Source organism: Bufo bufo, chromosome 3 (assembly GCF_905171765.1).
Source record: "Bufo bufo chromosome 3, aBufBuf1.1, whole genome shotgun sequence".
Taxonomy (NCBI): Eukaryota; Metazoa; Chordata; class Amphibia; order Anura; family Bufonidae; genus Bufo; species Bufo bufo.
The window spans coordinates 257,934,304-258,006,392 of NC_053391.1; the positions used below are offsets into that span (position 1 = coordinate 257,934,304).

At 45.5% G+C, this 72,089-nt stretch overlaps 1 protein-coding gene across 1 annotated transcript; it reads left to right on the top strand.

Annotated features, from left to right (window-relative positions):
* Positions 1-24,163: 24,163 nt before the first annotated feature.
* TAF8 (TATA-box binding protein associated factor 8) lies at positions 24,164-54,872 on the top strand. The gene is made up of 8 exons (XM_040424115.1): positions 24,164-24,227; positions 34,847-35,000; positions 45,937-46,035; positions 46,121-46,183; positions 47,151-47,275; positions 47,923-48,070; positions 52,707-52,849; positions 54,131-54,872. The coding sequence occupies exons 1-8, from the start codon at positions 24,180-24,182 to the stop codon at positions 54,260-54,262; spliced, it is 912 nt and encodes a 303-aa protein (XP_040280049.1). The 5' UTR covers positions 24,164-24,179; the 3' UTR covers positions 54,263-54,872.
* Positions 54,873-72,089: the final 17,217 nt, after the last annotated feature.

Genomic DNA, 72,089 nt, shown 5'->3' on the forward strand with positions numbered 1-72,089 from the left:
GCGTATCGCAATTTTGGGGGCTTAGCCTGGTTTTATTATGATGAAACTTTTCGCCAGAAGTTGGCGGTTCACCCTGCACTTAAATGGGGTGTTAAGGACATTGGTCTGTGGGTGAATTTAACGCTACCACAGAAATCTGCCCCAGTCAGAACTGCGAATACGGCTCAGCTTGCTATAAGAAAGGGTCTTTGCTTTGCATTTAATGAAAGCTTATGCAAATGGTAAAATAATTGTCGTTACAGGCACAAGTGCTCCTTTTGTGGGGGCGCACACCCCATGGTGCGTTGCTTCAAAAGAAACTCTCAGTCAAGTCAGCAGCAGCCCGGTACCAAAGAACAGTTACTTAAAAGCATTGAGTCCAGTGAAATTGTCCGCAATGCTCCCATGGTTAGAACGCTACTCAGAGCGACAGAAAGCTAAGTTGATTTTTAATGGTTTCAATGAAGGGTTTGAGATTCCTGAGTTCCTTGGCACTGGCTGTTGTTGGGTTAATAATTTAAAATCGGTTTATGTCCATAGGGATGTTGTTAGGTTGAAATTACAGAAAGAATTGGAGTTGGGTAGGATTGCAGGCTCGTTTAGAGATCCGCCTTTTGTGAATTTTAGATTATCGCCGTTAGGAATTGTACCAAAAAAAGAGCCGGGGGAATTTAGGCTGATACATCACCTGTCATTCCCAGAGAAGAGTTCCTTGAATGATATGGTAGATAAATCGGTTGCTTCAGTTTGATGATACTTTAGTTTTGCTCAGGTGCTATGGAAAAGGGTCATTTTTAGCCAAAGCCGACATTAAATCAGCCTTCCGTCTTCTTCCAGTAGAGCCGTGTGGTTTCAGTTCGCTAGGTTTCCAATTTGACGGGTTTTATTATTTTTGATAAATGTCTCCCGATGGGTTTTGCGTTATCTTTTATTTTGAAGCGTTTTCTTGTTTTATTCATTGAGTTTTGCATTCCCAGAGCTGTTTTGGTGGGATTTTACATTATCTAGAAGATTTTTTGTTTGTTGGTCCCCCCTGTTCTAGTGTTTGTTCAGAATTATTTTTAATTTTTTTTTTATGTGTGTAGTTCATTTGGTATTCCAGTGGCGGAGGAGAAAACCGTTTTACCGTGTCATTGTCTTGAGTTTTTAGGTATCACGATTGATTCCGCTAGGATGGAATTTCGGTTGTCAGAAATTAAGTTAGATAAACTGCGGTATTTGGTGGTTTCTTTGTTGAGAAAAAAGAAATGTACTTTGAGGGAGATGCAATCAGTTTTGGGTTCGCTTAATTTTGCAAGGAGAGTTATCCCCATTGGTAGAGTCTTCTCAAAGCGCTTGCATTTTTCTACTAAAGGTTTAAAGTCTCCTAGTTCTCATATCCGCTTAATTAAGGGTTTTAAGGATGATTTGGCAATCTGGTTTGAATTTCTGCAGGATTTCAATGGTTCTAGTTTGTGGCAGGATGATTTAATTGATTCTGAAGCGCTGGGCATGTTTGCAGATGCCGCCGGGAGTTGTGGATATGGTGTTTTTTGGAACGGTAAGTGGTCCGCTGAGGAATGGCCAGAGGCATGGGTCAGGTGTGGTGTCACCAAGAATATTGTGTTTTTGGAGTTTTTACCTGGCTGTTGTCATCTGGGGTTCAGAATTCAGGAATAGGAGAATTTTATTTCACACTGATAATAAGGGAGTTCTTGTTGCAGTTAATACTTCATGCCGCCGCTGCTTTACAGTAATACAATACGAGTGTATTACTGTAGTGCAGCAGCGGCAGGAAGCGCACGGCGTCCTAGCAACCAATGACACCATGCGCTCCTGCTCTGAACAGGAATCCAGCCCTGCATACCACGGACCGCTCTCGGCCGCGGAACACGGCCGTGTGCATTCGGCCTTAAAGAAATGTTTGAGTGTTCTGGGGCTTAGTTCTTTTAAGATTTCGTCTCATTCGTTTAGAATTGCCGCGGCTACCGAAGCAGCAAGGTGTGGTCTTGACGAATCGGTGATTCGCAGGATCGGGCGTTAGGATTCGCATAGAGTCAGGCTTTATGTGAGACCAGATTTATTATTATCCAGCTAATGTGTATTTATTCTTTGCAGGCAACCACGTTATAGTCTGGATTCTGGGCCATTCTTTTATATACTGGGCTCAGAAGCAAGCTGAGAAGAGGTGTTACTCAACGAATCTATCTTTTGACAGTTCATCGTTGCAGTTATTTTGGATGGGTGTTCGGGGTCTAGCGTGGAAAAGGGTAATGTTAGAAATTAGGAAGCTTATTGCTAAGTGGCCTTTGTCTAATCTGATTATCATTCATGTCGGTGGTACTGATATTGGCAAGATCAATACATGTGATCTGTTGTGGGAGGTGAAGAAAGACCTCTCGCTGTTGCAGTGTACAGTATGTTGCCAAATACTAAGTTAGTCTTTTCGGAGATAATTCCGAGACTCTGTTGGGCGCAAGCGGACTGTGCCTTTTTTGAGAGGATTAGGAAGCGGGTGAATAGGGCGATGGAGAAATTTCTTCCGATGTTGGCCGGTTTTAGCTACAGATATGTTGATCTGAAGGGTTTTGAGTTTTCAGGTCTGTATAGGGCAGATAACGTGCATTTGTCTGAAGTGGATCTTGACATATTTAACGTGGGTTTGCAAAATGTGGTTGAGAAATGGCTGCAGTGATTGTGGGGGGCCTCGCCTTGTTGAGGCTTGGGTTGTCGGGCTTTGTCACTCAGCTATTGCTGAGTGGATTTCGGTGATTATTACGATTTCAAATGGGTTTATTTAATGAACTGTTGGTTGCAATTGTGGATTCAGTTATTTATTAAAGTATGTATTTTAAGGTAACCCTTACCTCTTTATTTATTAGTTGTTAAGAATTTGTTATTTAATGAATGGTGTCCTTTGCATCCATGTGCGGGCCCCCCAGAGCGTTTCACTTGGGGGACACATGGGGGCAATGGCACCTTATATGTACCGTATTTTTCGTTTTATAAGACGCACTTTTTTTCCCTCCAAAGTGGAGGGAAAAAGTCACTGCGTCTTATAAAACGAATGCGATGCAAATTAGGTGGCCATTAAACTGTTGGGTGGGCTGGCGGCTTCACTGAAGGTTTCTGCCTCCAGCCCGCGCTTCCTTAACAAGACCGCACCAGGGATGGGCAGGCTGGCGGCTTCACTTATTATGCTCCGCTGCCGCCAGCGCCCGGGACGGGAGCCCGCAGCTCCAGTAAGTAAAAGTGTTTTCCCCCTGTCCCCTCCTCCACCAACCAGCCCGCACGTCCGGTGCGCACCCGGGACCGGAGCCTGCAGCTCCAGTAAGTATTATCTTCTCCCCCCTGTCCCCTCCAGCTGCTGCCGGGGGCACTGACCTGAGCTCCAGGGTCCCGGACTTCTCGTCTATGTGCTGGATGCCTGTCACACTGTGCGCTCCAGCGCCTCTGTTATTGTGCCTGCCAGCCCTGCTTCTCTCTGCTCGTACATCCCCCATGTACTGCAGTGTATGAGTGGATTGCTATGGATGAGGGAGGTTATAGTATTTATTATAAACACTGTCCAGGGACTGTTCTGTAATTGGCATGTGTTTATATTAAATATGACTATAACCCCCCTCATCCATAGGAATCCACCCATGTACTGCAGTATATGAGTGGATTCCTATGAGTGAGGGGGAGTTATAGTCATATTTAATATAAACACATGCCAATTACAGAACAGTCCCTGGATAGTGTTTATATTTAATCTGACTATAACTCCCCTCATCCTTGAGAATACACCAATGTACAGTACATCAGTGTATTCTTTAGGATGATGGGTGTTATAATCACATAAGTGTCATCCACAGATCCCTCATAACAGTGTGTCATCCACAGATCCCCCAAAACAGTGTCATCAACAGATCCCCTATAACAGTGTCATCCACAAATCCCGTATAATAGTGTCATCCACAGACCACCAATAGTTCAAAACCCACCAAAAGCACACCTTTTGGTTGAAAATATATTTTTTCTTATTTTCCTCCTCAAAAACCTAGGTGCGTCTTATCATCAGGTGCGTCTTATAAAGCGAAAAATACGGTATGTATGGTACACTGTTAGGATGGCTTCCCTTCCCCCCCCCCCCCTCCCCTTTCTTTCTCCTCTCTCCTTAAGGACTTTGCTTGATCGTTGCCTGCCCTGACTCCGGACTTCCCAACTACGCCTTTCTCCTCAGTGCTTGCACTGGTATCTCTGAGCCCCTGGTCAGCTGTCATCGACCCTGGGACTGCTCTGGAGTGGTACCTGGTAATTACCCTAACAGCCCAAGACAATCCTCACCATCAGAGGCTCTAGTGAAGACCAGGTAGTTACTTAGCCACGCCCCTCTAGGGTAAAGTCGCTCTGTGGCGCAGTAGGTCCACACCTGCTTGCATAACATGCATGTACAAAAAATGACTCTTTATAAAATGTGTCAGTACAAATAATGCCCCCTTATGATGTGTGTCAGTAGAAAAATATTTCCTTATAATGTGTGCCAGAACAGGAACTACTCTTATGCGTGCCAGCACTAAAAAATACCCCCTTATAATGTGTACCAGTACAAAAAAATACCCCCTTACTGTACATATGTCAGTGCAAAAAGATGCCCCCTTATAAAGTATTGAAGTAGAAACAAATACACTTTTATACTGTGTGCCAGTACAAAAATACCCCCTTATAATGTTTACCAGTAAAAAATATACCCCCTTATAATACGTGCCAGTACAAAAAATACTCTTATAATGTGCGTGCAGTACAAAAAATGCACTTTATCTGTGCCAATACACAATAAATGCGTGCTAATGTGCGCAGAACAAAAAATGTCCCCTTTATTGTGTGCCAGTACAAAATATATTAAAAAAAAATGTGTGTCAGTACATAAAATGTCCCTTACAATCTGTGACTGTACAAAAAAAAAACCCTTATAATGTGTCCCAATACAAAATATGTCCCTTAGGCTCCATTCACACGTCCGTGGTGTTTTGCGGACCCGCAACACACCCACCCAGCACCTCTATAGAAATGCCTATTCTTGTCCGCAGCTGCGGACAAGAATAGGACATGTTCTATCTTTTGCGGAGCTGCGGACCCGAAGATCGGGGCCGCACTCCGCAAATGCGGACAGCACACTGTGTGCTGTCTGCATCCATTCCGTCCCCATAGAGAATGAATGGGTCCGCACCCGTTCCGCAAATTTGCGGCACAGATGCGGACCCATTTGCGGACGTGTGAATGGAGCCTTATAACTTGTGCCAGTACAAAAAAATCCTCCTCTTATGTGTTCCAGTACAAAAAATACCCCCTTATAATGTGTCAGTACAAAAAATGTCCCTTGCAATCTGTGACTGTAAAAAAACAACAACCTTATAATGTGTGCCAGAACAAAAACTTCCCCTTTATAATGTGTGCCAGTACGACAAAATACCCACTTATAATAAGTTCCAGTACACTAGTACAAAAATACCCACTTATAATGTGTTCCAGTATAAAAACAACCCCGTTTAACCTCTTGGGGACACATGACGTACCGGTACGTCATGATGTCCCGGTACTTAAGAACACATGACGTACCGGGCGGGCTGTGATCGGAACTGGGTGCCTGCTCAAATCATTGAGCAGGCACCCTGGGACAATGCGCGCAGGGGGGGGGGGGTCCTTTGACCCCCCCGTATCGGCAATCGCGGCAAACCGCAGGTCAATTCAGAGGGACCCGATAACCCGGAACAGGATGGTGATCGGTGGTGTGATAATACACGAGCAATCACCATCCTGCGATCCTGAGAGGTGATGGTGACATCACCTCTCAGGATAGCTTCTGATTGGCTGCAGGGAGGGCAGGCGGTTTATATTATTGCAGCGCTCCTCTCCTCCTCCTTTCTGTGTCCGGGAGCGAGGAGAGAGGAGCGCTGCATCGATCTCCAGAGCCAGCACCCCCATATCTGCCCAGCACCCCCTTTGTGACCCTCCACAGTGCCATCTGGCACTAAAAGGTATTTAGGGAAAGGTTAAGGAAAGGTTAGGTTAGGTAGGAATATTCAGGGAAAGTTTAGTGGAAAAAAATAAATAAAGTTTTTTGTTGCATCACCCTAATCGGGTGTCTGGGGTCCACAGCACAGCTGTGTGACCCTAGACACCCCCAGGGGTGCTGCAGCTTGCCCCCCCCACACACATTTTTTGGCGGCGCAAGCATTTTTTTTTCTCCTGCGTACGCTGACAGTGGCCGGCACTCTTAGCGTTGGGCCACTGTTAGCGCATCGCACACCCCACCGCTGATCAGCTTCGGACGGCTGATCAGCGAGTTTGAATTTAATTATTTTTTTCACCTTTTTTGAATTTAGTTTTTATTTATTTTTTCTGTTAGTTTTAGGGCAAAGTCCGTGAACACCCGTGCCCCCACACACACCAAATAAAGATTTCCACGAACGCACACACACACTCCCCTATGGCCCGCCGGATGTTCTCGGCTGAGGAGGCATACGCCCAGTGAGGACGAGGATTACCCCACTTTCCTTTTGTCATCCGCGTCCTCTAGCGATGATGATGAGCCGCCAGGCGGAGCAAGGGGACCGCCATGCTAGGGACCCTGTGGCCCACACTAGTACGAGCAGCTCTGGGGCTCGTACTAGTTTTAGTTAGTTAAGTCCACCAGGGCCCCCTACCGGTGAACTTGTCTGGTGTACCCCAGAGCGATTTGAGCCCGTGATTCCTGATTTTGTAGGCCAACCAGGAATCCAGCTTTCCACAGTGGGCTTCACTGAATATGACTTTTTTAGTCATTTTTTCAGTAACCAACTGGTAAATCTAATGGTGGAGCAGACGAACCTGTACGCCCAACAGTTCGTTGCTCAACACCCTGGCTCCTTTTTGGCTAGGCCCGGTGGCTGGACCCCAGTCAGTGCAGCCGAGATAAGGACATTTTTGGGCCTTGTGCTACATATGGGCCTAGTCAAGAAACCTAGTGCCAGGCATTACTGGAGTGGGGACGTCCTCTACCAGACCCCACTTTACAGTACGGCCATGACACGCTCCTGGTTTGAGGCCATCCGGAAATTCCTCCATTATTCAGATAATGCAGCATGTCCCCCCCCCCCCCCCCTCCTGGTGATCCTGCCTATGACCGCCTGTACAAAATCAGGCCGGTCATCGATCACTTTGGGGCCAAATTTTTGGAGGCCTATGTACCTGGAAGGGAGGTCGCGGTTGATGAGTCTCTCATTGCTTTCAAGGGGAGACTCATTTTCTGCCAGTATGTTCCCTCAAAGCGGGCGAGGTATGGCGTGAAGCTGTACAAACTTTGTGAGAGTACCTCAGGGTACACTTACAAGTTTTGTGTGTACGAGGGGCGAGATTCCCGTATTCAACCCCCAGAATGTCCCCCCACTCTGGGTGTTAGCGGGAAACTTGTGTGGGACCTTATGCACCCACTGCTAGATAAGGGTTACCACCTGTACGTGGATAACTTTTATACTAGTATCCCCGTTGTTCCAGTCCCTCGCCACCAGATCCACGTCCGCTTGTGGGACCGTGCAGAAAAATCAACGCGGCCTCCCTACCCACCCCCTCCAGGTACCTATCCCCAGGGGTGAGACCCGTGTCCTTACCAGTGGAAACCTGTTGCTGGTCAGATATAAGGACAAGAGGGATGTCCTTGTACTGTCCACAATTCACGGTAACGGCATCACCCCTGTCCCTGTGCGAGGTACCGCGGCAATGGTCCATCGTCGACTACAATCGGAGAAGTTGATCTCTCTGATCAAGTCCTCAAGCCATATAATGCCATGCGCAAAACCCGGGCATGGTACAAAAAAGTTGCGGTCTACTTGGTACAGGTTGCCTTGTACAACTCTTTTGTGCTGTCCCGGAGTGCTGGCAACACAGGGAAATTCCTCCAGTTCTATGAGGCAGTCCTCAAGGCCCTGATCTTTTCTGACTGGGAAACAGCAGGCTGGAGTACCTTGGGAACTGGAGGCGCCCGGATCGTCCCTAGCCAACACTTTCCAGGTGTGGTCCCCCATACTGGGAAGAAGGGACGGACCAAAAAAAGGTGCAGAGTGTGTCACAGGAGGGGGATACGGAAGGACACCACCACTCAGTGTGACACGTGTCCCTCTGCATTATTGGTTGCTTCAGGGAGTACTACACTTCCATAGAGTACTAAATTTATAATCCCCTTCCCCAATTTTTATTCCATTTAGCCACTGACAATCAGAAAAAAAAAACTATGGTTCTCAGACTTGAGACACTAAAAACATATTAGGTATCGCCACGTCTGTAAGAATCTGCTCTATAAAAATACCCCATGACCTAACCCCTCAGATGAACACGGTAAAAAAATAAAAATAAAAACGGTGCCAAAACAGCTATACTTCACAAATAGTGAAATAGCAAGCGAACAAAAAGTCATATGCCCTCCAAAATAGTGCCAATAAAACCGTCCTCTCATCCCGCAAAAAAATAGCCCGTATCTAAGATAATCGGCTAAAAACTTTTTAAAAAAAGACTCTTAGACTATGAAGATACTAAAATGTTTTTTTTTTTTATAAAAGGATAATATAGTTTAAAACCTAAATACATTTTAAAAAAGTAGACATATTAGGTATCGCCGCGTCCATAAGAATCTGCTCTATAAAAATACCCCATGACCTAACCCCTCAGAGGAAGACGGTCAAAAAAATAAAATAAAAACTGTGCCAAAACAGCTATTTTTGGGCAAATTTTTCATTTTAAACCGTTTTTTTCCAGTAACAAAGCAAGGGTTAACAACCAAACAAAACATTATATTTATTACCCTGATTCTGCAGTTTACAGAAACACCCCATATGTGGTCGTAAACTGCTGTATGACCAAACGGCAGGGGGCGCAGAAGGAAAGGAACGCCGTATGGTTTCTGGTAGGTAGATTTTGAAGGCATTCTTTTTTGGCACCATGTCCCATTTGAAGAACCCCTGATGCACCCCTAGAGTAGAAACTCCATAAAAGTGACCCTATCTAAGAAACTACACCCCTCAAAGTATTCAAAACTGATTTTACAAACTTTATTAACCCTTTAGGTGTTCCTCAACAGTTTATGGCAAATGGAGATGAAATTTCAGAATTTCTATTTTTAGTAATCTTGCCTCACAAAAATGTAATATAGAGCAACCAAAAATCATATGTACCCTAAAAATAGTCCCAACAAAACTGCCACCTTATCCCATAGTTTTCAAAATGGGGTCACTTTTATGGAGTTTCTACTCTTGGGGTGTACCAGGGGGGCTTCAAATGGGACATTGTGTAAATAAACCAGTCCAGTAAAATCTGCCTTCCAAAAACCACACGGCGCACCTTTCCCTCTGCGCCCTACCGTGTGCCCGTACAGTAGTTTACAACCACATATGGAGTGTTTCTGCAAACTACAGAATCGGGGCAATAAATATTGAGTTTTGTTTGGCTGTTAACCCTTGCTTTGTTACTGGAAAAAATGGATTAAAATGGAAAATTAGCCCAAAAATTTAAATTCTTAAATTTCATCTCCATTTGCCAATAACTCTTGTGGAACACCTAAAGGGTTAACAATGTTTGTAAAATCAGTTTTGAACACCTTAAGGGGTGTAGTTTCTTAGATGGGGTCACTTTTATGGAGTTTCTACTCTAGGGGTGCATCAGGGGGGCTTCAAATGGGACATGGTGTAAATAAACCAGTCCAGCTAAATCTGCCTTCCAAAAACCACACGGCGCACCTTTCCCTCTACGCCCTACCGTGTGCCCGTACAGTAGTTTACGGCCGCATATGGGGTGTTTCTGCAAACTACAGAATCGGGGCAATAAATATTGAGTTTTGTTTGGCTGTTAACCCTTGCTTTGTTACTGGAAAAAATGGATTAAAATAGAAAATTTGCCAAAATATCGAAATTCTGAAATTTTATCTCTATTTGTCATTAACTCCTGTGGAACACCTAAAGGGTAAACAACATTTGTAAAATCAGTTTTGAACACCTTGAGGGGTGTAGTTTCTAGAATGGGGTAATTTTTGGGTGGTTTCTATTATGTAAAACTCACAAGGAGACTTCAGACCTGAACTGGTCCTTAAAAAGTGGGTTTTTGAAAATTTCAGAAAAATTTCAAGATTTGCTTCTAAATTTCTAAGCCTTGTAACGTCCCCAAAAAATAAAATGTTATTCCCAAAATGATCCAAACAAGAAGTAGACATATGTGGAATGTAAAATAATAACTATTTTTGGAGGTATTACTATCTATTATAAAAGTAGAGAAATTGAAATTTGCAAATTTTTAAATTTTTTTGCTAAATGTGGTATTTTTTTATAAATAAAAATGATTTTTTTTTACTCTATTTTACCAGTGTCATGAAGTACAATATGTGCAGAGAAAACAATCTCAGAATGGCCTGGATAAGTAAAAGCGTTTTAAAGTTATTCACATATAAAGTGACACTGGTCAGATTTGCAAGAAATGGCCTGGTTCTTAAAGGGTTTCTGTCACCCCACAAAACAATTTTTTTTTTTTTTTGGATAGTTATATTCCTTATAGCGCGATATAGGAGAATATAATAGTCTTACTTACTTTCATGCGGCCGATTCTTTAGAAAACGAAGTTTTATAATATGCAAATCAGGGCTCTACCAGCAAGTAGGGCGTCTACTTGCTGGTAGCCGCAGCAGAAATCCGCCCCCTCCTCTTGTTGATTGACAGGGCCAGCCGTGATCTCCTCCTCCGGCCGGCCCTGTCAGTATTTCAAAAATCGCGCGCCTCTGGTCATTCGGCGCAGGCGCTGTGAGATGAGGAGGCTCGTCTCCTCAGCACTCCCTCAGTGCGCCTGCGCCGATGACATCACCGAAAGAGAAGACGTCATCGGCGCAGGCGATATAACTATCCAAAAAAAAAAAAAAAGAGTTTTGTGGGGTGACAGAAACCCTTTAAGGTGAAAATGAGCCCAGTCCATAAGGGGTTAATGTCTGCCAGTACAAAATACCCCCTTATAATATGTGCCAGTACAAAAAAAGGCCCTTATAATGTGTTAAAGTACAAAAAAGTCCCCTTATGTAGTGCCAGTAGAAAAATACCCTTTTAACATGTGTGCTAGTAGAAAAAAATGCCTCTTTAATGTGTGCCAATACAAAATATGCCTCCTTATCTGTGGCAGTACAAAATATACCCCCTTATAACATTTATCGGTACAAAAAATACCCCCTTATAATGTATGCTAGTACAAAAATACTCCTTTATGTGTGCTAGTACAAACATATCCCCCTTATAATGTGTGCCAGTACAAAAAATGCCCCCTTATGTGTACCAGCATAAAAATGCCCCCTTATTTTTGGCAGTACAAAAAAATGTCTATTATAACAGTGGTCCACCACCTTATTTGTACAAGGGACTGGTTTCATGCAGGACAATGTTTTGCTCTGACTGGAGTCATTCCCTTTCACTGAGTCCTGCACTGATCACTCTAATGATGTCTTTTGACTACAACTTGTTTCAGCATAATGGAACACACCATTTAGTCTCCTTGTATGCCCCTACTTAGTAATCATCCCCATTTAGACCTCAGTAGATTTAATGCCCCCTTTAGTAGTGCCCTATATATGTATAATGCCCCCCAGTAGTACCCTCTTTATGTATATTGCCCATCAGTAGCTTCCTCTTTACATATAATTCCCTCTGGTAGCGGCCTTTTCATGTATAATGCCCCCCATTAGTGCCCTCTTTACATATAATGCCCCCCCAGTAGTGCCCTTTTTACATATAATTCCCCTAGTAGTGGCCTCTTTACATAAAGTACCTCCCAGTGGTGGCCACTTTAAATTTTGTGCCCCTTAAATATAGTGCCCCCCAGGAGTGGCCTCTTTACATAAAGTGTTCCTAGTTGTGGCATCTTTACATACACTGTTGAACAAAAGGGTAACAATGTTTTGAACTTTTAACTTTCCGGCTCCATATCTCACCATCCACTACAGATTCGATTGTGAGACTACCATCATTTTATAGACAATCATCTTGACTATCGCATACATATATTATACCTGCAACTATTTAGCATATAATTAGTTATACAGATTCTTGTAATGTAACTGCATTGTTACTCTTTTGCTCCTGGTGGTGGAACAATCTTTTTCTTCTTGTATACTACGAATTGCAACCTGTTCTCACATTCCCTAATAGCTCAGTGTGTTATTAGGTTGATTCCCAAGCGAAAGGTCACTGGTTTGAATCCAGAAGCAGCCATGAAGAAGATTTCCCAAAAGAAACAGCATCATCCACCTCATCGATAGCGGTATCTCGGCCAAGAAAATTGCCAAACTGCATCATGTGAGTGCATTGACAGTTAGAAGAATACGAAATAAAGTCTGTCCATGTATTCCAAAGCCAAGAGGTGGACATCCAGGTAAAATATCGAAGTCAAAAAGTCGGCTCATCACAAGGTCTATCAGTTCTGGTGCGACAAACACGGCAGAGTAGTATGCTTCATAACAGTGAGATCACAGACGTCTATGCAAGCACCCTGCGACGTGCATTACACAAGTCTAGAATGGTGGCCAAAAAAAGGTGAAGAAGCCTCGACAATACCGTCATAAGAAGGGTAGGCTCGCGGTTGCAAAAAAGTACGAACAGTAGAGGATTGGAAACGGTTGAGTTGGAGCGATGAGATAAAAGTCAATAGACTGGGTTCTGATGGGTGCAAATGGGCCTGGAAGAAACAAGGGAAACAGGCTAAAGGATTGAAAAATTAAAGGAACTTTTGTTGGAGGAAATATGACAATATGGGGTTGATTCACAGCTAAATTCGTTGGATACTTGACTTGGTCTCAAAGCTGAGCTATATGTGAGCATCCTACAAGACAAATTACTTCGTACACGAGTACTATGCGTATAAAAAAGACGACATAGTGTTCCAGCAGGACAATAATCCGAAGCATATGTCGAGATTGGCAAAGAAATGGTTTAATGACAATGAAATGAAAGGTGCTGGATTGGCCCCCACAGTCCCCAGACCTCAACCCAATTGAACACTTGTGGGTAGAGTTGAAGAAAAAGCTGTATTCGTACCCAAGTGAGTCGACCAGTATGCACCAACATTGGGAACGTGTAGAAGAGACCTGGGAACAGATTTCGGTCGAGATATACTTGAATCTGATTGAGAGCATTCCCAGAAGGATTCAGGCAGTGTTGAAAGTCAAAGGTGGATTTACAAAATAATAAAAATAAAAATTTAGAATTTTAGGAGCCAAACAGTAACAATGCAGTTACATGACAATAATCTACATAACTAATCATATGCTAAGTAGTTGCAAGTCCAATTTATGTATGAGATGGCCAAGATGATAATATATAAAATATAAAATAATGGTAGTGGATGGTGAGAGATGGAGTCTGAAAGTCAAAAGTTTGTTACCCTTTTGCACGTCAGTGTATAGTACCCCCCAGTAAATAATGCACCAACCCCTTTCCCGTAGTGCTCACATATAAAAAAAAGCTATCAAAATACTGACCTCCCTCCGGCTGTCTGGCATGCAGGCCTCTTACAGCTTGCTGGCCAGGCTGCCTGCGTTGTGAACATTATTGCACCCTCCTGCGCCAGGTCTCTGGTGGCATGATGACGTTGTGAGGATCCTGCACTAAGGTGCAGGCCTGGTGACCTTAAGCCTATGAGACTAAATGGCGTGGCACAGGAGCCAATCGCTCCTGTCCCTGCCGGTCAACTCCGGTGCTCCCTATGGACCAGTACCAGATGATCCATGGCGTAGTACTGGTCTGCATTCCGGTGTTTCGGGGCCTCTACATGATAATGTGTGCCAGTACAAAAATTGCCCTCTGTGCTATTAGAAACATGCTCCTTTTTAGTCCCCCCAGTAGAACCAATTTTCCCATAGTGTTCCCCCCAGTTATAATAATGACCCCCCATAAAGACCCAACAGCATGCTGCCGAAAAAACAAAAAAAATTAAATACTTATCTCCATGTGGCTGTCACAATGAAGTGCAGGACACAGGCCTCTTGCGGCCTGTGTCCTGAGCTGTATGCAGCCCGGCTTAGGCGGCATGATTATGATGATATCATCACGCCACCTGTGCTGGCAGGTTACAGGCACATCAGAGACAACGGTGGAGCAGGGAGACATTGTTCCAATGTCGCCCCACTGTCCTGAGGATGACAATACAGCTGAATAAGGAGAAATGTAAGCGCTCATTGCCCATGACCCTGCCACCGCCCCCCACTTTTCATTAGGTAATCACCTCTCTTCGTTGGCGGTGCATCCCTGTGTATATATTTCTATATAAAGACTTTTTTTTGCATGCATATGTTTGATGACAGTAATTCAGTTGGCACCTAGAATTAGTAATGGCATAATTTAGATATACTGAGCCTTGAAACCTTTGGCATGTAGTCTTGCCAAGCTTCCAAATACAGACAGGCCCCTTAAGTTCTGCCTTCTGATTGGACAATACTCTGAAGTGTGAACATGACCAAGAAAGATAAGTTATCTGCTGAGCATACAGTGATGAGATAACACTGTGTGAAAAAAGGCAGATTATAGAACTGGTGCATATTTATATTCATTGTGAGTGTTATGTCACTGACAGCTCTATAAAAATCTATTTCTCTTTTCTCTATTCTATTTCTCCTGTTATTGCGGCAATAGAAGCCATCTTCCATTCAATGATTTTGTTGGTAATGTGCACTCCCGACAGTTTGCCAGCCATCTAGACATTCCTGGACAGTTTGTAAGAATAGATAGTGGTCTATAATTGACTATAATTATCATTATATTTGATGCAATAGAGCAGAATAAGCGCTATGGCAGTAGAGTTAGGCCTGAAAAGATCACCTGGACACATTAAAGACACAAATAATGTACTCAGGTATATGCATAATTTTATCTGGTCTAAAGAATACACATGGCTGACTTTGGATGTTGCAGCGCTGTATCCTTCCATTCCCCATTCATATGCTCTCCTGGCCTTGGAGTATAGCCTGCAAAAATATAGTGGTTACTCTGACATCTTCATTGATTATGTGCTGGAGGTTACTATGTACCTGCTAACACATAATTATTTTGTATTTGATGAGGTCTTTTATGTCCAGATCTCAGGTGTTTCTATGGGAGCCAAATTCTCCCCATCTCTGGCTAACATAGCTATGGCATTCCGGGAGGAGAAGTATGTCTTCTCGGTTGACAACCCTTATTCTGGGTGCATCGTCTGGTATGGCAGATACATCGACGATTTGCTCCTCATATGGGGGGGCGATGTGTCTGCCATACCAGACTTTGCCTGTTATCTTGACCAGAACACATATAACCTGAGATTCACACAAGTATATCATCCTACAACCATTCATTTTCTGGATTTGACACTGATTGGGGTGGCAGATGAGGTGGTGTTGACGGAGACCTACCGCAAGGAGGTGTCCGGCAACACCATCCTCAAAGCCAACTCTCATCACCCACTTCACACTATCAAAAGTATTCCTGTTGGTGAATTCACAAGAGCCAGGAGAAATTGTAGTACAGAGGAAGCTTTTGACAGGGAATGTACTGAAGTGTGGAGACGCCTACAAATGCGAGGTTACCCCCAATGGATGTTACACAGGGGTCTTAAAATTGCGAAAAATAAACCCAGAGCCAAACTCCTTAATCTTAATATCAAAAGAGAACTGACAAATCTTACCATTAATGGAGAGAGTGATGGATATAATAACAAAAATAGTGTTAAGTCTGAAGTTACCTGTGAAAAAAATGAAAGTAATATTATACCAACAATAGTACTCACATACAGCAGACAGTTTGCTGAAATTAAGAATATCATTCACAGATGCCTACCTATTTTGTACGAGGACGACATCTTGAGGGATACTCTAAAACAGGGTTGCCGGGTAGTTTATAAAAGACCTGACACTTTGGGAAAAACACTTTCCCCCTCTATGTACACCTCGATATGCCCCAAAAATCCATCTACATGGTTAAAATATATTGGTTTTTCGAAATGTGGACATACCAGATGCAAAACATGCAAAGTTGCTAAAAATACCAAACAATTCTATAATTCCACGCATACTGAAGCTTTCCCTGTCAAGACCTTCATAAATTGTAACACGATGGGAGTAATCTACATCATTGTTTGCACCACCTGCGATTTAATATATGTGGGCTGTACCATCAGAAAATTTAAAGATCGATTGCGCGAACATCTCAACTATATACATAACCCAACAGCTACAGGAGTATCTAGTGCGGCATACCATTTCATACATATACATAACCGTAGTACAGATACACTAAATACTTTTGCCTTTGAACGTGTCACTTTACCCCAGAGAGGGGGTGATATCAAACAAAAAATTCTTCTTAGAGAAGCATTTTGGATCTGGAGACTCAAAACCAGAGTCCCATACGGTCTTAATCTCAAAAGAGAATTAATGTATTTGTATTAATATCTATATGCAGTATAAACATGGTTTTGCCTTGTTTTTATATTTATCCATACATATTTTATTTAGTCAATTTTAATTAATTAATTGTATGCACTCTCTCCGATACCTATGACCCAACTGCTTTATGACTACTATGTGATTCGGACATGTATATTATCATGAGAATGTCTCTTATGGCCCATTCAAGAGACCGACGTTGTGATGTCATAATTGTGATGCCGGGTATTATAATCAACTGATGTGTTCCAGCACATATGGGAACTTACTATATCAAATGGTGAATGCAAAGACGGATATATTGTATGTTGCTATTTTTTCTTTATTTTATTATTTTTTCTTCTCCCCCTCCTTTCTCCATTTTCCTTATATAACAACTCCCAGAATTATATCTGGATAGACGGTGATAACATTGAAATATCGAAATGATATATATAAAAATGTGTACAGGAACATGGAGATAATGAGGGAAAGACGATAGTGGTAGCAACGGACAATATTGAGAAATATATATATACATATAAAAAATAAAAAAATGTATAAAAACTACTGACATATCAATATCTGTTTCAAGCATGGTATGTTAGTAGGATAATATAATTATACTGAGACCAAATTATAAATAATAACAATTAAATACACTGCGGGTTTGTTATCAAACAGTATATACAATACTCACAAATTATTTGTCCCAGTTACACCCTGTAGTCCTTTAATAATGTTAGGGCTACATAAAAATTACAATATAATGAAACAGCATGTCCAGTTCTACTTTACAGACCAGTCCGCCTCTTTGGAGAATATGACAGAGTTCAGACAGAGCGTCTTTTTAATAGACTGATGTAAGGATAGAAGATATTCTGAGGGAAGGGGTGTTCTTGTCGGTAACGCCCAAATGCACCATAATTATTACAACATGTTGGATTGATCTCTGTACATAAACTTCAACTCTGTTCACACCTTGCGATAATCCGCTGAGAGTGAACAGTCCAACAGCTTATTTATTTAACCCCCTGTGGGGAACCTGGTGTTGTGGGGCTTTATTGACATAGGACCATGGAATTTCATCAACCTCACTGTGCATGCTATACTGTATATGTGTGTGTCTATACAGACACACACATATATATATACATATATATATATATTTCCTCTGATATGCCTTTCCCTGTGATATATACCACTTGTTCGTTCCCGGTGATCAACTTTAATGTACTTATATCTTGCTGGACTGTCAAATTGCGAATCCTATGCATACATGCTTTTTGGTATTATACAGTTTGGTTTTTGTTTTGGAGTAGAGCAATTACATTTTGCTACTTTTTATCTGTTGTATTATATTATATAATTATGTTGTAGCACTTCAGGTATGGAAATGTTTTTATGTCACGGGTGAACCTGTTTGCACAGGTGTCTTGCGTCCACCGAGCTGATTTTTGACTCACCCTGGTTTGAGACTCCTCCTTATGGGCGGATGTCCTGAGGGTGGGCCTTATTTCAGCGAGGTGCACGCCAGACACCTTAGATCATGAGTAAGAACGACACCGTTCGAAACGCGTAGATCGTGGGGAGCAGTGGGGTCCTCGTGTCACTGTTGCTGTCTGTACCTGTATTTTGGTGAAGAATAAATAAAGACCGGGATTTTTTGCACAGAACGTCCTTGGGTGCCGGAGCATTTTTTCATTTTATCTACTCAGTAATTGATGAATGTTTGCAAAACCTGTTAGATGTAAAATGAGGAAAAAAAGGCGTGAAAATCTGATACACTTTTTACCTAGGATAGTGACGGCAATGTACAGTTTGTACTACTGAAGGCGAATAAAAAAATCTCTTGTAAAGATTGCGTCCATACCATAAACTGCTGTTCTCACAATTCCTTACATAATCTGACATAACAAATATCCGCCTGAGCACGCTATTACATGAGTGGCCCTGATATTTACTTTGTCTTCCAGAACCTTTTGATAAATTAGCTCCTCTGCAGAGGTCAGCAAGCGTGCTTCCATAGTGCCTCATGCACCCGACCGCGTCCACAAACCACGGATACACAGAATCCGGATTCCTTCCGTGTGCACTCCACATTTTTCTCACTCAATGACTATTCTTATCCACCATATGGACAAGATTATGACATGTTCTATAATTTGTAGGACGCACATACACGTGGACAGCACACAGATGACATCCATGTGTTGTAGTTTTTTTTTTGCAGACCCATACAAATGAATCCGCGAACAATGCTGATCAGACACGGATACAAAATATGGCTGTGTCCATGAGGCCTAAGGCTCCATTTACATGTCCGTAAGTGTTGTCCGCACCCGTTCTGCAATTGTGCGGAACAGGTGCGGACCCATTCATCCTCTATGGGGCCGGAAGAGATGCGGAGAGCACTCTATGTGCTCTCCGCATCCACATTTCCGGAGCGCGCCCCGATCTTCCTGTCCGCAGTTCCGCAAGAAAATAGATCATGTCCTATTCTTGTCCGCAATTGCAGACAAGAATAGGCATTTCTATGGGGGTTCAGGTGTGCATAATTATTAGGCAGCTTCCTTTCCTTTGGCAAAATGGGTCAAAAGAAGGACTTGACAGGCTCAGAAAAGTCAAAAATAGTGAGATATCTTGCAGAGGGATGCAGCACTCTTAAAATTGCAAAGCTTCTGAAGCGTGATCATCGAACAATCAAGCGTTTCATTCAAAATAGTCAACAGGGTCGCAAGAAGCGTGTGGAAAAACCAAGGCGCAAAATAACTGCCCATGAACTGAGAAAAGTCAAGCGTGCAGCTGCCAAGATGCCACTTGCCACCAGTTTGGCCATATTTCAGAGCTGCAACATCACTGGAGTGCCCAAAAGCACAAGGTGTGCAATACTCAGAGACATGGCCAAGGTAAGAAAGGCTGAAAGACGACCACCACTGAACAATACACACAAGCTGAAACGTCAAGACTGATTTTTCTAAGGTTTTATGGACTGATGAAATGAGAGTGAGTCTTGATGGGCCAGATGGATGGGCCCGTGGCTGGATTGGTAAAGGGCAGAGAGCTCCAGTCCGACTCAGACGCCAGCAAGGTGGAGGTGGAGTACTGGTTTGGGCTGGTATAATCAAAGATGAGCTTGTGGGGCCTTTTCGGGTTGAGGATGGAGTCAAGCTCAACTCCCAGTCCTACTGCCAGTTTCTGGAAGACACCTTCTTCAAGCAGTGGTACAGGAAGAAGTCTGCATCCTTCAAGAAAAACATGATTTTCATGCAGGACAATGCTCCATCACACGCGTCCAAGTACTCCACAGCGTGGCTGGCAAGAAAGGGTATAAAAGAAGAAAATCTAATGACATGGCCTCCTTGTTCACCTGATCTGAACCCCATTGAGAACCTGTGGTCTATCATCAAATGTGAGATTTACAAGGAGGGAAAACAGTACACCTCTCTGAACAGTGTCTGGGAGGCTGTGGTTGCTGCTGCACGCAATGTTGATGGTGAACAGATCAAAACACTGACAGAATCCATGGATGGCAGGCTTTTGAGTGTCCTTGCAAAGAAAGGTGGCTATATTGGTCACTGATTTGTTTTTGTTTTGTTTTTGAATGTCAGAAATGTATATTTGTGAATGTTGAGATGTTATATTGGTTTCACTGGTAAAAATAAATAATTGAAATGGGTATATATTTGTTTTTTGTTAAGTTGCCTAATAATTATGCACAGTAATAGTCACCTGCACACACAGATATCCCCCTAAAATAGCTAAAACTAAAAACAAACTAAAAACTACTTCCAAAAATATTCAGCTTTGATATTAATGAGTTTTTTGGGTTCATTGAGAACATGGTTGTTGTTCAATAATAAAATTAATCCTCAAAAATACAACTTGCCTAATAATTCTGCACTCCCTGTACAGTGAGCGAGGCCCGGTGTAGTAGAATACAGTGACTGCACCGGGCCCCGCTGCCATTACAGAAACAGATGCCGGCCTCCAGCCCCTCCTCCCTCTCAGCCTATTCACCGGACGGTCGCAGCATTCGCCCCCCATAAGACGCACTGCTATTTTTCCCCCACTTTTGCGAAAAATACGGTACTTCTCTACTGTAAGAATAAAGGCCAATGCATGCAGTGCGTCACGTTACCGCAAAACGAACACGTTAAGTGACCATGAAGAAGCATGCTTTTCATATGCTTCACTATATGGCACGCAACGCACAGTTAAGGAGCGGCAATACTTATACTTTCCATTGTGTTGTCTTCCACTGTTACAGGAACACAACGCCCATGGTTAACCTAGCCTCTCACTGATAACTGATTAAGTAACTATGTTTTTTGCAGGACTAAAGACACTTGTATAACTGAAGGGAATGGATAGTCAATAGTTCAAGACTGAAGCTGTAAACCATTTGAAAAACTGCTGTCATTCAGCTAAGGCTATAAAAACTTGTAAACTCAGATTGTTAGCTTAAACTTTAAAAATGACTATGGGATTCTACTAGGGAAATCATGTTTTAAAATAAATGCCCCTTCCTGGATCCCCCCACTGCCCTATATTCAGCAGAAGATCAGCACACAAAGGAGAAGGCAGCAGCTTCCTAGCCAGTAGTTCTGTGGTAATGACATGTATGTTGCCTTTCTTTCCTTCAAGGAATGTATAAAATACATTTGCATATTAAATACAGAGGAGTCGGAGTCGGAAGTTCGAAAAACTGAGGAGTCGGACCATTTATCTACCGACTCTACAGCCCTGCATACATGTAGTCTTTAAACCGCAGCTAATGTCTGTGACTGGCAACAAGGCCTAGTCCACACGAACGTTTTTTTTGGCGAGTGTACGGGACGTTTTCTTGTGTTCTGTATACGGTCCGTATACGGAACCATTCATTTCAATGGTTCCGCAAAAAAAACGGAATGTGTTTCGTCTGCATTCCGTTTCCGTATTTCCGTTCCGTTGAAAGATAGAACATGTCCTATTATTGCCCGCAAATCATGTTCCGTGGCTCCATTCAAGTCAATGGGTCCGCAAAATAAAACGGAACACATACGGAAATAAATCTGTATGTCTTCCGTATCCGTTCCGTTTTTGCAGAACCATCTATTGAAAATGTTATGCCCAGCCCAATGTTTTCTATGTAATTACTGTATACTGTATATGCCATACGGAAAAACGGAACAGAAAAACGGAACAGAAATGGAAACACAACGGAAAAAAAAAACGGAACAACGGATCCGTGAAAAACGGACCGCAAAAAACTATAAAAGACATACGTTCGTGTTAACTAGGCCTAATGCTGATTGCAGGCATTTAACCCTTTAGATGTCAAGTGTGACCACTGCACCTAAATGGGGAAAAACCTGGAAGCGCGTGTTTCCTAGTGAGGACTGGCTCCCCCATACGATACAACATAGGATAACTGCCAATTGAGCTTATACTGTAGTTCTATGGAACTACAGTACAAGCTAAAATAAATCTAATTAGTGAATATTGTAGCCTCTTAGAGGGGCTAAAAAATTAAATAAAAAGGTACCTAAATTTTTTTTTTTAAAGTTTCCCTATAAATAAAAACCTAAATACATAAACAATAAAATATTAAACATCATGGTCATTGCTGCATCCGAAAACACCCGTACTATTAAAATATAATAAGATTTATCCCATATGGTGAATGGCGTAACGGAAAAAAAATCTAAATGGCCAATTCGACATTTTTTCATTTCACTTACCTAAAACGTTTTATAAAATGTGATAAAAAAGTCATACACACTGCAAAATGGTATCAATAAAAACTACAGATCGTCCCGCAAAAAAATTAGCCCCCACTCAGGTCGGATCACATAACTATAAAAAATTTATAGGGGGTCAGAATATGGCGATGTAAAAAAAATAAAAAAAAGTTCCCAAAGTTTTTTTTTTCAGTATTAAAACACAAGAAAACCTATACATATGTGATATCATTGTAGTTGTACTGATGCAGAGAATGAAGGGAACAGGTCAATTTTGTCGCATAGGGAATCCTGTAGGGACAAAACTGTTAACGCTCCCACCCCATTTGAAATATTTTTCCAGCTTACCACTACATTGTATGCCATGTTAAATGGCGCCATTAGAAAGTACAACTTGTCCTACAAAAAACAAGCCCTCGTACAGCTATGTGAACGGAAAAATAAAAAAGTTACGGCTCTGTGAAAATGAAAACTAAAAAAAAAAAAGACAAAACACCAGACATCTTTAGACTGCATTCTTTATCCTGTTGAAATCTGAAAAGAGAAACAGAGAATTTGTCAGGTTCCTGCCATCAGATTTCATACATTTTTCAATATAATTGTAGTAATAATAAGGACTAGCTGCAGGGTGAGTGAGGTGAGGGCGGCCGTGGCGAGGTGACTAGCAGAGGCAGTCTCTGCTCTGGCAGTTGGGTGCTTGCTAGTACCTAGAGTACACTACCATCACATAGGATAGCAGTAGTGGGTCCTCTTACTAGCACCGTTCTAGCCACATGTGCAGCTGCAAATGAGCTCTGCAAGTAAGAGGACCCACTGCTATCCTACAAGTACTGGTAGATGTCACAGCAGAGTCCTATGAATCATGTGATGGTCTATTGCCCACAGACCATCACATTCATAGCACAAGCGGCAGCTATATCATCATCATAAATGCTTCATCATATGCCAGCAGGGTTATTAACATTGCCTCCAAGCCCGCCATTATTGCTCACACAGGGCTGGTCAGCACTGGAAATATGGGATTGCAAGTGCAACACCTATAGGAGCCGTGACTGTCACCATATTGCCGTGAATGACTGGTTCCAGCACAAGCGGCAGCTATATCATCAGTCACTCACAGCAATATGGTGACAGTCACTGCACCCATAGGGGTTGCAGTTGCAATCCCATATTTCCAGTGCTGACCAGCCCTGTGTGAGCAATAATGGCGGGCTTGGCAGCGATGTTAATAGCCCTGCTGGCATATGATGAAGCAAACTGAAAGAATAAGTGAAGGAAAATTAAGAACTATGTACCTCCCATGCTGCAGAATGACACATATAGGCCGAATGCACATGGCCGTGAACGGTCCGTGGTATCCCGGCCTGGATTCCTGCTGACAGTATGATCTATATGAGTCTATTACTGTAGTACAGTGGCGGCATGAAGCGCACGGCGTCAGTGCTCTCCTGCTGACCGTTTACGGCCATAGACTGATTCCAGCACAAGCAGCAGCTATATCATCATCAATATGGGCATGGGCACGGTGGGCGTGCAGGGGTCTGGTGGTGTTAGGAAATGGTATTGAGGGTAGGGGGGCCTAAATTGAATTCTTGCACCAGGGCCAATGAGCCTATAGCTACGCCCCTGGCTGCAGAACATCATCATGAGGCTTCATGCAGTTCGCCAACCAAGGATCCGTGAAATATGAACACCTTCCATGTGCTCTCTGCATTTTTCTCACTTCCATCAATAGAAATGGCGCTTCTCATCTGCAGCATGGACCAGAACGGCCCTGCGGATACAGAAGAACACGGAAGTGTGTACGGATCAACTGACAGCACACAATAACGCATGAGGAGCAGAGAGCATGGCTGTGACAGTAATGCAGGGGACAATTCTCTTTCTGCACACACAAGGTTATTCTTGGCTCAGTACCAGTGTCCTGTCCTTCTCATAGCATGTCACCACATGTGCTGTGCTTTCCTCGCAGTTATCAGTACTGGACAGTTCTCCACCAATGACTGACGGCAGCGAGACAAGACTACATTTCCCATCATCCTTTACGCAGTGACGTCATATCCAAGATGGCAGAAGGCTCTGTGGCTGTGGCCAGTTCTGGAAGCTCTAACACGGTAACCTTACATCTTCGGGGTAACGAAATTCTGCCGGGCGCAGCAGTTACTACAGACACGTTGTGGTCATATTAGTGAGGCCACAATATGTCGGGATTTCCAACTATTCGCATAGTACAAGGAAGTCAGCGATAGGCGGAATCTAGTCACGTGGTAAACTAAGAGCGTAATCGTGATAGGCCGGGATGTGGGGGGTAATAGGTTCGGGCTATGTGGAGTCCGGTATATGGATAATGTGCGAGCGGTAAGGGCGCAGATACTGAGGGGCTCGGGGATAGTTACACATGCAGGATGTCGGTGACGATTATGCGCTGAAATCCTCATCAAGTCCGCCATTATGTAACACCATTCACATGCTCCTGAAGATAATCCCACCCTGAAATTGCGTGAATTAACGTCACCAAAACTGCATAGTGTAGACTGAGCACATACATCTGGCTGCGCCTGTACAGCAGAATAAAGCTCATCAAATTGTTGTTTTTGCCTTTTTTTTTTTTTTTTTTATAAATTGCAGCATATTTTAGAATCTTGTTGACTGGGCAACAAAATTGCATTATTTTTTTTGTCTCCTCTCTTGTCAAATGTGTGAAGTGATGAGTAAAGTGGCCCTGGTCTTACAGGAGAAAACGTACACGTAATATATACGGATGCTCGTGGCGGAAATAAAAGACAATTCCAAACGAGAAGTATCTGATTGTGGGGGTCTGACTGCCAGGACCCCCAGCAGTCCAGAGCGGTTTCATTCAGCTCTGTGGGACGCGTGGCTATTTGTGTTGGGCGAGCACACCATGCTCGAGTCTCCTCCCCGCACGTTTGTTGGCTGTTTGACATGCAGGTAAGTACTGCCATTCACTGTAATGCCGTAGCCATGTTGGTTAATGGCATTACAGTGATTGGCTGGCCGGAACGCGTCATAGAGTGCTATATAGCACCCAATGACACGTGTTCGGCTCAGTCTTAGGCCTCATGCACACGACCGTATATTGTTTCCGTGTCCGATCCGTTTTTTTGCGGATAGGATGCTGACCCATTCATTTCAATGAGTTCGCAAAAAACGCGGACAGCACACCGTGTGCTGTCCGCATCAGTATGTCCGTTCCGTTGCTCCACAAAAAAAATAGTGCATGTCCTATTTTTTTTCTAGTTTGCGGACAAGGATAGGCATTATTACAATGGATCCACCAAAAAAAACGGATGCCATACAGAACGTCAGCCGTTTTTTTGCGGATCTGCAATTTGCGGACCGCAAAACACATACGGTCGTGTGCATGTAGCCTTAGTCAGGGAGAAATTGTTTAGGGAGTGAAATAGGAATATTTTAGTTTTTATACTTGTTATACACCCAAAAGTCCTTTTAAGGACTATAGTTGTATCTGGCAGCAATATATATTTTTAGCGCAATCTGGGCTAGATAGCTTGCAATAGTTAGGCCGCTGCAGACAGCATAATTATCTGCGCTACATCTCCTGTGTAACGTGTGCGCAGCCTAAAAATATCTGTGACATCCAGTGTACTTTTTCCGTAGACGGTGTCCGCTGCGGACAGTTACATTACCTGCGCTACATCTCCTGTATAACGTTTGCGTATCCGAAATATGTGACATTCAGTCGAATTCTTTTGCTGCTAGTGACAGTGACATTACTTGCGCTATACCTCCTGTATAATGTTAGCGCATCTGAAATATCAGTGACATTCAGTGTAATTCTTTTGCTGCTGGTGACAGCGACATTATCTGAGCTACATCTCCTGTATAACGTTTGCCCATCCTAAATATCAGCGACATTAATTCAGTGTAATTATTTATTAGCCGGTGGTGACAGCGACATTACTTGGGCTATTCCTCCTGTATAACGTTTGCGCATCCTAAAAATATCTGTGACATTCTGTGTACTTTATTTGCGCATACAGTTACAAAACCTGCGCTACTGTACGTGTGACATACTTGCAGGCATATTTACCATTTAATATGCGCAAGGCGAGCAGTAATGGACAGGGAAGTGGTCGTGCTGCTGATGGTGCATGCAGAGGCCATGGCGTGGTGAAATGGTGCCTGCTGCCACAGCACAAGAAACACACTCATCCACGATACCTAGCTTCATGTTCCAGTTTGCAGGGCGGAGCAGGACACCACTTTCGAAGTCACACCAGTGCGACCAGGTGGTCGGTTGGATTGCAGCAGATAATGCTTCCAGTCGGTTAAGCACCACCCTGTCTTCCACAAAGTCCAGTCTCAGTAGCCAAGAGTCTGGTCAACAGAATCCTCACCCTGATACTCCTTCCACCTACCATGGAGAGTCTTGGCAAACAAGTGATCCGACACTCGGATAATCTGAGGAGCTCTTTTCATCGCCAATTCTTTATTTGGCTCTCTCGCCAAACCCGCTTGAAGAGGGACATGAGGAGATCTTGTGCCCTGATTCCCAAACTCTGGAGCATCCACAGTCAGAAGAAGATGACGGTGGGGAACGGCAATTAGTGTTTCACAAGGTGGATGATGATGAGACACAGTTGCCAATAAGTCAACCGCAATTAGTGTCTCAAGAGGTTCATGATGAGGATGAGACACAGTTGTTAATAACTGAGGTTGTTAGGTCAACAAGTCAGGAGGATGACCAGAGTGAGGAAGTTGAAGAGGAGGTGCTGGACGATGAAGTCACTGACTTAAGCTGGGAAGTTGGCAAGCCGAGCGAGGACAGCAGTACAGAGGGGGAGGGATCCACAGCACCACAACAGGCTGGAAGAGGCAGTGGGGTGACAAAAGGGAGAAGGCGGGCCACAGCGAACAGGCCTGCAATTGTTCCACTGAGCACCCCCTTGCGGCAATCTCCCTTGCCAAGGGGTAGGTGTTCCTCAGTCTGGTGCTTTTTTTATGGAAAGTGTGGATGATAAAATAATTGTCATTTGCAACCTGTGCCGTACCAAAATGAGCAGGGGTGTGAACACTAGCAACCTCACCACCACCAGCATGATCCACCACATGGCATCAAAGCACCCTAATAGGTGGGCTGAACGCCTGGGTCCACAACCAGTGTTTGCGGGTCACACCACTGCCTCCTCTTCCCCTGTTTTACGTGCTGGCCAATCCCCTGTCCAAGACTCAGGCCCGGATGCCTCCCGTCATGCACCTGGACCTTCGCAAGCACCATCAGCTAGCACATCCACTTCTGTGTCCCAGCGCAGCGTACAGATGTCTATACCCCAGACCTTTGAGCGAAAGCGCAAATACCAGCGACCCAACCACAGATCATAGCACTAAATGCGCACCTTTCCTTGGAAATGTTGCCATTTAGGCTTGTGGACACTGAGGCTTTCTGCAGCCTGATGGCGGCAGTCCTGCGGTACTCTGTCCGCAGCCGCCAATATTTTTCACAGTGTGCAGTTCCCCAGCCTTACACCAGCATGTGTCCAGTAACATCACCCGCGCCCTGACCAACGCAGTTATTGGGAAGGTCCACTTAACGACTGACACATGGACAAGTGCTTTTGGCCAGGGACGCTACATTTCCCTGACTGCACACTGGGTAAACGTTGTGGAGGCCGTGAGCGAGTCGTACCCTGGGATGGCACAGGGGCTACCGACGCCAAGGATTGCGGGCCCTACTTTCATCAGGGTTTCCGCCGCCACCTACGTTAGTGGCTGCAACCCCCCCCCCCCCCCCCTTCTCCTCCTTCACTTTCACCTCTGAATTATTATCTTGCAGCACCAGTCAGCCATCAGTCAGTAGCTGGAAGCAGTGTAGCACTGCAGGGGAGAAGCGGCAACAGGCCATGCTTAAACTAATCTGCTTAGGTGACAGCACACCGCCCCAGAGCTGTGGCAGGGGATAAGGGACCAAACCAAGCTGTGGCTCTCGCCACTCAACCTACAACCAGGCATGGTTGTGTCTGATAATGGCCGTAACTTGGGGGTAGCTTTGGAGTTCGGCAAGCTCGAACACCTACCATGCATAGCCCACGTGTTTAACCTAGTGGTTCAGCGGTTTCTCAAAACCTACCCCAATTTGCCTGAGCTATTGGTGAAGGTGCGCCGCGTGTGTGCCCATTTCCGCAAGTCATCGACAGCTTCCGCCGGTCTGGCAACGCTTCATTCCGCATGTTGGCCAGGCTTTGTGAGCAGCAAAGGGCAGTAGTGGAATACCAGCTGCAACATGGTCGTCGCCTTTCCAGTCAGCTTCCGCTCTTCACAAGCGACGAGTGGGCATTGATGTCTGACTTCTGTGAGGTTTTACACCACTTTGAGGAATCAACACAGATGGTGAGCGGTGATAACGCTATTATCACTGTAACCATCCCACTTTTGTGTCTGCTCAAACGCTCGCTGCTCACAATTAAGGCAGACGCTTTGCATGTGGAAGAGAGAAGAAATTACACAGGGTGATAGCCAGACCACCCACAGTTTGTCTTCTCAGCGTGAATTGGATGATGAGTAGGAGCAGGAGATGGTTGCCTCCGCTACAGAGGGTAATACCCATGGAAGTTTTATTCCATCTGTTCAGCGTGGATGGGTAGAAGAGGATGAGGAGAGTGAGAGTCATCCTCCTGATGAGGACAGCAAAGTGTTGTCTGTTGGGACTCTGGCACACGTGGCTGACTTTATGTTAGGCTGCCTTTCCTGTGACCCTCGCGTTGTACGCATTTTGGCCAACACCGATTACTGGTTGTTCACCTTTCTCGACCCTGCTACAGAGAACTTCTCATCTCTCATTCCTGTGGTGGAGAGGACGAGCAAAATGGTGCAATACCAGAAGGTCCTTGTGGAAAAATTGCTTTAAAAATTTCCAGCTGACAACGCTGGCCGCAGAGTACATAGTTCCTTGGCCAACCGAGGAGGGGAGACTAGGGGAACACACACCAGTTTCAACAGAGGCAGGGCAACACTCTCCAAGGCCTAGGACAGTTTTATGACACCCCGCCAGCACCCTCACCCTGATTCGCGGCCTAGTGTCACAAGGATGGAAAATTTTTGGAAGATGGTGAAGGAGTAAGTTAGCAGACCGTGTCAGCGTCCTCAGTGATCCCTGTGTGCCTTACAGCTATTGGGTGTCCAAGCTGGACACGTGGCACTAACTGGCGCTCTGCCCCTTAGAGGTGCTGGCGTCCCCCGCCGCCATTGTTTTGTCAGAGCGGGTATTTAGTGCTGCTGGGGGCATAATAACTGATAAGCGAATCCGCCTGTCATCTGAAAATGCTGACCGGTTGACTCTTATAAAAATAAACAAGGCCTGGATTGCCCCTGACTTCTCTACTCCACCAGAGGAAAGCGGCTGAACATAAAGGCACTCTAAATGTGGCTTTAATTGTGTATTGAATACACTGTATTCCCATGCACCCCTTCCACCACTAAAAAAGGGTATATGGTTCAAACTCCCTTTTCTCGTCCTCCTCCTCCATCATATCAAGATGCTTATTAGGCTGCCCTCGCTCCTAATGTTTTAGAGGGTCAGCTCAGCAGCGGGCCCTCACCCATAATGTTTTAGAGGGTCACCAGCTGGTCCTCGCCCATAATGTTTTAGAGGGTCAGCAGCAGACCCTCACCCCTAAATTTTTAGATGGTCAGCTCGGCAGCAGACCCTCATCCACAATTTTTTTTTAGATGGTCAGCCCCGGCAGCAGGCCCTCGCCCACAAAAGTTTTTAGATGGTCAGCTCGGCAGCAGGTCCTCACCCCTAATGTTTTAGAGGGTCACCAGCAGGCCATCAATCATAATTTTTCAATGGTGTGTATTAGGGGTGGGTGATATGGCCAAAAATCTATATTGTGATATAATTTTAAGCATGTGTGATATGCGATATATATCGCAATATATTGTTTTCTATATTTGGGGGGGGGGGTGTTTTAAATAAATTTTATTTTATTTTATTTTTTATACTTTTTATTTAATAACTATTAGCCTCCTTAAGGGCTAGAACCCTTGTCATATTCACCCTAATAGAGCTCTATTAGGGTGAATAGGACTTTACACTCTCCCTGCTGCCCTGTGCTTTGTGCACACAACAGCAGGGAGCTGACCATGGCAGCCAGCCTCTGATCCGCCCCCCCACCCTCTGATCCGCCCCCCAGCCACTCATGTGCCCCCCAGCCACTCATGTGCCCCCCAGCCACTCATGTGCCCCCCAGCCACTCATGTGCCCCCCAGCCACTCATGTGCCCCCCAGCCACTCATGTGCCCCTCAGCCTCTGATCCGCCCCCTCAGCCTCTGATCCGCCCCCTCAGCCTCTGATCCGCCCCCTCAGCCTCTGATCCGCCCCCTCAGCCTCTGATCCGCCCCCTCAGCCTCTCATGTGCCCCCCAGCCCCTGATCCGCCCCCCAGCCTCTCATGTGCCCCCCAGCCTCTCCCTCTTATCAGCCCCCTCTGGTAACTCAAACCTCCCCTCCCTCCCCAGTATTAATCATTGGTGGCAGTGGCCACAGGGTCCCCCTCCCCCCCCATCATTGGTGGCAGTGGGCAGTTCCGATCGGAGTCCCAGCAGTGTAATGCTGGGGCTCCGATCGGTTACCAGGGCAGCCCCCAGCCTCTGATCCGCCCCCCCAGCCTCTGATCCGCCCCCCCAGCCTCTCATGTGCCCCCCAGCCCCTGATCCGCCCCCCAGCCTCTCATGTGCCCCCCAGCCTCTCCCTCTTATCAGCCCCCTCTGGTAACTCAAACCTCCCCTCCCTCCCCAGTATTAATCATTGGTGGCAGTGGCCACAGGGTCCCCCTCCCCCCCCATCATTGGTGGCAGTGGGCAGTTCCGATCGGAGTCCCAGCAGTGTAATGCTGGGGCTCCGATCGGTTACCAGGGCAGCCCCCAGCCTCTGATCCGCCCCCCCAGCCTCTGATCCGCCCCCCCAGCCTCTCCCTCTTATCAGCCCCCTCTGGTAACTCAAACCCTCTCTCCCCAGTATTAATCATTGGTGGCAGTGGCCACAGGGTCCCCCCCACTTCATCATTGGTGGCAGTGGGCAGTTCTGATCGGAGTCCCAGCAGTGTAATGCTGGGCTGCCATGGTATGTTAGTGAGCAGCATTATACTCACGTGCGCCGTGGCCGCCGGGCGCTCCTTCTTCTCATAGGTCTGTGCGGCGCATTGCTAATGCTATAAGCATTAGCAATGCGCCGCACAGACAGAAGAAGGAGCGACAGGCGGCCACGGTGCACGTGAGTATAATGCTGCTCACTAACATACCATGGCAGCCAGGACTTCAGTAGCGTGACTTCTGGCTGCCATGGTAACCGATCGGAGACCCAGCATTACACTGCTGGGACTCCGATCGGAACTGCCCACTGCCACCAATGCAGAGACTGAAAAACATTCCCGGCACCCGACCTCTGACAGGACGCTGTGATCCGCGTGATTAACCCCTCAACTGAGGGGTTAATTGCGGCGGATCGCAGCGTGCAGTCATAGGGGCCGGATGTGGCCGGTGTTCTGCCACTTTTCTATACCCGGACAAAAGTCTATACCCGGAAGTGATGTAGCTGCACCGGAAGTCACGTGGACGCGTTGGAATCAGCTGGAGGAGGGGGTGTTCTGCCAGATTACTATACTTTAGCCGAATGCGCTTGCGCAGCGCGCACACCCCCTCCTCCAGCTGATTCCAACACGTCCACGTGATTTCCGGTGCAGCTACATCACTTCCGGGTAGCTCCGTGGTCATATCGCGGTCCGGCGATATAGGTGATATGCACAAAATCCATATCGTGGCACAAATTTTATCGCATATCGCCTATATCGCCCACCCCTAGTGTGTATTAGGCCTGCACGGTATATCGGCAAAGCAATCGTATCGCGATAATCACCGATTGCGATATGGCGATTTGGCCGACCCAAAAATGCTGCGATTATTTTTCGCTTTATAAGACGCACTGTGCGTCTCATAAAGCGATGGTTGACTTTTTACGTGGCTGACACTGATGTTTCGGCGGCCGCTATGCTGCACAGCGCGGCCGGCGATACATCAGTTACAGTGCGGGGAGGGGCTGGAGGCAAGTAGTGGCGGGCCCTGCAAACATAACTGTCTTTGTATGCAAAGTCTTTCTTTACTGCTAAAACAATCACTCTCCTATTGATAAAATCACCAGCCTCTGTACTCACTATGAATGCACTGCAACGAGCGGGCCGGCCGGCGCATGACTTCAGTCAGTCGCGCTCCTGCTTCATTAATGAAGTGGGAGGAGCGTGACTGACTGAAGTCATGCGCCGGCCGGCCCGCTCGTTGCAGTGCATTCATAGTGAGTACAGAGGCTGGTGATTTTATCAATAGGAGAGCGATTGTTTCAGCAATAAAGAAAGACTTTACATACAAAGACAGTTATGTGCGCGGTTTAGGACACATGAGGGGACATTAATAAAGTAATGCTATGACACATAGGGCCATGAGTGGGACCAGCATAATATGCTATATGTGTGTTATCCACACATATAGCATCTTACACTGGTCCCCCCCATTGGCCCTATGTGTCATAGCACACATCCCCCATAACGGTGCCATCCAAAGAATCCCCCATAACGGTGCTATCCAAAGAATCCCCCATAACGGTGCCATCCAAAGAATCCCCCATAACGGTGCCATCCAAAGAATCCCCCATAACGGTGCCATCCAAAGAATCCCCCATAACGGTGCCATCCAAAGAATCCCCCATAACGGTGCCATCCAAAGAATCCCCCATAACGGTGCCATCCAAAGAATCCCCCATAACGGTGCCATCCAAAGAATCCCCCATAACGGTGCCATCCAAAGAATCCCCCATAACGGTGCCATCCAAAGAATCCCCCATAACGGTGCCATCCAAAGAATCCCCCATAACGGTGCCATCCAAAGAATCCCCCATAACGGTGCCATCCAAAGAATCCCCCATAACGGTGCCAACCGGAGATCCCCCCCCCATAACGGTGCGTCATCCACAGGTCCCCCATAACAGTGCGTCATCCACAGATCCCTCATAACAGTGCCATCCAAAGATCCCTCATAACAGTGCTATGCACAGATCCCCATAACAGTGCCATCCACAGATCCCCCATAACAATGTCTTACCCAGACCACCATTAGTTCAAAATCCACCAAAAGCACACCTTCTGGTTCAAAATCTTTTTTTTCTTATTTTACTCCTCAAAAACCTAGGTGCGTCTTATAAAGCAAAAAAATACAGTACCTGGGTGACGGGTCACGGCAGGGGCTCCTGTGGCGGCGTCAGCGGCTCATACGGGAAAATCCAAGCAAATAGACCTCTAGCACAATTCCCTTAAAATATTGCATCGCATATCGTTATCGCAATTTTTAGGGCCCTAATCGCAATTGCACAAAATTCCCATATCGTGCTGCCCTAGTGTGTATGATACCCTCCTTTATGTGTAATAAAGGGTGTATTGGACTGCCGGTTCCTTGAAATTTTTGGCAACCATTTCCCTTAGTGCATAGGCTTTATGAGTGTAGGAGTCTTACTACCTGAACAATTGTACCACCAATGCTGTCTGGAACCCCTGATGAAGCCAGATTAGCTGGCGAAACATGTTGGGGGACAGAGTTTAGTGTTTTTAGCTTCTGAAACCTGTCTGTTCAAAGTGAAAAGTGCAGCTTAGCGTCAGTACAGTTCAACAAGCGAACAGTGGCTGATCATACTATTATAAAATACACAGGACGTTTAAGTACTGAGTGCTATATAGTTAGCAAGTGTGTGACTTGGGGAGTGCACCCCCATTGGTCACAGCAACTATTGCACATCAAGCTCACAACAGACAAGGCATTATTAAAGTTATTTATAAGTATTTCTTAAAGGATAACTGTCACATTTAGACCCTAATTTCAATTTTCATATATGTAGTTACTAATAACAATGGTTCTCCCATTGACTTCTATTGTGCTCGGGTACTCGGTAGAGCACCCGAGCATCCCGAGGTGCTCTACTCGAGCACAAAGTGCTCGATCAACTCTATTGGCTATCTCCAGCTGTACCATAGAGGTGAATGGAGTCACAGCAACTGTGACTAGCGCTCCATCCACTCCAGGGCACTTCAATGGGGCTTGAAAAAAACAGCAATGACTCTGCGTGGATTCCGTGTCCGTATGTCCGTTCCGCAACAGGATAGAACATGTCCTAATATTGTCTATTTTGCGGACCAGGACAGGCATTGTTACAATGGATCCGCAAAAAGAAAACGGATGCAACACGGAAGAAGCCGAAGATCTCAGCGCTAGACGTGAAGTCTAGTGCCGGCAAATTGTGTGTGGGGGGGGGGGGGGTGTTTTGAAGGAAAGGCGTTAATATTGAGCACCAGGGGCAGCGCTGGAGCTGTGCTCATACCGGATAAGCCAAATATCTAATCTGCATAGGACTAAAAGTCAGAATTTCCCCTGATCACCGGCACTTTCCGTGAAAATAAAGGAATAGTTTTAATCAGCTTGATCAGCTATATGCCTGGTTGTATAGGGTTGATCCTGTTAACAGAGCCTCTTCAATCTAATGGTACAAAAATACCATTGTTGATGAGGTTGGCCAGTTCCCTGCACTGACGACGTCTCTTGAGGATAGGAAACTCGCCAACCCCTTTAATAAAGGTAATACAAAATGTCACTTCTATTGGCAGCTAAGTAGTTTAGTTATTTTGTATTGTTACTTTTTTCTCCTTTTAATCCTAAGCGATCTTGCCGTGGCACCTCCAACCCTTCGGATAACTACATATTGGCCCGCCGAAGGACACTCCAGGTGGTTGTCAGCTCTTTGCTCACAGAAGCTGGATTCGACAGTGCAGAGAAGGCAGCAGTAGAAACGCTGACGGAGATGTTGCAGAGCTGTAAGTCTGTCTGTCTTATGGTTTGCTCAAAGGGCTTTTGCTTTTTGTGTAAGCCCTGACTTGCGTAAAAATGTTTGACTTTTTGCCCCTTTTTTTTTTTTTACACTACAGTTGCAATTTTTTTTTACAGAGGTGCCTACGTGGCTTAACAGATTTAAGATTAATTGCACCAGTTTTCTGGCACAAGTTACACCTGAAATCTCTGACATCTCATAGCTGCTGTAGAGTGCAGACTCTGGGGCACAGGTGTGCCAAGATGCGCCAACATTATTAAGAGATCTGCACCTCTGAGTAGATTTGCTCCATCTCATGCCACTGCAAACTAGATGAAGACTGGCTTTAGAAATGCCAGTCATGTTAAAGTGGCCTTTTTTATTCAGAGCATAGTGGCTTATATTTAGTGGCCATGTGGAGCAATCTATATTGTGTCAGAAATGGCAAAAGCTCTACAAATACACAAACTCTTCAGAAAACCGCTGTGTGAGAATTTCAGAGTTCACTAGGGACTATAAAGTAATATCTGGATGTATTAAAAGAAGATAAACTACAACAATGGCAGAAACAGCATTGTCTGAGAGAAGTCGGAGCTCTTCGGGCCCCCACATTATGTGCTTATGCACACGAACGTGTTTTCCATTTTTTGTGGATCCGTTTTTTGCAGACCGCAAAATACATACGGTTGTGTGCATGAGCCCTAACATTAATGTTTGAATGATGGAAATTGGAGCTCCTTGGGCCCTCACGTTAACATTAATGTTTGAATGATGGAATTCAGAGCTCTTCGGGCCCCCACGATCAAATTGATGTTTGAATGATGGAAGTCGGAGTTCTTCGGGCCCCCATGATCACATTAACATTTTGTGTCCTTGTGTGAATGTGGTACTTTCTGTACAAGTCTATCAGACATATTTCTTTACATCTTAGTAAATGGAGTATGCTGCGTACATTCATTTCCTCTTAGCCAGTACCAAAGCCCACTTCGGATTCCTATTTTAAAATCTTTTTAAATATGCAGATATGAATACAGTAGTAATTCACCAAAGTCTTCAGGAAATACGAATTTTGCCTACACAGAGCCAATACATTTAAGGACTCATGCACACGACCGTATGTATTTTGCGGTCTGCAAAAAACGGATCTGCAAAAAATATGGATGACCTATTTTGCGGTACGGAACAGCTGGCCCCTAATAGAACAGTACTATCCTTGTCTGTAATGCGGACAATAATAGGACATGTTCTATTTATTTGCGGAACGGAAATTCGGACATACAGAAACGGAATGCACACTGAGTAGCTTCCGTTTTTTTTTGCGGACCCATTAAAATGAATGGTTCCGCATACGGTCCGCAAAAGGACGGACACGGAAAGAAAATACCTTTCTGTGCATGAGCCCTAATGCTGTATGGAAACAGCATTAAAAACAAAGTTTTTGAACGAATCGACTTGGGATCTATGATCTGAAGCTCGATTCCCTCAATCCTAGTGATAACTGTTCCAGGTAAGGAAACCATAGGGCATTTTTCACACGAGTGAGTTTCCACAATGTGTTTTTCACTGATGGTTGCTAGGAGATGTTGAGTGTTAGGGTACTTTCACACTTGCGGCAGAGGATTCCGACAGGCAGGTCCGTCGCCGGAATTAATGCATGTCAGTGGAAAAAAATGCCAGATCTGGCATTCTGGCAAGTGTTCCGGAATTTTGGACGGAGATAAAACCGCAGCATGCTGCGGTAGTATCTCCGTCCTGAAAAGTAAAAAAGACTGAACTGAAGACATCCTGATGCATCCTGAACGGATTGCTCTCCATTCAGAATGCATTCGGATAAGGCCTCATGCACACGACCGTTGTTTGGGTCCATTCACTTCAATGGGGCCGCAAAAAATGCGGACAGCACTCCGTGTGCTGTCCGCGGCTCCGTTCCGCGGCCCCGCTAAAAAAATATAACATGTCCTATTCTTGCCCGCGCTTTTATATTGCCGGCGCCCGTTCTGTTCCGCGAATTGCGGAAGGCAACACGGGCGGCTTCCGTTTTTTGCGGATCCGCGGTTTGCGGACCGCAAAAAAACTGAACGGTCGTGTGAATGAGGCCTAAAACTGATCAGTTCTTTTCCGGTATTGAGCCCCTAGGACGGAACTCCATGCCGGAAAAGAATAACGCTAGTGTGAAAGTACCTTTATTCTTCAGTTTTTCTTCATGCGCATGAAAAACGCACCAAAACTGATTGCATCCGCGCAGAAAACACTGAATTTAAAGGCTATGTACACCTTTGGGGGCATTTTTTTTTTTTTATTGCATCGTACTTATTTTCAGCTAAAAAAAAGTTTTTGATTGTTTTTTTTTATTAACAATATGGAATCCTTTTTTCTGTACAGAGCTGACATACTCTACTAGCTGCATGTGAATTTTCTCTCTTCAGTCAGGCAGGTAGCTGACTGACTCCTTATCTCTGCTCTCTGACTCATAGCTCAGCTCTTACTTTACTGATAAGAACTTGGCTTTTATGACTTCTCAGTAGTTTAGAGATAAGGTTTATTAGATGACCAGCACAAAGTGAAAAAGTACCAGTGACACAGTTAGAAAAACAGTTAACCCTTTGTGACAGAACAGCTCAAGATTTTTTCCATAGCATCATCACGACGGCATACAAGGAGATTGACCCCTGACCTCTGTAGGGGCAGGAACAGAGAAAGGTTAAATACCCTCCTCCCACCACCAACACCAGTGTTTCCTGTCCCTACAGAGGACAGGGCAGAGAAAGGTCTCCCTGTATGCAGGGAGATGAAGCTAAGGAAATGGAACCTGTTTATTTTTTATTTTTCCGTTACCTTTGGGAAAACGCCGGCATCCAGCATGGCGTCCCCCTGCCCTCCCGCGGTCCAAGTACTAACGCTGGGCAGGGGGTTCAGGGCCTATCTCGTCCTGGTTATTCCGGGGCCTGTTCCCTGGCGCAGACTCCCTCCTAGCCTACTTGGGCGATAGCTGGGTGCGCGCCAGCGCATGGAGCGCATGTTTATGACGTCACGGCCGGCGACCCGGAAGTGACGTCGCGGCGGCAGCGTGGAGCCCAGTTTAAAACCGAGGCATAAACGCTGGTTACCGCCCGTGTCAAAACGCTCCCAGGATCGGTCCCCACTGGTGCGGAACCCTTGCCTGCAGAGAGGACGATGTCGGCATCTGAGCGATCCCCCAGAGCTGAGCCACCGGCGCTGCTACCAACTGTGAGTCCCCTTCGGGGGTATTGTTTGTGCAGGTCAGGGAGTCTGTTGATCCCCCTCTCCTGCTGTAATAGGTGGAAGGGGGAAAAAAGAGAGAGAGGAAGTTATTTTCAGGGGCAGCTAGCTCACTTCTGCTGACCCCCTCTTGCTCTCTCTCTCTCCCTCTAGTGGTCATACCCTGATGCCCTGCCTTCTCCTCTCTTTTAGGCTAAAGAAGCCCCAAAAAAAATCAAAAAAACACTCAAATGTATCTCCTGCAATAGCAGACTTCCTGACTACTACCCTAAAAAGTTGTGCAAGTCTTGTATTTCTAATATTGTACGGGATGAAGCACCCTCCTTAAAAGAGGAATTGAAAACTATGATTCAGGAAGAGATCCGTTCATCCCTGGCCCACCTGTCCACTAATCCCCCCGACTTGCCGCAACCTAAGAGGAAGCGGGCTAGGTCTCCGTCCCCTCCGGACCTAGAAGTTATGGCGGATGAAAGTGCCCACTCCGTTAAGTCATGGGAAGAGGGGGAGAGAGTCTCTGATACAGACTCAGTGGATGACAGTCGTAGATATTACTTTTCTACAGAAGAAATGTCCGACCTATTAAAGGCAGTAAGGTCGACCATGGGCGTGGAGGAAGTGCAACGTACCCATTCAGTACAAGAAGAAATGTTTGGGGGCCTAAGGGTCAAGAAAACTCGTGTGTTCCCCATTAACGAGAGTATTAGGGATATGGTCCTTGATGAGTGGGCAGATCCAGAAAGACGTCTGGGAGTCCCGGCTGCGTTCAAAAATAGGTTGCTTTTTGATCCAGAGGAATCTAAAATTTTCAATGAAATTCCCAAGATCGATGTACAGGTGGCCAAAGTGAACAAGAAAACATCTCTCCCATTTGAAGATACCTCCCAACTTAAAGATTCAATGGATCGTAAAGCGGACAGTCTTCTCAGGAAATCCTGGGAGGCGTCCATGTTCAATATTAAAACCAATATTGCGGCTACCTCAGTCGCCCGATCCATGTATCTTTGGTTGGGAGAAACTCATATTAAGGATAGAACATCTAGGGAACAAATTCTTAGTTCTCTCCCTCTTTTAAAATCCGCCACGGCCTTCCTGGCGGATGCCTCTGCCGAATCAGTCCGATTCTCCGCCAGAGACGCGGCACTTTCCAATGCAGCCAGAAGAGCCCTCTGGATGAAGTGCTGGTCGGGGGACAAGACGTCTAAATTGAAGCTCTGTTCCATACCCTTGTTTGGCCCGGTGCTAGATAAGATTCTAGAGAAGGCCGCGGACAGAAAGAAGGGGTTTCCGGAAGATCGCCCCTCCAGACGCCGGTATCCTTTTCGCCCCTCCTCGGGTCAAGAAAAAAAACTACAGGGGGAAAGGGAAATCAGGACGTTGGAGCTATCCAAAAGGAGGAAAAGGAAGAGGCCAATCCTTCTCCCACCCAAAATCCTCCGATAAGCAATGACGTCGGGGTGGGGGGAAGACTCTCAAGATTCCTGGGGTCATGGGAATCCATCTCCCAGAACCCCTGGATTTCCAAGGTAGTCGGGGCAGGCTACCAAATAGAGTGGTCTTCAAGACCCCCAAACAAATTTTCACTGACACGGTTCCAAATGAACCTTTGGCAAGGAGTCCAGAAACTTCACTTAATGAATGTAATCTCACCGGTCCCGCCTCCAGAAAGAGGCAGGGGTTTCTATTCTACCCTATTTCTAATCAGGAAGAAAGAAGGCACTTTTCGGACTATCATAAACCTGAAACCACTAAACAGATTCATCCGTTATCAAAAATTCAGGATGGAGACCCTAGCATCTACAATCCCTCTGCTAAGCAAAGACGTCTTCATGTGCACAATAGACCTACAAGACGCTTATTACCACATTCCCATTCACACCGACTCACAGAAGTTTCTCCGGTTTGCAATCCAGGATATATCAGGGAACGTCCATCACTACCAGTTCAGGGCCCTTCCCTTCGGGATTTCATCTGCGCCAAGAATATTTACCAAAGTAGTGGTAGAGATGGTCGCCTTTGCCCGAAGACAGGGACTTATGATAATCCCTTATTTGGACAATTTCCTTCTAGTCAGCGAAAGTCTCAGCCAAATCAGTTCGAACCTGAAGCTTTTTCTCTCCATCCTAGACGATCTGGGGTGGATCGTGAACAAAGGAAAGTCCGTCCTCACCCCCTCAAGGGAAGTTCGTTTCTTAGGGATGATCCTAGACTCCCGAAGGCAAGCGGTATTCCTACCTCGAGACAAAATATCAGTTCTCCAACAAAAGATCAGGTCCTTTCAAAAAAGAAGATCCTGCTCTATCAGAGAGGCGATGAGTCTGCTGGGCCTGCTAACATCCTGTATTCAGGCAGTTCCCTGGTGTCAAATACACTTCAGACCCCTACAGTCCTGGATCCTGAGTGTCTGGAACAGGTGCCAATCCTCTATAGATCATCAAGTAAGTCCACCAACTCAGATTCTGCAGTCCCTAAATTGGTGGAAAGACCACGGAAACTTATCACGGGGAAATCCGTGGCAGAAGACTCCCCAGGTCCAGGTAATAACAGACGCAAGTCTGTCCGGCTGGGGTGCAAAGGTGGGGGATTGTATGTTCCAGGGCACTTGGCCAGATTCGATCAGATCCCAGTCATCGAACTTCAGGGAACTGAGAGCAGTCTGGGAGGTGTTAAAGGTAGCAGAGGAGATGTTGTGTCATCATCACATAAAAGTGCTGTCGGACAACACTACGGCCATTGCCTACATTTCCCATCAAGGGGGAACGCGGTCCGTAACCCTACAAGCACTGTCAACAAAAATCTTTGCTTGGGCAGAACAGAATGTGGCCTCGATATCGGCAGTTCATCTGAAGGGAATACTAAATCAGGAAGCGGATTTTCTCAGTCGCCACAGAATCGACCATACAGAATGGTCTCTAAGTCCAGAAATATTCGGGCTAGTAGTAAGGAAATGGGGGATGCCCGACGTGGATCTATTTGCCACCAGGGCAAACTCAAAGGTGGAAACATTCTGTTCCCTAAACCCCAGGGACAGACCTCATGCCTTAGACGCCTTCGCCATTCGTTGGCATTGGAATCTGTGCTATGCCTTCCCTCCACTTCCTCTAATTCCGAAGGTGGTACAAAAAATTCTTCAAGACAAGGCCACGGTGATTGTGATCGCTCCCCTATGGCCAAAGAGAAGCTGGTTCTCATCCCTCCAAAAATTTTCCCTACAAGATCCATGGCTCCTTCCTGTGCGGGGGGATCTACTCCAGCAGGGTCCAGTTCTACACCCAAACCCGCAGTTTCTGAAATTGGCGGCTTGGATCCTGAGTCCCAAACCCTGAAGCTTCAGGGCCTGTCAGACGAAGTTATTTCTACTTTGAAAGCCTCCAGAAAGAAGGTAACGTCAGCAATTTACCTTAAGATCTGGAAACGTTTTTGTTCCTGGAGTGGGGACGAATCGCCACATTTGCGTAAACCCAACATCCAAAGAATACTGGATTTCCTACAGCAAGGTCTGGACCTGGGACTTAGACCCTCTACCTTGAAGGTCCAAATCTCAGCCCTAGGTTGTTTCTTTGACCAAGATATAGCCGGCCATCGTTGGATCAAAAGATTCATTAAGGCGGCGACGAGGCTCCGCCCAACGATCACCGCCCGTGTCCCTTCCTGGGATCTGAACGTCGTTCTTACAGGCCTTACTTTACCACCCTTTGAACCCATGTCTGACTGTCCAATAAAATTATGGTCCTTGAAAACGGCCTTCTTAATTGCGATAACTTCGGCCCGCAGAGTAGGGGAATTACAAGCCCTATCAATCAGGGAACCCTACCTCCGTATTCTAGATGATAGAATTATTCTCTGTTTGGATCCTGGATTTCTCCCCAAAGTCGTATCCAATTTTCATCGGAGCCAGGAGGTTACCCTACCTTCTTTTTGCCAGCACCCCTCTAATAATAAAGAATCAGCGTTTCACTCTCTGGACGTTAGACGGGCAGTCCTAAACTATATCACGGTGACGGGGAAGTTTAGGAAATCTGACAATCTTCTAGTCCTGTTTGGAGGAAGATTTAAGGGCCAAAAAGCCTCCCGGTCCTCTATAGCTAGATGGCTCAAAGAAGCCATTAGTCTTTGTTACCAAATACAAAACCTTACATGTCCAGTCAACATTAGGGCCCATTCCACTCGGGCCATGTCTTCCCCTCAGGCGGAGAGAGCTGGGGCTTCTCTGGAGGAAATCTGTCGTGCTGCCACTTGGTCCAGCATTCATACATTTATAAAGCACTATCGCCTGGATCTTTCCAGATCTTCTGATCTGTCCTTCGGGCGGAAAGTCCTCCAGGCTGTAGCCCCCCCTTAACTGATATATTTTTTATATCTCCTTGTATGCCGTCGTGATGATGCTATGGAAAAACCGGAATTAGTCTTACCGGTAATTCTGTTTCCATGAGATCATCACGACGGCACGTTATTCCCTCCCTATGATTTAAATCGTTTTTGACCTAGTAGGTCTCTAGAAGGTATGAAGTAATACCTTTGTTTCACTATTTTCCACCACCGGGTTGCTCTGTGTGATTTTGGAAACACTGGTGTTGGTGGTGGGAGGAGGGTATTTAACCTTTCTCTGTTCCTGCCCCTACAGAGGTCAGGGGTCAATCTCCTTGTATGCCGTCGTGATGATCTCATGGAAACAGAATTACTGGTAAGACTAATTCCGTTTTTTTTTTATAAAGGCCAATTGAAAATATGATTTTTACCCAAAAATGAATAACATGCAATGATAAAAAAAAAAATTGCCTCCGAAAGTATACATAGCCGTTACCTTCTTCCAACAAAAGGCAGTTTGGACAAAATGCCAAAGCCCCATTTTTCAAATCTGACACGTGTCACTAGCAGTGATGGCCAGTTCGCATTGTTCGCCCGCGAACATATGCGGGCTGCCATCTTTTTTCACAAGTCCGGCGAGTCACAGGTAAGCCCTTACCTGTCTGTGCCTGGGCCGCGAGCCGGTCTGAAAACAAGTGCGGTCACCAGGAGCAGGCAGTTCCGAGAACAGCCCGATGAAGGCCCCCGGTGGCTGTTCTCGGAACTGCCTGCTCCCGCTGACCGCACTAGTTTTCAGACCGGATCGCGCACAGGCACAGGTAAGGCTACTTTCACACCTGCGTTTAGGTGTGGATCCGTATGGTATCTGCACAGACGGATCCGCACCTATAATGCAAACGCTTGCATCTGTTCAGAACGGATCCGTTTGCATTACCATGAACAAATGTTTTGTTCATGATAATGCAAACTGATCTGTTTTGACTTACATTGAAAGTCAATGGGAGGCGGATCCGTTTTCAATTGCACCATATTGTGTCAGTAAAAACAGATCCGTCCCTATTGACTTACATTGTAAGTCAGGACGGATCCGTTTGGCTCAGTTTTGTCAGACGGACATCAAAACGGCAGTGTAAAGTAGCCTGAGGGCTTACCTGTGCCTCGCTGGACTTATGAAAAAAGATGGCAGCCCGCATATGTTCGCGGGCGAACAATGCGAACTGGCCATCACTGGTCACTAGTAATAACGCTTTTACTTATCCAAGTGATTCTAATATTGTTTTCTCATGATACATCATACTTCATGTTAGTGATGAATTTGCTTTGATATGTTTTACCTTTTTATGTGTAAAAAAAAAAAAATCTGAAAAATTAATTTTCTAAATTTGAATTTCTCTGCTTTTAAGGCCTCAGGCACACGGACGTTTTTTTTTTGCGGTCCGCAAAAACGTTTTTTTCTTCCGTGGGTCTTCCTTGATTTTTGGAGGATCCACGGACATGAAAAATGAAAAAAAAAAATCTAAGTCAAGTTTGCCTTTGAAATGATAGGAAAAAACGGGCACGGATCACGGACGCGGATGACAATCTTATGTGCATCCGTGATTTTTCACGGACCCATTGACTTGAATGGGTCCGTGAACCGTTGTCCGTGAAAAAAATAGGACAAGTCATATTTTTTTCACGGACTAGAAACACGGATCACAGACGCGGATGCCAAACGGTGCATTTTCCGATTTTTCCACGGACCCATTGAACGTCAGTGGGTCAGCGAAAAAACCGGAACAACGGCCGCGGATGCACACAATGGTCGTGTGCATGAGGCCTTAGACAGATATTTGTACCTCAGAAGATAGTAATTTAACATTCACCATATGTCTACTTTATGTTGACATTATTTTGTAAATATTATTTTATCTTTTTAGGACGTTAAAAGGCTTAGAAGTTTGGAAGCAATTTTTTAATTTTTCAAGAAAATATTCAAAACTGTCTTTTTAGGCTGGTTTCACACGGGCGTTGCGGATTGGGGCCGGATGCGTTCAGAGTGCGTTCAGTGAAACTCGCACTATTTTGCAAGCAAGTTCAGTCAGTTTTGTCTGCTGTTGCGTTTAGTTGTTCAGTTTTTTTCCGCGCGGGTTGCGGGTTTTGATGCGTTTTTCACGCGCTTGATAAAAAACTGAATGTTTACAAACAACATCTCTTAGCAACCATCAGGGAAAAACGCATCGCCCCCGCACTTGCTTGCGGATGCAATGCGTTTTTCAAGCAGCCCCATTCACTTCTATGGGGCCAGGGCTGCGTGAAAAACGCAGAATATAGAAGATGCTGCGATTTTCACGCAACGCAGAACTGATGCGTGAAAAACAACGCTCATGTACACAGACCCATTGAAATGAAATGGTTATTATGGACACAATATATTATGGACACAATATCCAGGCCTCTGGTTCTGATGAATAGTGGGAGGCCTGGATATTGTGTCCATAATATGGGCACAAAAAGCCCTTGTATTACACCTGTTTGAAAAGTGGCTGAATATTGTTTGGCTGAATCTCTACTTCTCTCTTCTCCTTGCACTCTATCAGCACATCCCGAATTGTCCTCTCTCTCCTTTATGCTGGCTGAGATTACAGGGGAGGAGGGGCTGTTTTAACATGGCATATCTGAGGCTATATAGCAGTTAGAGATATGAGACACTACTTACTATCTAAGCTTTAAAACAAGACCTTAGTGCTAGCTGCCATACAACCGGAGCTAAAGCCCTTGGAGATTGGCTTGAGAGTTGCAGCTATATTCAGTTCTCACTCAGTCCTATTTCTAACAGCTGTATCGGAGCTAGCACCATGATCCTAGTCTTGTTTTAAAGGTTTTTCTGGGATTTTAATATTGATGACCTATCTTCAGGTCACTATCCTAAAAAACGAAGGGAAGGCTGTGCTCGCACAGAGCGCAGCCTTCTCTTCAACCAGCTGAACAGCGGGGGAGCCGGGTTTCGGACCCCCGCCAATCTGATATTAATAACCTATCCAGAGGATAGGTCATCAGTATTAAAATCCTGGAGAACCCTTTTAAAACTTAAGATTGGCAGCTTTAAAACAAGATCTGTTAAAGCATCCTTCGGCACAGCCATCAGTAACAAGGATGTATGAGTTATTGAAGTACAACCTTCCGAGGATGTATGAGCTAGTTCTTGGCAGGGAAAGGGTTAAAGTGATTCTCCTGATTTTGTGGACACTGAGAAATGGCATATATGGAGAGTTAATTCCCATAGCATTGTTTTCAACCGAATGTTGTAATGTTGACATGCAACATTGTTTCTACTACACACACACATTATGCGCAGGGATGACAATATATACCGGTAAAGCATCATGATGGTTTATATTGATGTGTTTTAACCACAGATCTCACTGAAGTTGGTCGCAGTGCAAAATCCTACTGTGAACACACTGCACGTACACAACCCACTTTACCAGACATTGTAGTTGCCCTAATTGAAATGGGTGAGTACTTACTGTACATTGTCTAGTTATTGGTTTGATTTTTACCACAAATTGAAGTTTTAATAATTTTATGAATTGATTGCAGGATTTAATGTGGACACTCTGCCCGCATATGCCAAGCGCTCTCAGAGGATGGTGATAACTGCACGTAAGTCTTCTATGGGAATTGTTAAATGGAATTTGAATGTTTTAGTGTCTGCTGACGAAGATACCAGTTCAGTGCCAAACGCATTGCCTTTTACAGTACCTTAAAGGATTTCTTCACATCACCCAGCCATCACATTAGTTTTAGTATGAATTGCTACGCCCATCATCCCTTATCCTTTTGATTCCATATATAATTTTTTTTTTTTATATACATATACATGGTTTGTTGGTCAGCTAACAGCTACCGTAGATTTCAGACTATAAGATGGAGGAGGAAAATAAGAAAAAAAAAAAGGCTTACAGTCCAAAAAATCCTCTCGCTCCACCATGTATGTTTAGATTGGTGAAGCATACATACCATATTTATGTGAATGGGGAGCAAAGGATCAGACATATGGAAATGGAACCTGCCTTCAATAATTACTTAAAACTGAGTGGTCCTTCTGCTTTAAAGGGGTTTCCAGCCTTTACTAAGTGATGAACTATCCTCACTAGCTCCTGATCGGCGGCGGTCCCACATTTTGTACCCTTGTTGATCAGCTGTTTGGGTGTAACTCAGTCACCCGGGACACCAGGGTTACACAGCTCCATCAACTGTGGACAGCGCTTTTCACTACTGTGCTCCTCCCATTGGGAGCAGCACTGTAGTAATGAGCTCCCTCCATTACACAGTTTATGGTGCCGTGTAGTTTTGGCGCAGACTTCCGGTGACAGAGCTACACCTGAACATCTGATCAGCGGGGGTGTGAGGTGTCAGAGCCCCACTCATCAGATAATGATGTTCTTTCGTGAGGGTAGGCTGTCACTTAGTAGAGGCTGGACCCCTTTAAGGCAGACTGTTTTTAAGAAGTAATTGTATTAAAGGGGCCAGCCTAATGTTTAAATGGAAATGGTTATGAATTTTAAATGTTTCTTTGAGCCATGTAATTGTAAATTTGACTCTATAAACTTTATATTTTTTCTTTTAGCCCCTGTGACAAATAATCCTGTTGTCCCAAAAGCTTTGATAGCGGGGCAGAACAAGCCGCATCCTGCACATATTCCAAGTCATCTTCCAGAATTTCCAGATCCCCACACTTACATTAAAACTCCGGTAAGAAGAGTGGGAAAATAATATTGATTCCATTTTGTTACAAGTTCTGTTCTATACCTACACAGGACACGTACGTTATTTGGGAAGGGAGAAAAATAGCATGAAACGGTCAGGCTTCACTAAACTTATTAAAAGGGTTGTCCAGCCTATTTTAAGTCATGGCCTGTCCTCAGGATAGGCCATCACTAGCTGATTGGCAGGGGTCTAACACTCCTCAGCACCGTTGATCAGCTGTTTGGCTGTAGCTCCGTCGATAGAAGTTGGCACTGGAACTACACTTGACTGACAACATTGTAGGGGACAATGTCCGCAGCTCTGCTCACATTGAAGTGAGTGGTGACTAGTGGTGTGTAGTTGCAGCACTGACTTCCGGTGACCGAGCTACAACCAAACAGCTGATCTATGAGGGAGAGTGGTGTCGGGCCCCTGCTAAACAGCTACTAATGGCCTTTCCTGGGAATAGGTCGTTACTTAAAGGCTGGACAATCCCTTTAAAACTAAGTTTTAAAGGGATTGCCAAGAGGGGCTTATCACATAGTAATAATATCATTTATATGGGTCACATTTTATGTGCTTTTTACTTTGGATAAAAGTCTTCTTTAAGATTTTCTTTAAGCTAATTTGGCTTCTTCTTTTTCTTTACAAAGACCTGTCGTGAGCCAGTTGCAGATTACCAAGTCTTGAGAGAAAAAGCAGCATCTCAGCGTAGAGACGTGGAAAGAGCACTTACACGATTTATGGCTAAGACAGGCGAGACACAGAGTCTATTTAAAGATGACACAAGCACTTTTCCTTGTAAGATAACTTAATATTAACTCTCTGTTCAGTCCATATTACTGTCACAGTGTTCATAACTTCATCTTCTTATTATTGTTCTATTACCTGTGTACTGTGTAAAGGGGTGTTCCAGTAATGCATTTTGTGCCCATAGCTTCCATGTCTTATTCATACTTACATGCTCCTCACCTCTTCAGTAAAGCGCTCGTGTTCCCACTCGTCTATCTTCTGGGCCCCAGCTTGTTTTCTATGGCCAGTTATGGACATGGTCAAATGTGCCGCCGCAGCCAATGATTGACTTCACTGATGATGTGTCCCCAAATGGCATGTTACAGCTAAAGCCAGTCATAAGCCTAAGCGATGCACAGGTCATGTCTGTATCCAGTCGGAAGAAAACAAGCTGGGGACCAGAAAAAGGACCGGCTGTAACCAGCATGCAGGTTTGAAGTGAAGCAGGCAAGTATGAATCTTTCAATAGGTAATGCAGGCTATGGCTCATAGGTACAAAACTCATTAATACAGAAAAAAACAAAAAACCTTTAAAGGGTTATTGCAGCTGATAATGTTAATTACTGATCCATTAGATAAATAATATATTTTAGGCCAGACACCAATAATGAAATTCAATGTAGATGAATGTAAAGTTATGCAGGTACCTATAATTTACATGTCCTGGCAGGTAACACCGGGAAGGATTTGGGTGTACTTGTAGATCATAGACTAAACAGTTTGCAATATCAATCAGCTGCTTCTAAAGCCTGCATTAGACAGGCAGATTTTCTGCCAGATGATCGCTAACGAACGTTTGTAGTAACGCTAGCAATCATCTGGCATTGTAATACTACTGCTGATTACCCGATGAACGAGCAAGCGCAGTCCAAATTCAAATCTTTTGACAGGTTTAAAAATTATAATTTGCAGGCGGCAGATCGTGGTGTCTAATCACGATCTGCTGCCGGCAAATAACGATTCAGTATAGGGAAGAGCGATGGTATAACGATCAATCCTCCCTATAATGAGGAGGAGATTGCTGCATGTAATTGCAGCTGTCTCCTCCACTATAGAGCAGGCGATTGCCGGGGCCGGGAAGAAACACTTCCTTCCCGACAGTTGCCGACAGAATTGGGCTGTCTAATACAGCCTTAAGGCCAGCAGAATATTGTCATGTACACTGAGCAAAAATATAAACGCAACACTTTAGGTTTTGCTCCCATTTTGCATGAGCTGAACTCAAAGATCTGAAATATTTTTTACATACACAAAAGACCCATTACTCTCAGATATTGTTCACAAATCTGTCTAAATCTGTGTTACTGAGCACTTCTCCTTTGCCGAGATAATCCATCCCACCTCACAGGTGTGGCATATAAAGGTGCTGATAGGACAGCATGAATATTGCTCAGGTGTGCCTTAGACTTCCCACAATAAAAGACCACTCTGAAATATGCGCAGTTTTGCCTTACTGGGGGGGGCTCAGAAAACCAGTCAGTATCTGGTGTGGCCACCATTTGCCTCACGCAGTGCAACACATCTCCGTCGCATGGAGTTGATCAGGTTGTTGATTGTGGCCTGTGGAATGTTGGTCCACTCTTCTTCAATAGCTGTGCGAAGTTGCAGAATATTGGCAGGAACTGGAACACACTGTCGTATACGCCGATCCGGAGCATCCCAAGCATGCTCAATGGGTGACATGTCAGTTGAGTATGCTGGCCATGCAAGAACTGTGATGTTTTCAGCTTCCAGGAATTGTGTACAGATCCTTGCAATATGGGGCCGTGCATTATCATGCTGCAACATAAGGTGATGGTCGTGGATGAATGGCACAACAATGGGCCTCAGGATCTCGTCACGGTATCTCTGTGCATTCAAAATGCCATTAATAAAATGCATCTGTGTTCGTTGTCCATAACATACGCCTGCCCATACCATAACCCCACCGCCACCATGGGCCACTCCATCCACAACGTTGATGTCAGCAAACCGCTCACCCACACGACGCCACACACGCTGTCTACCATCTGCTCTGAACAGTGAAAACCGGGACTCAACCGTGAACAGAACGCCTCTCCAACGTGCCAGACGCCATCGAATGTGAGCATTTGCCTACTCAAGTCTGTTACGACGATGAACCGCAGTCAGGTCCAGACCCCGATGAGGACGACGAGCAGATGAGCTTCCCTGAGACGGTTTCTGACAGTTTGTGCAGAAATTCTTTGGTTATGAAACCGATTGTTGCTGCAGCTGTCCGGGTGGCTGGTCTCAGACAATCATATAGGTAAACATGCTGGATGTGGAGGTCCTGGGCTGGTGTGGTTACACGTGGTCTGCACTTGTGAGGCTGTTTGGATTGGATGTACTGCCAAATTCTCTGAAACGCCTTTGGAAACGGCTTATGGTAGAGAAATGAACATTCATCGCACGGGCAACAGCTCTGGTAGACATTCCTGCAGTCAGCATGCCAATTGCACGCTCCCTCAAATGTTGCAACATCTGTGGCATTGTGCTGTGTGATTTCAGAGTGGCCTTTTATTGTGGGCAGTCTAAGGCACACCTGTGCAATATTCATGCTGTCTAATCAGCACCTTGATATGCCACGCCTGTGAGGTGGGAGGGATTATCTCGGTAAAGAAGTGCTCACTAACACAGATTTAGACAGATTTGTGAACAATATCTGAGAGTAATGGGTCTTTTGTGTATGTAGAAAATGTTTCAGATCTTTGAGTTCAGCTCATGCAAAATGGGAGCAAAACCGAACGTGTTGTGTTTATATTTTTGCTCACTGTATTAAAGGGAACCTGTCACCGGGATTTTGGGTATAGAGCTGAGGACATGGGTTGCTAGATGGCCGCTAGCACATCCGCAATATACAGTCCCCATAGCTCTGTGTGCTTTTATTGTTTAAAAAAACCCGATTTGATACATATGCAAATTAACCTGAGATGAGTCAGAGCTTGAAAATATGACTCTTCTCTGGTCACACAAGTAAGATAGGACTCTTTTATGTTAATTTGCATATGTATCAAATCTTTTTTTTTACACAATAAAAGCACACAGACCTATGGGGACTGGGTATTGCGGATGTGCTAGCGGCCATCTAGCAACCCATATCCTCAGCTCTATACCCAAAATCCAGGTGACAGGTTCCCTTTAACGCGAGACAGGGATGTAATATGACCACTTTACAAAGCTTTTGTACTGTGTTCCGTTTCGCAAAATGGGGTTCCGTTGTTCCGTGATCAGTTTCCGTTTTTGCTTCCGTGTGTCTTCCTTTATTTTTGGAGGATCACCAGACATGAAGGAAAGTAAAAAAAAAGTCGAAGTCAAGTTTGCCATGCAAATGATAGGAAAAAAACAGACGCGGATGACAATCTTGTGTGCCTCCGCGTTTTTTCACGGACCCATTGACTTGAATAGGTCCGCGAACCATTTTCCGTGATAAAAATAGGACAGGTTATATTTTTTTGACGGACTGGAACCACGGATGCGGATGACAAACAGTGCATTAGCCGAGTTTTCAACTGACCCATTGAAAGTCAATGGGTCCGCAGAAAATCACAAAAAACGGAAGAACGGACACGGAATATAACAACAACGGTTGTGTGCATGAGGCCTAATTTGAAATATGCAGTTCAGTTCTTGGCAGCAGTTCAAAGAAAGGATGCCCTGGAGCTATAAAAAGTAGAAAGAGCAACTAAATTGATAATAGGCATGGAGGGTTGTAGATATGAGAAAGATTAAAATAATTAAAGTGGTTCTCTGGGAATAATGTGGGAGATTTATCAAGACAGGCGCTTTGTCCGCCAGTCTTGATATCCCCTGCACTGACGGAGGATGCACCACATTTATGACGAGGCCTCATCATCCTTCAATTTGATTGCCTAAACAGAAATCAACAACAACTCAGAGCTGCCGTAGATTTCTTGCTTCATTTGCACCAGAAAACATAAAGATAAATTTGTCTCTGCTGTTCACCATGCCCCTTCCCACCTTTGCCACTCCCCTTTTTGGAAAGTGGCGAGGATGGTGTAAAAAAAAAAAAGCACTTGCGACTTTTTTTCTCTCAAAAAGTCGCATTTAAGAAGTCACAAAAACACTGCTTGTGACTTTTTAAAGCCACTTTTCTGGAGAAAGAGAAATTATAAATCTCAATTTGTAAAGTTAAAGACACTTGCGCTGCCATAGGGTGCTCTCTGAGGTTGATGTATTCACCAGAATTGCCGCTGCCTGATATTAGGGGTGAGAGTCCAGCCTGATCTCACCAATAGTAAGTAACTGATTGCTAAACCTGCTGGTAGAATAGCGGCGCTGGCACAGAGAGGATAAAAAGATCATACATATATACAGGACACTTACGGCAATGTCTCTACCTGTATTTGATGGACGATCGTTCAGTAGTGCATTGTAGTCCTGTTATTCCAAGCAGCGCTGTACATATCTAGTAGAACGCTTCTGGCTCTTACTCGCACCTCGCGCGCTGCTCCGGCCAGTAGCTAACGCACACGTGGAGGAGCCTGCAGGGATGAGTCCAGGAGCGTCTTCGTGAGACGTCACAACTTGTGAAGGATAGGTTATCAGTATTAAACACTCAGACTACCTCTAAATATTTTTATGTAAGACCTGTGCCTTGACTCTCTTATGTTCTGCTATACCCCAGTGATTGCTGCTCGTCCTATGTCCATTCCGTATTTGAATGCTCTTCTCCCATCGGAGCTAGAACTACAGCAGGTTGAGGAAACGGACTCTTCTGAGCAAGACGATCAGACTGATAATGAGAACCTCTCCATGCACCTTCAGGTAGTATATACAGTATTGAGAGACTTTGGGGGTTATTTACTAAACACAAATACGCCTAAATTAGGTGTATTTCTGGCGCAGATTGCAATCTGCGACTTCTCCCCGCCTGGTTTAGGCGTAGAAAATGGTCTAAATGTAAGACAGCTAGGAAGCCGTCTTACATTTAGGGCTGTTTCACACAAGCAGATGCCGTGCGTGTCATACTCAGCGTGAATGACAGCCCAGCTGTGCTCTGGACAGCAGAGACATGGAGCATTAATATGATTGATAATGCTCTTTGCCTCTCTTTGATCTTTTAACTACAAAATCACAGTGCGATAAAGTTGTCAACATGATTTTGTAGTAAAAAGATCACAGAGAGGCTGTCCATTGCAGGGCTTGGCTGTCATTCACGCTACGGATGACACGCACGGCATCCGCTCGTGTGAAACAGCCCTTAGAAGCGGCGGTGGATCCGCCGAAGTTTTGTAGAGGCCCGCACCCCTAAATAACTTCGGTGGATCCACCGCTAGTGTAGGGCTTTATTAAGACCGGAGTCTAAAACGCTGGTCTTAATAAATGTGCCCCTTTATGTCTGTGTTTTTTTCTGACTAACATATCTCTGTTTATTTTCTTTTTTTTTCTTTTGCACAGTTACATTTCTATTCTTTTTTAACTTTTTTGAGCTTTTTACTTTTATTGTATTTTAGACAGCTAACATTGGGATTTCGAAGTTATACCATATCATTTCTTATGCGTTTAACCCACCTATTGCCAAGCATAGTACATATTTAATATGTCATGACTTTAAACACTGATTATAGGGCTAGAGCTTAAACCTTGGTGGTTCACACAACCTGTCAGCTCTCCTGGCGTGTTTGTTTTAGTAAATAATTCTCTATAATATAACAGTTTTGGAGCATTTTTCTTTCTTCAGACTGAGTTGTTCCTTTCCTCCTATACATTTCTAAATTGACAACCATGGCTTTTGGCCACATTGTGTCTGTATTAGTGTTGCCGCACATGGCGCCACTCTGAAGCCTGCAGCTTTCTGAATTTAATGGCTGTGCGGTTTGGTAGGTGCAATAACAGTTTTTAGGCAAAATTTTGTGGCCACTTAATCAGTTTAGAAGCTGCAGAATCCACTGTGCAATTGCAATCTGAGGTAACCACTCTGGATCTCTACACACTTGTCTAGATCTGGTGTGGATACCTCTTTTACATAAGGGCTGGTAAAAGAATGGAAACTGTTTTTCTGTTGTTTGTTCACTCTACTAATATTTCTACTTTTGTTCTACCTTGTAGGATGAGTCAGGCGCTGAAAAAGAAAATTCGTCAGTTCTGCAGCAGAATTCAATGAAGGGTGGCGAGGAGACCCTGATAGATAATCCTTACCTGCGACCTGTCAAAAAACCTAAATTAAGACGTAAAAAGTAACGGCATCACAAATCAGAAGGGAAGGTTTTCTGAGGACAGTTAGACTGCTTGATTGGAAAATGATGAAGAGTGTGCAGTGCGCACTTACTACCTCTACCCTTTGCATTTTTGCAGTTGGGCTTTCTCAATTATTTGGATCTTCTATGGGTGGCTATGCTATATTGTTCTGAGCAATTAAATAATCTCCATCAAGAAGGAAATCGTAGGACAGATCACCTAAGACCTCATGCACACAACCTTATCTTTCATCTATCTGCATTCTTTGTGGAGAGCACACTGACCTACTTATTTCTATGGTGCCATGCACACATCCATGTTATTTTGCAGATCTGTGTGTCTGTTCTGCTAATTTTCTGTTGATAGGAGTGAGAAAAATGCAGAATGCACCTGTAAGGTATCAGTTTTTTGCTGATCCACTGTTTGCAGACTGAAATATGGACGAGGCTACGCGCATAAGGGCCTAACACTGTCAAAAGAAGCTTTCCGGTGAGCAGTGATCTTTTCTTTGTTTTGTTTTTTTCTATCACTCTTTCTTTTTTTATATAAATAGATATGTGTGCCACGTTTTGGGCATTGTACTAAATTTCATAATTAAAAAATGGAAATTGTGTACCTGTGTAAAGCTGTAGGTTACTTTAGGATTGTAAGAGATAAAATATGTGCACACATAAAGACACATTTAATAATTAATGGATCTAAGGGATCGCTCTCTCTCAGGGGTCGGCACTGTCAGACTCCTCCTCAGACAACCAGGTTCAAGTCCAAATGGTGCTTTATTTTGGCTCTTCAGCACCAGCACAAACATTAACATCAAAACAAACTCCTGCCCATTTGGGCTCTACCTAAGACAAAGTTCTGATCTAGCTCATCTATTGATCGCAGGTCACACACAGGGAATCAGGCTTTAATAGCCAGAAAGCCAGCCAGCTACCTAGGCTTTTCCAGGCATAGTCCCACACGGGGGAGAGATCCGGTTTCACACAGCCTCATGGCCCCTCAGCCCTCCTGGCTGAGACCACACAGCGTTTCTGCAGGCTTCCCCCGCTCTAGGGTCATTTCCTCTCTCTCAGACTCATACACTGAGGGTTGGTTTATCACTCATTGATTACAGCCCAGTTGACCTCACCTGTGATCTCCTCAGCTAAAGGCAATACGTGTACTGGAAGGGTGTGCACTGGCAGATCCCACTACTAAACCTACCCACCAGTCAAATAAAATCCAGCCCAGAACATAATCTAGACAAAACTGTCTCAGCAAACTACACTTTACTGAAACCACTGCAGCTTTCTGGATTTTAGGTATCATTTCTTCTGGGTGGGATATACAGGCCTTCCAGCACTATACTGTACACATTACTACACTAAATAATGCAAACAATAGAAGAAATGAATAGAAAATAATTCAGGTAAACAATACATTACATGGGTAAGACAAACAGCATAAAGGCTTTCTAACATGGACCAATTATAATTGCCTACGTAATTGCACCTCCGATCACCCAATGAATGAGCAAACGCCTAATGAGGATTCATTGATATGGCACACATGATCATTTCTGGGTAGCAGATAGTCCTGTGTAAACAAGGATCTGCTACCCAGAACAAATGAATTTGTCTGGGGATGAGCGATCACAATAACAGTCGCTTGTCCCATTACAGCGGAGTTGATTGTTGAATGTAAATACAGCTCTCACCTCTGCTCACAATCTACCAGTTATCACGCAGCAGAGTTTTGTTTGTGTGTATATAATATTTTTGTGTGTATGTATAATATCTGTGCTGCAGAGCTGTGTGTATAACATGCATACTGTTCTGTGTCTTTATAATGTGCATACTGCAGAGCTGTGTGTGTGTATTTGTATAATTTCATGATCATGGAGTGTGAAAAAATGGCTAAAAAAAATCTAGCAGAAGAAGCATGGCGGGACACTACAGAGCAAAGACAGGATACATTTACTTGGGTAGGTGCATTTAATGAGGTAACTACTGTTACGAAATCGGCTTGTGACTGACGAAGATAGCCACTGAGCAATAGGAGTTGACACTTGTGAGCAGTTAATTGGAGTTAACACATAAAGTTTCAGGTAAAGTTACAGATATTCCAAGTCCCGTATTGAAGCAAATCCAGAAAGAGAGAACCCCTCAGCTTGTTCTCACACCTCCCAACAACTGACTACTACCCCCAGTCTCAGAGACATGCAGAAACACATCTGCCCCTCCCCCCGCGGAGAGGATTGCTTTGAAGCATTGCCAAATCCCTGTAGAAGTGTAGAGTTCCCAAACCTAACCTTTCCTGAGGGTCAGAGAGGTCATCAGCATACCTCATCTCTGGTGCCAGGGAGAAGTGAAGACCATCACTGCAACCCCAACTATGTAATACATCACACACTGACTAATAAAAGTAGCACATATTCCACTGTGACACCGACATGACCAGCAGATGACACACTAAGGTTATTAAGAGCTTGCAAAACTATTAAAGGGCCACTAAACCCTGAAAAACAAGAATAATGAAGCATAACCTGCTCTGGAAGGTTTGTATTCTTTTCTTCATAGACATCTGCAAGATGCTGCAGAAAGCTGCTAAATAAATATCCAGTGAAGGGTCTCCTTTATCTCTTCATCTCCATTATCGGCTGGAGACCGACAGTGTGAAAGAGTATGGACTCTGCAAAACGTCAGCAGCTTCTCACAAATCCTCCCAGCAGTGCACAGAAGTGAAGGATCTTTAAGGACCTTAGTGGTCACGATGTTGGCAGAGTTCCTGTGCTCTATGTGTGAGGTTGGTGGTAGTCAGATACTAACCTTCTCCATGTAATAACCACTGATTGGACATGCTTAGATTTGTAGTTCTCTCTTCTTAGCACTCTTCATGTAATGTTTTACAGTCTGTACATGCTGGGAGTTGTTCTCTCCTCTTATAGCCCTTTCCATGTAGCTTAACAGTCTGGACATGCTGGGGGTTGTATTTCTCTTCTTATACCCCTCTCCATGTTACGTTTAACAGCCTGTACATGCTGAGAGTTAAAGTTCTTTACTCTTATACTCTTGCCCCTATAATGTCCACTATGCCCAATAATAACCTTCTCCATGTAATGACCACTGATCGAACATGCTAGGAGTTGTAGTTCTCGCATCTTAGCCCACTTCATGTAATATTTTACAGTATGTACATGCTGGGAGTTGTAGTTCTCTCCTCATACCCCTGTCCATGTAATGCTTAACAGTCAACATGGTGGGGGTTGTAGTTCTCTCTTTCTCGTACTTTTTTCTATTGGGGGACACAGACCATAGGTATAGCTTAGAGGTATTAGTAGGAGGGACACTATGCAAATATAAAAGAGAGCTCCTCCTCCTTGGGCTATACCCCCAGGCTCCACCAGGAGGAACTCAGTCTTTGCTTAGTGTCTGATGAAGGAGGATGACACTTTTTTTATTCTACTCCTTTTTGTTATTTTCTTCTAGATGGGGACACAGGTCGGCATAGCGCCTTCCTGGTCCCCCGTGGAGTGCCCGCCGCCGTTTTCGGACGCTGCCTGGCTGCCTCTATTTGTCCCCCAAGAAGACAAGTGGATCCGGGCTCGACCTGTTAGCTCCGGCATCCCACCAGCTCCTGGGTCACCTGCTGCTGCCCTCCATCCAGAGCACTGAACTCAGGTGAGTCAGATGTCTGAAGAGGTGAGCCCAGCTGGTATCGATCTGAGGGAGAAGACTTCAGGAGCAGATAAGTATACTACAAGACTCTCTGCCCCACCCCCACCCACCCTGTCTGATACCTATGGGCCGCCTGGGTGAATGGGGAATTGGGTGTATTCTGTCTGGGGCGCTGGGGCTTCTGGAGGCACTTTATTAAGGGCATATACCCTTACTGGGTCTCATCATCACTCGGCTCCCACTTTTCCATGCGGTGTCTCTGTTCTCTGAGCGGCGCCGCTTTCTACTACCGCAGCAGCACACACCAGCGGCGGATCTCCTGCTTCTGCGGGGGCCATCCGACTCCTCTGCAGGGGGTGCTGTACCTTCATTAACCCCCGCTACACCGCGTTCGGTGTCGGGGGCCATTTTTTCATATAACACAGGCAGTGAAGCGCGCGCTCTTTTCATGCTTCTATGGCACATCCTGGGGGCGGAGCCTCCGGCTCTTTCCTCTGTCTGATAAGAAGTTCCTCACGCCGTGTGGCTGCTCCCCTGCTCCTCTCTGGTGGTTTTTGCTGTGCTGTGCTGTGCCTGGGTGGTAGGACTTTTCAGCTTCTAGCTGCTGCTTCTAGATCTTTTTTTGTGGGTTGCCATCATGCCTAAGCGTAAGTCTGTTAAGACCTCTTCTCAGACCCCAATAGGGTCCTGTATGGAGTGTCTTCTTCCACTTTCGGTCACTGGTACCTGTGCCTCCTGCCCTGTCTCTGAACAGGATCGCCCTTCTCCCCCTTCTCTTATCCAGACCAGCCCACCCCTGGCCCCTGCGGAGTCTGCGGCTCCCGCTTGGGCATCCGCCATGTCCAGTGCGGCCGCTGATTTGGCCTTAGTCGCTAAGGCAGCCATGTCCTTTATGGAACGTATGGCAGTTTCCAACCCTGTGGCACCTTCCACTCCGTCTCCCCCCAGGGAGCGCAGGTCTGAAGGGGAATTGTCCGGCTCGGACGAGGTCATGGAGCGGGACCCTCCGCCTAAGCTCTCCACCATGGTGGCTGACTTAGTAGCGGCTGTCCGTGACACCTTTAATCTCCAAGGGGATTCTCCCCCTTCCACTAGGAGGGAGTTCGCCCCTTTCCCACCCAAAAAACCGGAGGCTGCCGTCTTTCCGATCCTTGAGGAATTTTCCGCGGTCATATCCAAGGCTTCGGACCGTCCTAATCAAAAGTTTTCTGCCACCAAACGCATGGATACTCTTTATCCTTTTCCGGCGGACAGTGTGGAGAAGTGGTCTTCTCCCCCTAAGGTGGATCCCCGGTGGCCAGGTTAGCCAAAAACACGGCCCTCCCTGTCCTTGACGGCTCCTCTCTACAGGACGCTGTGGACAGGCGCCTAGATTCTCTTTCCAAATCCATCTTCTCACTGGCGGGCACGTCCCTGCGACCTGCCTTTGCCTCGGCATGGGTGGCCAGAGCTCTTTCGGTGTGGTTGCAGCGCCACCACCAAGACCTGGCAGAACAAGATACGTCTGCTGACACACTGGATTTGGTTCTCCAGATGTCTCAGGCTTCCAAGTTCCTCTGCGAGGCTTCCATGGACATTGGTTCCCTCTTTGCCCGCAGTTCAGCCCTCTCGGTCATTCAGCGCAGAGAGGTCTGGTTGAAGGTATGGGACGCCGACGCTTCTTCCAAGCGTTCCCTTGCTAACTTCCCCTTTTGAGGGTTCCAGACTTTTTGGGGCTCAACTGGACGAGTTAATCTCTGCCGCTACTGGGGGCAAGAGCACTCATCTTCCCCAACTTAGGTCCAAACGCCCCTTTCGGACCAGGTCTTCTGGTTCCCGGCACCAGTCCTTTCGCCGCTTCTCTTCTAGCAGGACGTCGTCTGCTTTCTCCGCTGGGGGGTCACAGGACTCCTGCAAGAAGCCCTCCTTCAAGCCCCAGCCTTCCTGGCGCCCGAGGGCGCAGTCGGCCCGACCTGCTGCCCCCAAGCAGTCTTCCGCATGAAGGGACGCCCCCACCCCTTGTGGTGGGGGGCCGCCTGCTCTCTTCTCAGCAGGTTTGGAGGGCTCATGTTCAGGATGCCTGGGCTCTGGAAGTTGTAACGTCGGGTTACAAGATAGAGTTCGCGTCCAGGCCGCCGGAACGTTTTTTCCCTTCTCGCGTTCCGGGGGATCCGGCCCGAGCCTCGGATCTCTTGATGGCAGTTTCTTCCCTTCTGGACCGGGGGGTTATTACCCCAGTTCCCCCTGAGGAACAGGGCACAGGTTTCTATTCAAACCTGTTCGTAGTCCCAAAGAAGGAGGGGTCGGTGCGTCCGATCCTGGATCTGAAACTGCTCAACAAGTTTCTGCGGGTGCGGAGGTTTCGAATGGAATCCCCACGCTCCGTTATTGTTTCTCTTCTTCCAGGGGAGTTCCTCGGGTCCGTGGACATCCAGGACGCCTATCTGCATGTCCCTATCGCAGAATCTCACCAACGATTCCTGCGTTTCGCCATTGGTGGCCGGCACTATCAGTTTGTCGCCCTTCCTTTCGGATTAGCGACCGCTCCTCGGGTCTTTACGAAGATCCTAGCGCCGCTCATGGCGCTTCTTCGCACCAGGGGCATTCCTGTGCTGCCCTACCTGGACGACATCCTGATAAAGGCCCCCTCTCTTCCGCAGGCCGAGGACTGCGTCCGGATTACTGTTCAGACTCTGGAACAGTTTGGCTGGTTGATCAACTTCCCAAAATCCTCTCTCCTCCCGTCCCAGAAGCTCTCCTTCCTCGGGATGGTTTTGGATACCTTGGCCGCCAAAGTTTTTCTTCCAGTCTCCAAGTCCTCCCAGATCCAGGGGGCAGTGTCGCACCTGTTGCACTCCCCGGGTCTCTCCATCCGGGAATGCATGCGGGTCCTGGGTCTTATGGTAGCCTCTTTCGAGGCCATTCCATATGCCCAGTTTCACACTCGTTTGCTGCAACAGGAGATCCTTTCCCTCTGGGACAAGACCTCTCGTGGTCTGGACCATCGCATCCGCCTGTCTTAGCGGGTTTGGGCAGCTCTCCCTTGGTGGCTGTCCCCGATGAACCTGAGATCGGGAAGGTCTTTCCTGCCGTTCTCCTGGACGATCGTCACCACCGATGCCAGTCTCCTGGGTTGGGGCGGCGTTCTCCAGTCTCGCACGGTTCAGGGGGTTTGGTCGGCGGCGGAATCTCGCCTCCCGATCAACATTCTGGAGCTGAGGGCGATTTTCCACTCCCTCTCCCATTGGTCTCCTCTCCTTGCGGGCCGCCCGGTGAGGATTCAGTCGGACAATGCCACGGCTGTGGCTTACATCAACCATCAAGGCGGAACCCGCAGCCGGATGGTGATGCAGGAGGTGACGAGAATTCTGCTGTGGGCGGAGTCGCACGTTCCAGTATTGTCAGCTGTATACATTCCAGGAGTAGACAACTGGACAGCGGACTTCCTAAGCCGCAACAAGGTGGATCCAGGCGAGTGGTCTCTGCATCCGGATGTATTCGAAAACGTCTGCCGCAGGTGGGGCCGTCCGGATGTGGACTTGAAGACGTCCAGGTTCAACAACAAGCTCCCGGTGTTCCTGGCTTGCGCCCGGGATCCGAAGGCGTACAGGGTGGACGCGCTGGTGTCTCCGTGGCAGGACTTCAGCCTTCTCTTTGTTTTTCCTCTGCTGCCGAAGATTCTGCGCAAGATCGAGGTGGAAGGGATTCCGACCGTTCTCATCGCCCCGGATTGGCCTCGCCGCGCATGGTTCTCGAACGTGGCTCGGATGCTGGCGGACGCCCCATGGCCTCTTCCCGACAGAGAAGATCTACTGTCTCAGGGCCCGCTCTTCCACCGGAATTTACAGTCTCTTCGTTTAACGGCGTGGCTGTTGAAACTGCCATCCTGAAGAAGAAAGGGTTCTCGGACTCGGTGGTTAGAACCATGATCAGAGCGAGGAAGTCGGCTTCCTCCCGGATTTACTATCGTACCTGGAAGGCCTTCCTGACCTTTTGTGAGAACTCAGGTTTTCCTCCCCTTCGTTTTTCCATCTCTGTGGTATGGGACGGTCGTTGAGCTCCCTGAAGGGTCAAGTTTCGGCTCTGGCTGTCTTTTTTCAGAAGTCCCTTGATCTTCTGGGTCCTGTGAGGACTTTTCTTCAGGGGGTGGTGCATTCGGTTCCTCCGTATGTCTCTCCTTTGCCGCCTTGGGATCTCAATTTGGTCCTTCGCACCCTCCAGACGGCCCCCTTCGAGCCTCTGAGGGAGGTCTCCCTGACGTTTCTCACCTGGAAAGTGGTCTTTCTTGTGGCCAAAACTTCCATCAGGCGAGTATCGAAGCTGGCCGCACTTTCCTACCAGGAGCCTTTTCTGTTTTTTCACCAGGATAAGGTGGTGCTCCGTCCGGTTCCCTCCTTTTTGCCCAAGGTGGTCTCTCCCTTCCACCTTAACGAGGATCTTGTACTGCCCTCCTTTTGTCCTTCTCCGGCAAACCCCAATGAACGCGCTCTCCATTCCCTGGATGTCATCCGGGCCCTGAAGGTGTATCTGACGGCTACCGCCTCCGTCCGCCGTTCAGACTCCCTCTTTGTGATTCCCGAGGGACCTCGTAAGGGTCTGGCGGCCTCCAAGGTCACTGTGGCGCGATGGATCCGCTCGGCTATCTCCGCGCTCGTGGTATGGTTCCTCGCCTTGGATTACCGCTCACTCCACAATGGGGGCGGTGGGAGCTTCCTGGGCAAGGCGCAATCGTGCCTCTGCGTCTCGACTGTGTAAGGCGGCCACCTGGTCGTCCTTACATACCTTTACGAGGTTTTATCAGTTGCATTCGCTGGCTTTGGGTGATGCTGTCTTTGGCCGCAGGGTTTTGCAGGCTGTGGTTCCTGTTTGACCGATGGACGTTCCTCCTGGCGGTGCTGATGTTTTTTCCCACCCCATAGACTGCTTTGGGACGTCCCATGGTCTGTGTCCCCCAATGGAAAAAAGTACGAGAAAAGGAGATTTTTTGTGAAACTCGCCTGTAAAATCTTTTTCTCGTCTTTTTTCCATTGGGGGACACAGCTCCCACCCATTCTGCCTGTTGCAGGAGGGGTCTTCAGTTCTGTTCTGTTTGTGGTTGGACCTCATGGTCTTTGGTCCGATGGCTTCCATTATTTTTTTCTTGTCTCCTTCTCCTACTGCTTTTGCAACGCCTGAGTTCCTCCTGGTGGAGCCTGGGGGTATAGCCCGAGGAGGAGGAGCTCTCTTTTATATTTGCATAGTGTCCCTCCTACTAATACCTCTAAGCTATACCCATGGTCTGTGTCCCCCAATGGAAAAGACGAGAAAAAGATTTTACAGGTGAGTTTCACAAAAAATCTCCTTTTATACCCCTCTCCATGTAACGTTTAACAGCCTGAACATGCTGGGAATTGAAATTCTCTCCTCTTCTACTCCTGTCCCTATACTGTCCACTATTGCCAATAATAACAGTCGAGACATCCTGGGAGTTGTAATTCTCTCTTCTCATATCCACACTCTATAATGTCCACTATGCCCAATAACAGCCTTACACTCTTGAGTAATAACAACTATCACTAGAAAGTGAACATGTATTTTCTCACTGACTTTTGCTATAACCGGAATATATTTGTATATATTTGAGTGGGGAAGGCGTTTTATCTTGGTAGATTTAGTATTCTGCAGTTTCTATAAATTCCACATGGTGGTAACTATGCAAAAATCACAGAGAAAAAAAATAAAGATAAAAACCTCCTGCACGATATGCAGTGGCGGATCCGGGGGGGGGGGGGGGGGGCGGAGATGCAACTGAGCAATTGCAGGACAGCGATACAGATGACTGCTGCGGCAGGGGAGGGAGAGGCGTGTCCCTCTCCCTTCCTCTGATAGGCTGCAGGCACTAGGCCGGCAGCCTATCAGAGGCCGGCGCAGGCGGCGCGATGACATCATCGCGCCGCCTGAGCCATACAGCGCGGGACACAGGCCGGAAGAGGCCTACATCGCATCGCTGACATGGAGGCAAGTATGTGTTTTTTTTTGTGTTTAAAAAAAAAATAATATATACAATACTTTAACTGTCACAGGGGGGGGCTGTTATTACTGGCACAGGGGGGGGGGGCTGTTATTACTGGCACAGGGGGGGGGGCTGTTATTACTGGCACAGGGGGGGGGGCTGTTATTACTGGCACAGGGGGGGGGCTGTTATTACTGGCACATGAGGGGCTGTTATTGCTGGCACATGGGGGCTGTTATTAATACTGGCACATGGGGGGCTGTTATTAATACTGGCACATGGGGGGCTGTTAATACTGGCACATGGGGGGCTGTTAATACTGGCACATGGGGGGCTGTTATTAATACTGGCACATGATTGGGGGCACTATAGGGGCATCTACTGAGGCCACAAAGAAGGGGTATTTTATATGGGGCGCTCTGCACAGTACAATTTTAAACTGGGACACATAATGGTGGGTACTATGGGGAAGGGGGGAGAGGAGTACTATGGGGTCATCTACGGGGGGCACTAAGAAGGGGTATTTCATACTTGCAAATTATGGGGGACACTGAGGGCATCTACTGGAGCATTTTATACTGGTACATTATGGGGGGCACTAGAAGGAAGGAGGGTGTGGAGCACTATGGGGGCATTTACTGGGGGCACTATAGGGGTATTTTATACTGGCACATTATGGGGGCACTATGGGGACATTAGCTCACCTGGGGGCATTACAAGGGGGTATTTTTTGCACTGTCACATTATAAGGAGAATTATTTCTACTGGGGGGGCTTTATTACTCCCCAATGGTATGACCACCTAGTAGCAGCACCATCCTCTCCCTGCTCTGCTATTCCTCTGCCCCTTCTCCAAATCCTTATTATGAAATCTTTCTCATTAGGATAAAACACATTAGCTCCACCGAGCCCCCCAGCCAAAGTGTTGAAGTGGTGTCCGAGATCCCCAAGGGCCAAGTCAAGTAATTGTAAGTTTTCATGTGAAATATGTTTGTTATACACATATAGCATACACTGTGTAGTCTTATCTATAAGCACCATTGTTTTGTGGCGGCGGACAGAAAATAATCTGAAAGTGCCCCTCCCGAGACCAGGCTCTGGATCCACCACTGACGATATGATGAATATATGGATGTCCATGGCTACATTTCTGAAAATAAAAATCACAGAAAACAGATAATAATGCACTAACACAATAGATGCAAGCATTATATATGGACTAAGCCCTCACTCTGATATGAGACTCTTAGTCAATATATTTTGATCAAAACACATCTGTGCCCGCCTACCCACGCCAAGGTGGTCTCAGTCAGGCACATCCTACTCTAAACCTACCTATGCCGTTGGGCATCTATGTTCAGCAGAGCAGATCCTGCACATATAGTGTGCTGCTCCTAGTTACCTCCATGTGCTTCCAGCAACCAATGAGAGGAGGAGCACGCACAGCTATATGTACCATCTAATCAAGGCCGTCTGTTTTATAGGAGGGGCAAAAGTTCACAAGAATGCGCGGGTAGGCGGGCACAGATGTGTTTTGATCAAATTATATTGGCTGAGAGTCTCGGATTTTATCATATCAGAGTGAGGGCTTAGTTCATATATAATGCTTGCATCTATTGTGTTGTTATCGGTTTTCTGTGATTTTTTTTTTTTTCATGTGATGGTAACCAAATCTGTTTTGTACTATTACTAGCTAGAAGATTCCTTCTAGCTAGGAATCCAACAAAATGGCCCCTTTTGAGGAGTGTGACAAAACGTATCCAGACGGGACCCAGACCCCTCCCCCTAAACTTCTTGCCTTATGTGCACCAGCATGAGAGGGATGAGAAGGAGGGATATTATTGATTTTTCGTGACGTGAGCAGACCCATTTATTTTAGTGGATCCGCAAAAGATGTGGACAGCACAACGTGTGATGTCTGCATCTGTTGTTCCGTTCTGCGGCCCCCGCAAAAAATATAGAGCTTATCCTATTCTATAATGGGCCGCCGGTTCCGCAAATTGCAGAACACATACAGGTGGCATCCGTGTTTTGCTGATTTGCAAACTGCAAAACACTGCAGTGTCGTGTGAATGCGCCCTTAGTGACATTGAAATCTTTATTTCATTAAACCATCAGGGAAGGTTAAATAAGTAGAAACTATATTTTTTAAAATTTTCTGTTGTCTAAACCTGGGGTGTGTCTTTTAGTTCGAAAAATACAGATAAAAATTAGGGTACATTGACACAAAAGTAATAAACGACCATATTTTTATTTTTTTTAAAGGGCATCACATGGCCTTTTTCAGAACCACTGCAGTCTTTGGCCTATTTACCCAGCCATTTTTTAACGGCCTGGGAATAACAGGCATTAAATTTAGGACATGTCCTATTTTGTCTGTTTTCTCAAACAGACAGTCACATGCAGGGACTATTTTTAATGGCCGTTTTTCAGAAAGGCATCTGTAAAAAAAACAGCTGTTAAATAATGGACTGTTTCTGTTGTTTTTAACAGCTGTTTGTTTACTTGGTCGTGTGAATATAGCCTTAACCCGTAGAGGACCCCAGCGCTGGTGGACATGACTTAAGGACCAGCGCCGTACATGATCAGCAGCACGGACCCGGCAGTCACTGACAGCCGGGCTCCTGCTGCATACGCCAGCATCGGTGAAAACACCGATGGCGGCGTATTAACCCCTTGTATGCCGCAGTCAGCTTTGACTCACATCGGGGCTTGCCTTCTACAGAAGCCTGTGAGATCCAGCCCCTTAGGCTGGGTCTCACAGGCTGGCAGTCAGCATACAAGCTGACTGTCAATGCATTACAATGCAGGATGCATTTCAGAGGAGATCAGACCCCAGAAGTTAAAGTCCCAGAGTGGGAAAAAATATAAAGTTAAAAAAAGTGTTTTTCATAATAAAGTTCCACGTAAAAAAAAAAATGATTTTCCAAAACAAAACACATAAAATTGTAAAAAAAAAAAAAGAAAAAAAAAGAAAACCTTACATATTGGGTATTGCCACATCCGTGACAACTGGCTCTATAAAAATATCACATGATCCACCCCCTCACCTGCTTTCCAAAAACCGTATGGCATTCCTGCCGTGTGCCCGTACAGCAGTTTTTGACCACATATGGGGTGTTTCTGTAAACTACAGAATCAGGGCAATAAATATTGAATTTGGTTTGGCTGTTAACCCTTGCTTTGTAACTGGAAAAAAAAATATTAATATGGAAAATCTGCCAAAAAAGTGACATTTTGAAATTGTATCTCTATTTTCTATTAATTCTTGTGGAACACCTAAAGGGTTAACAAAGTTTGTAAAATCAGTTTTTAATACCTTGAGGGGTGTAGTTTCTAGAATGGGGTAATTTTTGGGTGGTTTCTATTATGTAAGCCTCACAAAGTGAGTAAACTTCTAAGCCTTGTAGCATCCCCAAAAAATAAAATATCATTCCCAAAATGATCCAAACATGAAGTAGACTTATGGGGAATATAAATTAATAACTATTTTTGGAGGTATTACTATGTATAATAGAAGTAGAGAAATTGAAACTTGGTGAATTTTTTTTACTCCATTTTACCAGTGTCAAGAAGTACAATTTGTGATGAAAAAACATTATCAGAATGGCCTGGATAAGTCAAAGCGTTTTAAAGTTATCACCACATAAAGCGACACTGGTCAGATTTGCAAAAAATGGCCTGGTCCTTAAGGTGAAAATGAGCCCGGTCCCTAAGGGGTTAAATGGGTTCTGCACTTTGTTTAAACTGATGATCTATCCTCTGGATAGATCATCAGCTTCTGATCGGCGGGGCCTGACACCCGGGACCCCCGCCGATCAGCTGTTTAAGAAGGCAGTGACGCTCTAGCAGCACCGAGGCCTTCTCACTGTTTACCGCTGGCCAAGTGACGTCATGACTAGCATCACTGGCCTGGGTGCGGCTAAGCTCCGTGCCCTTGAATGGAGGCTTAGCCCCGCCCAGGCCAGTTGATACAAATCGTGACGTCACTCGGGCAGCAGTAAACAGTGAGAAGGCCGCGGTGCTGCTGCAGCGCCGCTGCCTTCTCAAACAGCTGATCGGCGGGGGTCCCGGGTGTCGTACCCCCGCCAATCAGAAGCTGATGATCTATCCAGAGGATAGATCATCAGTTTAAACAAAGCGCAGAACCCCTTTAATGCTAGATCTTTCTATCTATAGCAGCCAATGATTCAGTCCTAGTCTTGTTTTAAAGCTTAGATTATTAGCCATCTCTCTACCTGCTACACTGCCCAAGATGTAAAGGGTAAACCACTCTCCCCATTCAACTGGCTGTAATATCAGCCTGCCTGGAGGAGGAGTATGTTTAAATTATGCAAGTAGTATATCTGTTACATTGGCTGCCTGTGGTGGGTCCTGGCTTTTCTGTCCTGTGTATCTATTAGAGATATTCTTAACTGAACCTTACCTAATTCTGCAGTATGGCAAGGGTTAACCCTCCTTTTGGTTCTGTGTGCAGCTGCTTCTACTGTGTTAGTTAGCTCTGCTGCTGTATGCTGTGCTGTTTGTGTAAATTACTGCGTGAACAGTAGGTTTACTAGCTTGATAGATCCAGCAAGGGTGTTGTAATCTGCTTGTTGGCCCATGTACTGACTTCTGCCAGATTACTAGATTCTCGCCCTCTGCCTCCTGACCCTTGGACAGTTTCTTGGATTTATGCAAACTCAGTCTGCCCCAACCTCAGCTTGTTACAGACTACAAGTTTTGCCTAATCCTTTGGTGCTTTGCTCTGGTGTCTCTGTCCCTTGTAGGTCAGCTGTCAACTACAAAGGGACTACTTCAGGAGGTAGTGGCCTATTGGCTTCCCTGTATAGGGGTTAAAGGGTGAATATCAGGGGACTGCCAGGTAACGCCTTTAGGTTAACCCAAAGTTTAAACCAGTTGATTGATACAGTGGTCCCACACCCACTGATCATTACAATAACATGATAAAAACTGCATATATTTGTTAGTATCATACTCGTATACCATACAGTGAATGCAATGAAAATAAATCTCCACCTAAAAATAAAATGTTATTTAATATACTGTATGTACTCCAGAATGACTTTTAAAAATGGCAACTCGGCCCACAAAATTCAACGTTTTATGAGGGTAACCAGTGCCCACAGTTGCCGTACTCCTCTGTGTGAGCATGGACCCCGCAACACTTACCAGGGCTGTTCCTCTTCTTGGTGGCCCATTCCTGCTTCTCCTTATCTTGCTGCTGGTAGCAGGCACAGGCACCTGCATTCCATTTGCTGCTCCTGCAGGCCATGGCATGCGCCTGCTGCCAAGCCCTCTTCCTCTGTCCCTAGTGCATGCACGTGCTGCTGCTGTTGTTTTCTGAGAGTTTTTCAGATGACCTATTCTCTGGAGACCTCATGAGTATTTGATCGGTGGAGATCCAACACCCCGGACCCCTGCTCATCAGCTGTTTGAGAAGGCAGTGGTGTTTGCAGTAGCACCGTGGTAATTGCCAGCTTTTTCCAGGCCATGTGACATCATATTCATTGGTCACATGGCCTATGTACAGCTCAACCCCTTTAAAGTGAATGGGAATGAGCTGCAATACCAAGCACAGCCTCTATACATTCTCTGGTGCTGTGCTTGGTGAGCAGTGATAAAGCCATGGTGCTACTGCGAGTGTCGCTGCCTTCTCAAACAGCTAATTGGGGGAGGGGGGGGGGGGGGGGGGGTCGGATCCCCACCAATCAGATGCTGATGACCAGAGGAAAAGCTCTAGGAGAACTCCTTTTATAAGGTGATCACATGTCCTGATTTATTCTAGCTATATCTGGCAACCTATGTGTACTTAAGGTGCCTTCCCCAGGAGGAAGGTGCCTGAGCTTTAGATATTCTAGCTTGCTAACCCTAATGAAGGTGTACCAAACTCTGCTTGATTACCGACTCTAACCTCCGCTGCTTGCCCAGATCTGCCTGTTTACTGTGTTGACCCTTCACTGTCTCCCCTGACATCAGACTTGTTTAATGGATCCACACAAACTCTTCCTGCCCTAACCTTCGCCTGTTTCCTGACTATGAGTAATGCTTTACACAGTTTTTTCTGAACCACGTGGAAAAGCTGCCAACTACACTGGGACTATTTCAAGAGGTGGCTGCCTAGTGGCTCTCTTGCAGTAAATTCCAGATGACTGTATAGTGGTTAAAGGGTTAAAACCAGGGGACTGCTCGGATAACTCTTTTAGGTCTAGCCAAAAGTCAAACCGGTTAAAGGCTATGTACACCTTTTGGAGGCAATTTTTTTGTATGATTGCATTTTACAAATTTTTGGCTAAAAATCATATTTTCACTTGGTCTTTATTAAAAATATTGAGCCATTCTGTTACAAAGGGTTAACTGTTTTTCTAACTGTGTGACTGGCATTTTTGCTTTGTGCAGTCATCTAATAACCCTGATCTCTAAACTATTTAGAGATCATAAACACTTATTTAAGCCCCATTCTTATCAGTAAGATAAGGATTGAGCGTATGTCTGCTCCCCAGATGACGGAAAAGACAGAAAATCTACAGGCAGCTACTAGAGCATGTTGGCTCTGTACACAAAATGGATTCCATATTGTTAATACATTGAAAAAAAGATTTCTGGCTCCAAATAAGTACAATGCAATAATAAATTATTTTTTTACCCCAAAGGTATACATCGCCTTTAAAAAGTACAATGTCTGTTAAAGTATGCTCAGGTCATGGATTCTGCTGGCCAGAAGTGTTTCAAGAACTGGCGCAATGGCCAGGAGCAATTAATGTCACATGCACAGCATATTCGCGCGCCTTAATGCCCTGACAACTACCGAAGTAGAATTAGTAACATTTCACAGAGTCTTGTAGAGTCGGAAGAACCTGGGTGTAATTCTTTTGCTGCCTCCTCCCTACTGCAAACACACAAATTGTTGGTATCCTTCTGTTCATTAAAGAAAAATCCACAATGGTCACGGTAATAACTTGAAACTGACAAAAGTAGTAATAATTAAAAATTTACTGAAAATCTGATAATTCTTTTGAATTATGGCTCAACAGAATAATTTATAAAACAGACTAATGAAACTGGCCTGGACAAAAATACTGCTAGAAAAGAGTGAAAATAATTTGATCATAGGGACATGTAAAACTAAGGTGTGTCCTGTAATTAGCATAACAGGAGTCTTCAAACTTGTAATAAGTCTGCCTATTTAAGAGGTTAAAAGTAGTCACTGTGCTGTTTGGTATCCTGGTGGGTACCACACTGAACATGGACCAAAGAAAGCTAAGGAGAGAGTTGTCTCAGGAGATTAGAAGGAAAATTATAGACAAACATGTTAAAGGTAAAGGCCTTTAAAGACCATCTCCAAACAGCTTCCTATTACTACAGTTGCACATATTATTCAGAAGTTCAAGGTCTACGGAACTGTATCCAACCTCCCTCGACGTAGTCACAAGAGGAAAATTGATGACAAATTGAAGAGATGGATAATACGAATGTTACTGAAAGAGCTCAGAACAACTTCCAAAGAGACTAGAGGTGAACTCCAAAGTCAAGGTATATCAGTGTTGGATCGCACCATCCATCGCTATCTAAGCCAAAGTGGACTTAATGGAAGACGTCCATGAAGGAAACCACTGTTGAAAGAAAAAAGTAAGACTGGAATTTGCCAAAATGCATATTGACAAGTCACAAAGCTTCTAGGAGAATGTCCTTTGGACAGATGAGACAAAACTGGAGCTTTTTGGCGAGTCACATCAGCTCAATGTTCGCAGACGCATAAATCAAGCATACAAAAAAAAGAACATTGTACCTATTGTGAAACACGGAGGAGGTTCGGTTATGTTTTGGGGCTGTCCAGTGTCAGAAACCTTGGTCTCAGTTGCAGGTCATGGGTCCACCAATAGGATAATGACCCAAAACACAAAGGTAAAAACATCCAAGAATGGCTAAGAGCAAAGAATTAGACTATTCTGAAGTGGCCTTCTCCGAGTCCTGATCTAAATGAAATGAACGTCATCTTATGGATGGCACTGACTATAAGGCCTCATGCACAAGACCATATATGATTTGCGGTCTGCAAATCGTGGTTTCGCAAAATATGGATACTCTCCGTATGCTGTCTGCATCCATATGTCTGTTACACAAATTATAGAACATTTCCTATTCTGGCCCTGAAAATACGGTCTACAGACCAATAAAAGTCAATGGGTCCACAGGTGGTGGTG

What these genes read in the sequence shown, in the direction of transcription:
- TAF8 (XM_040424115.1), top strand. Translation starts at nt 24,180, where the DNA reads ATGGCAGAAGGCTCTGTGGCTGTGGCCAGTTCTGGAAGCTCTAACACG. An exon ending in GAGGATGGTGATAACTGCAC is followed by an intron (nt 46,184 to 47,150) that starts GTAAGTCTTCTA and finishes TTTTTCTTTTAG; the next exon opens with CCCCTGTGACAAATAATCCT. An exon ending in TGACACAAGCACTTTTCCTT is followed by an intron (nt 48,071 to 52,706) that starts GTAAGATAACTT and finishes GCTATACCCCAG; the next exon opens with TGATTGCTGCTCGTCCTATG.